Source organism: Cannabis sativa, chromosome 9 (genome assembly GCF_029168945.1).
Source record: "Cannabis sativa cultivar Pink pepper isolate KNU-18-1 chromosome 9, ASM2916894v1, whole genome shotgun sequence".
Taxonomy (NCBI): Eukaryota; Viridiplantae; Streptophyta; class Magnoliopsida; order Rosales; family Cannabaceae; genus Cannabis; species Cannabis sativa.
In genome coordinates, this window is record NC_083609.1 from 38421187 (window position 1) to 38493275 (window position 72089).

General features: G+C 33.5%; 3 protein-coding genes across 3 annotated transcripts; 2 read left to right on the forward strand and 1 right to left on the reverse strand.

Annotated features, from left to right (window-relative positions):
- The first annotated feature begins 13694 nt into the window (after window positions 1–13694).
- LOC133031385 (secreted RxLR effector protein 161-like) lies at window positions 13695–14378 on the forward strand. Its single transcript, XM_061104870.1, has one exon. The coding sequence runs from the start codon at window positions 13695–13697 to the stop codon at window positions 14376–14378; it is 684 nt and encodes a 227-aa protein (XP_060960853.1).
- Window positions 14379–23715: 9337 nt separating this feature from the next.
- Window positions 23716–24410, forward strand: LOC133031386 (uncharacterized). The gene has a single exon (XM_061104871.1). The coding sequence runs from the start codon at window positions 23970–23972 to the stop codon at window positions 24408–24410; it is 441 nt and encodes a 146-aa protein (XP_060960854.1). The 5' UTR covers window positions 23716–23969.
- Window positions 24411–47901: 23491 nt separating this feature from the next.
- Window positions 47902–51516, reverse strand: LOC133031387 (uncharacterized). The gene is made up of 2 exons (XM_061104872.1): window positions 51075–51516; window positions 47902–49250 (listed from the first exon to the last, which is right to left on the reverse strand). The coding sequence occupies exons 1-2, from the start codon at window positions 51442–51444 to the stop codon at window positions 47902–47904; spliced, it is 1719 nt and encodes a 572-aa protein (XP_060960855.1). The 5' UTR covers window positions 51445–51516.
- Between the last annotated feature and the right edge of the window lie 20573 nt (window positions 51517–72089).

The following is a 72089-nucleotide window of genomic DNA, read 5'->3' on the forward strand; positions in this document are numbered from 1 at the left end:
GATCATTCTCTGCAAAGAGTAAATATGCCAATATCCACTTGAAAGTAGGATCATCTGTATTTGCACATATGGTTATACATTCAGCCAAGCTCGAAGGAAATCATCGTTTCACTTCTAAAAAATTATCCCTATTCATTGTAGATCATCTATAGAGGATCCTTGACTATTAGGATTGTAACAATGGATAATCATAACGTAATCACTTGGTAAATTCTAGATCTGCTTATTGGAAGCTTGGTTATATAGGCCCATGGTCCCCTCACTAGTTGAGATAATACTGCTTGAAGACTTAGTCAATTGATTTTAATTAATCAATTAAAATTCTAAAATTAGACTATGTCTTATTTAAGAATTTTCACTAAGCAAGGGCTTAATTATGAAGAAAAAAGGTTTTGCGGTCAATTTGTTAATTAAGAGACTTTGCATGGTCTAATTAATAAATTACATAAATAATAATTTTATGTAGTAATTAATTATAATTATTAAATAAATAGTTTTTGCATTTATAGGTTTGAATTGGAAAATATGGTATTATTAAAAAGAAGAATAAGTGGTTGAAATAAAGTGGCAAAAATCTAACTAGAGAGTGGTCCACTTTGATGCACGGCCTAGAAGGATTATTTCCCAATATTTTATTCTTTTTTAATCCATATAATTCAACCCTAAGGCCTTGTTGAAACACTATAAAAGGAACATGATACTCGCACTCATCCAATTAATGTCAACTTGACTATTCAACGAAACCTAGATGAGAGAGTTCCTTCTATAGAGATTTTACCTCCTTCATTGTTCTTCCTATTCGAACCCTTAGTGAATGAGTGACGTGCCCACAAATAGCAAGTCAAGTACTCAATCATAGTGAGGAAGGTGGTGGTAACCAAACCCGAAGGAGAGAAAGAGATCCAGGTTCAGATCTTGATAATGCTCTGCTACAGAAAGGAATCAAGGGCTAGAGATCTTGAACGGAAGGAGTCATTATATTCTGCTGCAATCAATGTAAGGTTTTCTTAAACCCTTATGTGTTTATTTTCATTGTTTTAGAGAATTCATATTTAGGATGTTAATTCAACATACTTGTTAGTAAATCTAGATCCTGGTAAAATATTCCCAACAAGACATGCTTTGGGTTTGATGAAGTGTTGAAATCTCTTGGTCAAAGCCGAAGAAACCATGTTCGTGAAGGTCAGGGAGAATCTCACTCATCTGAAAAAGAAATCCAGTCGTTAGCCCCCAAACCAAACCCTCAAATAAAAGAAGAGAATGGGGGTCCCCTAACCGTTGGAAGGAGGCCCCCTCTGGATGTTTTCCAAAGATAGGAAATCCAGAGTTTCTCCTAGGCAAACATCAGGTGCAAATATCCAAAAGGCAATGAAAAAAGAGACAAAGAGAAAATGGACAAAAGTATGAAAGTCATTTCACACTCTCGACGGTCCCTAAGTTAAGAAATTTTTCTCTAACCCCAGAAGGGAAAACAACAGTAAACATGCAAAGCATTACGGCACACGATGGTCTTCACCATGACCGTCCTACCGTAGAAATCAAGTACGATTAAAACAAAGACACTATCCTAAGTTTTTCCCTAACATGTAAATGAACAATAAAAATAAAGTGTACCCAGAAACTTACACAATGGTGATGAGCAAGAAGTTAATGTCGTCCGACAGTAGATTTTGGACTGGCAGCGGCGGAGTAATAGCAGTAAGAAGTGGATAATTTCTGGAATTTTTTCAAATGGGTTATTTGAGTCAAAATGACAGTGGCAAAAGTAACCCGACAAAAGGAAAGTGTTGGCTTTTATAGGCCAGAAAGGGTGCAAGGCAGCTGTGATCAGGCACCATCGTATGGTGGGAATTGGTATCGATTCGCATTCTATGATCCAACGGATGGGATGAACGGGTATAATGAGGAGAAAGGGCGGTTAAAACGTTCGAGCGCCTCTCTGACACCAGGATTAAATGCGCAGGTCTATTAATAGACGAGAAGCAAATCGTTGCCTGTGAAAAGAAATAAATATCAATGATGACGGTCATAAATGCAACCCCACGCACCTAGGGCATGTGCCACTATGTTTATAAGGTAATCGGAGGCTGCGTACAAGCCTCATTTACCCTTTACTAAATGAGACTTGGGGGGTAAATGTTGGCTCAGATTTTTCCCAAAATACGTGGTTGCAGTTACGTGTGACACATAGATTTTAAGAGCACCTCACTCACAAAAATTGGCTAAGTCATGAATGGACAGAGAAGTACACCTCGCTGAGTGAGCCTCCCGAAGAGGAGCATAAGGTACGCCTCCACTCTCAGGGAGGTAGAAATGTAACAATGCATCACTGGGAGGAGAAGAGCCCGTTCGAGCAGTCATTTTGCATTTAATGCGGTATGGGGGAAACGTATCAGAACCTCCACAAGAGGACTTAACAGATGGCATAAGCCTCTTTTACTGCAATTACACGATAATCAACGAGTCTAGTGACGACTCTATTATGAAGACTCACATCAATCAAGGAAGGATAAAAGATTATTTTCACCTAATCCCTAAGATACCTATGGCATACGTCATGTATGTCCTATTTTATATCTGCTAGGAATTTGTGCCCCTAAGGGGCTGACACTTAAAGACAAGTGATCCCTTTCTAGTGATTCTCCCAAAAAACACTATAAATACCCCAAAAATAGAACGTAAAAGGGGTCGATCGATCAATTAACAAATCGAAAGGAGTAAAGAAGTGAGAGAGAGAGAGCGAGATTCACCAAGAACATTCTCTGTACAAAAACTCTCATAAATAACAAAGACTCGTGGACTACGGCTCATTAATGCCCGAACCATGTAAAAATCACCTGTATTAAAGCTTCCATAGCTCTTCTCATTCTATCAATTCATTGGTTGACAAAAATCTCGGTCAATAGATACCAATCTGATTCTCATTGATGTAGTATGCATTAATATTTGGACTGAAATACTCAAAGTACCCTAAAGGTTGGGAATCTCAAGCTGAGTCAAAATCATTCAAAGATAGACACTTTCGTGAAAGACCTTCATGCATCACCATTGACAACTTAAAGAATAAATTAAAACAATTACCTATTTCAGGAGATAGCACAATGCCTTCACAATCCATGGACATATAAACAATTACTTGATGTTCCATAAAATTCAACGTAAGTATATTTATAAGTCTATTATACACGCTTTCTTAGTCGATATTTATTGCAAACATATATGTATTATTGATTTCAAAAATTTCTTATAACAGGGGAGATTGTGTGGTATATGCAATTAAGTTCATTGAGTTCGAGATGGATGGTCTTAGCTTTGAAAGCCTATCAGATGATAGAATGGCATTCTACAGAAAGAAGATGGCAGTAGATATTTTTTGTCAACAATAGGACCCTTAGTAATTTGTGTTTAGTTATTTACTAATCATTTGTTTAATATTTACAAATCTCGGCCTATACAGTTGAGCTTTACTTTACAGACAAGCAATAACTTGAATTTCGTTTAGTGTTTACAAATCTAAACCACATATAGTCAGGCTAATAACAATTGAACAATTTACTAATCTTTTGTTGAATGTTTACAAATCTCGACCTATACAGTTGAGCTCTACTCTTTATAGACAAGCGATAATTTTAATTTTGTTCAGTGTTTATAAATTTCGACCATAAACAATCAAACTCTACTAATGACAATTAAACTCTTTAAAAATCTCGACCATATACAGTCGAGCTCTACTCATACAGTGGAGCTATATAATTTATAATGATCGAGCTCCACACATTATAGTCGAGCTATATGATTTAATATGGTCAAACTTTCAAATTTACTTTAGATAAAACTATATATTTTATAAATGTTATAATATCTATTGCCACACTCTCTACTAATAAAAAAAATTAACAATCGTCTTGATAATTTAATCTATTTAAGAAAAAAATTGTGTTTCTAAAATATTATTATGATATTTCATATTTACTTTAGACAAAACTATATATTTTATAAATGTTATAATGTCTATTGCCATATTCTCTACTAATAAATAAAATTAATAATAATCTTGTTGATTTAATCTATTTAAGAAAAAAAATTGTGTTTCTAAAATATTATTGTGACATTTCATATTTACTTTAAATAAAACCATATATTTTATAAATGTTATAATGTCTATTGTCATATTCTCTACTAATAAAGAAAATTAATAATAATCTTGATGATTTAATCTATTTAAGAAAAAATTATGTTTTTAAAATATTATTGTGACATTTCATATTTACTTTAGACAAAACTATATATTTTATAAATGTTATAATATTTATTGCCACATTCTCTACTAATAAAGAAAATTGATAATGATCTTGATGATTTAATCTATTTAAGAAAGAAATTGTATTTCTAAAATTTTATTGTGATATTCCATATTTATTTTAGACAAAACTATATATTTTAAAAATGTCATAATTTCTATTGTTACATTCTTTACATTTCATAATAATCTTGATAATTTTAATCTATTTACAAAATGGTATAATATCTATTGTCACTTCTAACCTTTACAAAATTTGATCAATATAAAAATGAATTTGATTAATAATTATGAATCTCAACCACAAATGGTCGAGCTCTACTAATTACAGTCGAGTCATATAATTACAATTTTTACTAATCTCAACCACATATAGTCGAGCTCAACTACTCTCAGTTGAGCCATTTTTTGAAAATTTGATTAATAATTATAAATTTGATTGGCTCCAATCCTTTTATACAATTTATCCAATAACATCCCAAATGTAGTGCTTGAATCATCGATAATTATAGATATAACTTTCTTATTTTTTGGCGACCACTTATATGACCCCTGTTCATCATTTCACTCCCATCGTACTGAACATAGATTACTATTCAAGTCATTCCTGTATAAAAAATAGATGGTTGATATTAACAAATAGTTAAAATATATTGATGTTAAACAAGTTCAATTTTCAACTAAATTCAATTAAGTTTTATCAATGTGTCCATCAAAGAGTTTAACAACAATTGAGTATTAACAATATCTTGATCATGTTTGGTCGAGCTAGTTGAGCTATGTTAGAATTATCATATCTATTGAATGTCACTCTTTTAGCAAACATCGATGAAAAAAATTTAACAATTAAAAATATAAATCGGGATCAAATCTAGTTGAGCTCTACAGTAACGTTTGTCATCTCGACTGACAGTAGTCAAGCTCTACTAAAACTATAACCTCAACTAACATAGTCGAGCACTAGTAAAACCACCATCTCAACTGACATAGTCGAGCTCAACTATTAATAGTCAAGCCCCTGTGATTCATCTTCAACCTCGGGTTCACTTCACAAAAACGAGATTTTCAACTCAAAAACTACAAAATAGTAATTATATGGCTAGTATGATATTTTTATTGTTGTTTCTATCACATATATATATATGAAAAAATAAGAATCAAGCTAAAAAAATACAATTTTTATTGTTTTTCTACATTCAAAATAAAAAATTAAAAAATTAAGGTTCATTCAATTACCTTGAATGTAACCATTTTTTTGACAACAATGTTGATCTTATCTATATGTAAGTGTATTACAAATTAATTTTCTACAAATTTGAAGAGATTTTATAAGATTTTGAGAGATTTTTTGAAAAATAGAGGAAGAGCATGAAAGCACCATGTGAGGGGGGATGGTTTTTTTTTTTTTTTAATAATATGGTTTTTCTATTTTTAATTAAAAAAAATATAAAATACTAAAGGGTATTATTGAGATATAAAAGTTTCATTAAAAGAGAAGGTTAGTGTAGCTAAATTTTAAAAAATCAATGTTACTTAGTTAATAAAAAAACTTTTGAAGGTCATTTAGCCAATTATCCCGAGGCTATTTGCTTAGTTAAGCTTTTTTTTTTTTGTTAAATAGTGATTAAAATAAGAAATGAATTTAGGATGCAGATGTATGGAGACCCTTTCTCGATTTAGGATAGCTCATTGTATGACAAAAAAACATGTTTTGTCAAATCATAGACTACTAAATTCTTAGGGCGAACCATGAAGAACAAAACTGCTCCTGAAATTTTGAACAATAAAATTATAACAATTTCAAACAACACTCTCAGCATATTGAAAAATATCTTTCTATTATTAATAGTTGTCGTCAGAGCTAGCGAAACTGAAAATAAAATATCCCAACACAAAACAAAAAAATAAAACTTATATTAGAATGAAAATTTTCAAAATAAAATTAATATACAAACTTAGGTGGTACGTATTTGGTTGGAGGTAATGAAATGGAAAGGAATAGAAAGAAAAATAATTGTCATTCCATTTCTTTGTTTGGTAGTATTTTAAAGTACTGAAATATCATTCTAATAGAATGTCATTTCTATCATTTTGGTGGAATAATATTCCATTTTGAAATGGAAGAAAAAACCATTCCAATATTACATGAGCAAAAATTAATGATTTTTTATCAATCTTTTTTATGCATTTTAAATTTTATTCAATTTCATTCATATTCTTATTCTCATTCATATTCCTATTCCTATTCCTATATTTTCATTCCTTCTAACCAACCACCACTTTAGAGTTTAACTCACAACTCAATTCACTAGCTCAACATTACTAAAAAACTAAAAACCAAATTTTTTTTAAGTATAACTAGCCAAAGCTACCCTTTGGCTAGTAATAAGATACTAGCACCCCACTAACAAGATAGTATGAAAGAACTAGTAAAACAATTTATATTAATATAAAGATTTTAAAAAACTTGAAATACTTAGCCATGTGAACAAAATAGATCACTTCTCTTGCCTATTTACCATTATACAAAACTACCTCAAATAAATAGAAACAAGTCACAATCAAACTATACATATATATAATTAAACTATACATTAATACTTGAATAACTAGTAAAAAGAAACAAATCAAAACATTCATATATCTAAATAAATATGTATATAAATAATAAATACAAGTAATAAAAGATATTGAAAATACAATGTAAGAATTATATATATAATTATATTGAATAATAAAATATATTTTTGAAAAAATTATAATTAAAACGAAAAAAATTACATAATAAAAATATCTAAAACTTGAAAACTAAGAAAAGTCCACAATTATTAATAAACATTGATTAGCTTCAAAATTACTACTAAATTTATTAAAAAATGAATAACAATAAAAATTAAGAAAAATGACATTTAATAAGAGAATTAATTATGAATTAATATGATTATAAATAATAAAAAATTTTGAAATATTAAAATGAGAAAATCTCATTAGTGACTACAATAATTATAAATAGGAATACATTCCACATATATATTTATATATATAAATATATATCAGGATATAAAGTAATCGTTAAAACTATTAAATGATAAAAAGATTATATTACACTATAATATCTCTCAAGACAAACTGAAAGAAAAAAGAAGAAATATATATACTTATATAAACAAACAAAAATACATAAAGAATAAATACTTCTAATTAAAATATTAAAGTCAATACTTTATTATATTTATATATAATTATATAGAACACATGACAATATTTAGACTTTACACTAATTTTTAAAAGTAAAAACAAGAAATATATATACATATATAAATTTATAGAAAATTTGTTTTTTATTGATTACATTAAATTAAAAACTTAAATTAAATAATTTTGAAAGTGGACAAAATACAGAATTAAGAAAAAATATGAATATATATGTTGTATTATGGCCTAAAAACTAAGTCTTAGGTGGACACTTACTGTTTTGGTACTTACCTAATTGTTTTAACTAACTTTCAGTTAAAACAGTTATGGTAGTTGGTGTCTATAAATAGTCTCCCCTTACTCTACATTGTGTGGTTCAATTTACAAATTTGTAAATCACAGAGAGAGAGAGAAGAGGGAAAGGGTAATTTTTGATACTGGTTCTTCCAAAACCAGTTTCTTGTGTGTGTGTATTAGTAATGTACCTATCTCTTCATCTTATTGATTCAACCACCAACACTTGTAATCTCAATCTTGTTACACTTGGTTAATGAGGAGTGTCTTAATGACAATGCTTTGATTTCATTCTACTGTATTGAATTCAGTTTGTTTACTGTCTTGAATTGCATTTCTTTTGTGTTAAGTTTTGCTAATCAAATCTTTAGACTTTGATTGTAATGACCGCTCTAGTAATGTGGATTAGTAAAGGCAATTAGCACTAATTTTTATTATTTTATTATTTTTTGTGAATTAATTTTGATGTGGACCCCAATATTTAGAAATAAATATTAGAGTTATAATTTCTCAATTCCAGAGATTTTATTAAACTCTAGGGGTATTATTTAGCTTATATGTGAAAGATGTTAATTTTGTAATTTTTGCTCGGCGACAACGGAAAATGCGATGGATGGCTAGATTGATCACATGGGTAAGTTTAGAACCCTATTTCATAGTGGGAAATATTTTAGAGAAAATAAATTATCGGGATTGAGCGGGGTTATGGGAATTGACCATTTTACCCCTAACTTTAGAAATACCTAAGTTATATCTTTAAGGGCATTTTTGTCATAAAAAAATAATAAGAGATAGGTGGCTGCCTTAGGTAGTTGACACCTAGCACCCCTTTTCTCAGCCAAGATAAGCTAAGTAAATCAATTTACTTAATTAAGAAAAAGAAAGAAAGGAAATTAGAAAAAATACCAAAAAAATCAAGCTCTCCTTTCCTTCCCTCTCTCTCTTCGAACCAGCAGAAGCAAAGGGGTTTTTGTTGTTGGATTCTTGTGTTTGCAGCTAGGAATTCAAGAAGAAGTCAAGCCAAGGTAAGCTCTAGCATCTCCTAGCCCTAATTCTTGATTTTAAGCTTAGGTTGAATATGTGAAATTGAATTTCTGGGGCTGTTAGGTTTTAAAATGTTTGGGGTTCGAATTCTAGGATTTAGTTGAGTTGATTCTAAGTCCTAGCTGCTGGTTTTAATGGGTGTAGATGGTTTTATGCAATTTTAGGTTTAAAGTTCAAAGCTTTGAGCTTTAATGGCATAATTTGATTTGTTGGTTTGTTCTGTGATTTATTGGTTGGAAATGGATGTTTATGCATTGTATAGGTATACTGGAGAGTTTGGTAAGGTTTGGGATTGAATTGAATTAAGGGGGATGATTTTTGGAATTCCAGCAGCAGAACCGGTTGACCGGTTCTGGGGGACCAGTGGCAACCGGTCGACCGGTTGGTGACCCAGAACCGGATTGCCGGTTAGGAACCGATCTGCCTATTGGGGAATTTCCAGAACCTTAGTTTTGGCCAATTTTGAGATATTTAGGGTATTAACATGAGGTTTATCGATAGGGAAACTTTTAGTTTCAAGTTTAAGTCCCGGAAAGTGATTTAGCGAGTCACTCATCTGTATTACAATTATTGTGATTAGGGCATCCATCTAGCACGTGAATTCCGTTCAGGTCGGCCAACACACTTGAATTCGGAAAACAGGTAAGAACTGTGTATAATGTATTATGTGATTATCTGAATGTGTGTATATGTGATTGTATATGCATGCTTGAAATATGTTATGCACTACCAACACTTGTATGAATAAGTTATAGTGTGCATTGGTATAGTGATTACTGACACTATGAGTACGACACAGTGATACCAACACAGGCACGGGAAAAATTCTAAGGTGTGTGGTACATCACTCAGTGTTACTCAGTGTTCGGGGTAAACCCTACCAACACTCGTATAGTGAGGTACGATGTGTATGTGGTATAGTGGTTGTACCCTGGTATTGAACGTTCATACTCATCTGTTAAGCTCTGTGGATAGGTGTATGGGCGCCTATTTACAGGTCGGAAATTATATGGTATGTTATATGCATTTCTTACTGAGTCCGTTGACTCACAGTTTCTACTTCCATGTGTAGGTAAAGGAAAGGCGAAGGCTGAACAAGAATGAACCTGAGCTCGGGTGAGATTGTACATGTCAAGCGGCGCGACCTGGAGTGTTCGGTCTCGGGACATCTGGGAGTTGTATTTTGAAAGTCGCTGTGCGACCTGAAAATTATGTATTTTGAAATGTAAAGTTTAAACAGTAAATTTTACAAAGTTTGAAATCGGGATCCCGGAATTTGTAAATATTATATTATATTACAAAGTTTAATAATTAAAGCAAAAGTTTTAATTTAACATGTTTTTCGAGAAATTTCTTTGATTAGCAAAGATTGCACAATAATTGAAAAAGCACTGTAGCGTGTCTTAGCATTAGGGCGCTACAATTTTGGTATCAGAGCCGCCAGGTTTGTCTACCAAAGCTCGCTATGACATGTACAATCTTCATCAGAGAAAGCTCGGTTCACGGTTCAGTAAGCCCGTACTTGTTTAGTATTTTAAATAAATGTGAATGTGAAAGCATGATAGGAAGCATATTAGATTTTAATTAATTATTTATAAAAAAAAAGTGTGTTGCCTTTTAAGTCTTTAAACAGCGGTGTTAAGTTTTGACCGCTGTCTAACATGCCTGGCTTATGGATTCGCAAGCTAAGTCCTATTAAATGGACGCCCCGCGAAATACAAGAAGTCAGGGTGGCATGGTTGAGACCGGAGGCGGTCAGGGGAATCCTCAAAATCCTCGTGGTCGCGGCCGTGGCCGTGGCAGAGCTCAGGGTGGTCGCCCTGTAAATCCACCTCAAGCTCCTCCTGATTGGGAGCAAAGATTTGCTGAGATGCAAGATAGAATCCGCCAGCAAGATGAAGAGATCCAAAGGTTGAGGCAGCAGGGTCCTCCTGCTGTGCCTCCTCAAGTGGTTCAGGCTGTTGCAGTTCCTGCGGTGCCAGCAGAACAACCTGTTGTTGGCAACCGTATGGAGCCGTTGTATGAAAGATTCCGGAAACAGGCACTTCCAGTGTTTCTGGGAGGCCCTGATGTGATGAAGGCCGAGCAGTGGCTTTCAGTGATTGAACGCATCCTTAATTTTATGGGAGTGGTTGGAAATGACCGGGTGACCTGCGCCACTTTCCAGTTTCAGGAAGATGCTCTCGTGTGGTGGGAGTTGATAACCCTCACTCGGGACGTCACACTGATGACCTGGGAAGAATTTAAGGAGTTATTTAACTCCAAGTATTACAACGAAGCAGTCCGCAGTGCAAAGCGGAAAGAGTTCACTGATCTAGTTCAGACTGAGGGAATGTCAGTCACTGAATACACGACGAAGTTTGATCGGTTGGCTAAGTTGGCAGCAGGAATTGTGCCCACTGACTTCAGTAAGAAAGAAAATATTTAGCGGGTTTGAGTGCAAAGATCCGGCATGATCTGGTTATTACTACTACTGAAGCAACCATGTATGCAGAGATGGTTGAGAAGGCTTTGAGAGCCGAGGGTGCAGTGAAATTTCTTCAGGAGCCCCGGGTGACTCCGAGTGTTGGTGGAACCCCCACTGTTCCTACTCCTGTTTATGGTAGGGATGGTGGTGACTCCACCACTGAGCAGAAAAGAAAAGTTGTTCCAGCTTCTGGTGGCTCGGGGCAAAGCAAGTGGTTCCGTGGGAACCAAGGCAGAGGAGGACGCCAGGGTTATTTCTACCCTTAGTGTCCACGGTGCAAGAAACATCATCTAGGAGAGTATAACTGGAAGACATGCATTCTGTTTGGCATGGTGGGGCATTTCAAGAAAGATTGCCCCCAGGCAAAGAAAGAGGAGCCGAAAGCTGAGGTGAAATCGGCTCCTGCTCGTGTGTTTTCTATTACCCAAGTTGATGCTGCAGCCAGTCCTTCTGTTGTGACAGGTCAGCTTCCCGTTAACAACTTGTTATTTACAGTATTATTTGACTCGGGAGCTACACGTTCATATGTGGCTACAAGAGTGATTGACCTTTTGGGTAGGCCTTGTGATATTTTAGAAAGAGGGTTTGGAACCCTAATGCCTAGCGGGGAATTGGTTATCTCTAATAGGCGCATTAGGTCTATGCCGATTAGGATCGAAGATAGGGAATTGAGTACTGACCTCATAGAATTGAAATTAACTGAGTTTGATATTATACTGGGAATGGATTTTCTATCCAAGTATTCGGCCAGTATAGATTGTAGGCGTAAAATGGTGACTTTTCAGCCGGAAGGTGAAGATCCATTTGTTTATGTTGGATCAGTTCAGGGGTCTCGGATCCCGGTTATTTCTGTGCTGAGGGCTAGGGATTTACTATGCAATGGTTGTGTAGGATTTCTAGCAGTGGTATTTGACTCCAACAGACCTGAAACATTTGGGCCTGAGGTAGTCCGGGTGGTGAAAGATTTTCTTGATGTGTTTCCCGAGGAGTTGCCGGGATTGCCGCCACAACGAGAGATTGACTTTGTAATTGATTTGGCACCTGGAGTCGAACCTGTTTCTAAAGCTCCATATAGGATGGCTCCAGCGGAACTCAAGGAGCTTAAGTTACAACTTCAGGGGATGCTTGACATTGGGTTTATTTGACCCAGTGTATCGCCCTGGGGAGCTCCGGTTCTTTTTGTGAAAAAGAAAGATGGTTCCCTCAGAATGTGTATTGATTATCGGAAACTAAACAAGCTGACGATTAAGAACAAGTACCCGTTGCCCAGGATCGATGATCTGTTCGATCAGTCACATTGCACAGCAGAGTTAATCTTGAGGTGGATCAGTCACATTGCACAGATAAAGATTCAGATGCAGATGAGAACCAAGCTCAAGAGCATGATGATCAATCCCATGAAACACAAGGAGATCTTGATGACTATCTCTTGGCCAGAGATAGGGAAAGAAGAGACATCAGACCTCCTTCAAGGCTTGGCTATGCAGATTTCTATGCATTTGCACTAGCTGCTGCTAGTGAACTTGAAAATTCTGAACCCACTACTTACAAGGAGGCACTGAAATGCAGAAACAGGGATCACTGGTTGAGAGAAATCAATGAAGAGAAAGTGTCATTGATCAGGAAAAAAACATGGTCTGTTGTGAACAGACCACCAGGGCAGAGATTGATTGATAGCAAGTGCCTGTTTAGACAGAAATAGGGAATTAATGAAGATTCAGTAAGATTCAAGGCAAGGCTTGTGGCAAAGGGATTTAATCAGAGAGAAGGTGTTGATTTTAATGATATATTTGCACCTGTGGTGAAGCAAACCTCTATTAGAGCCATTATGGAAAAAGCTATTGCTCAAGATCTAGAAATAGATCAAATGGATTTGAGGACAGCTTTCCTACATGGCACTTTGGATGAGAAAATCTACATGAAGCAACCTGAGGGATTTGACAATGGTAATCCTAACCAGGTATGCTTGCTACACAAATCGCTATATGGCCTAAACCTAGACAATGGAATATTAGATTTGACAGGTTCATGTCAAGAATAAAATTCACCAAGAGTAGATATGATCCATGTGTTTATTTTGACAAGGAAACCTACCTGCTATTGTATGTTGATGACATGCTCATAGTAGGCAAGGATAAACACAAAATCAGTGAGTTGAAGTGTCAACTCAAAGGTGAATTTGAGATGAAGGATATGGGAGAATCCAAGAAAATTCTTGGAATCGAAATCAGAAGGAAAAGACCTGGTTTCATCATGTTAACACAGCAGGGATACTTGAAGAAAGTTCTAATGAAGTTCAACATGAATGAAGCCAAACCTGTGATGACACCATTGGCTAAACACTTTAAACTCACTAAAGAATAGGCCCCTCAGACTGAAGAAGAAAGAAGAAGCATGGATGGCATACCATATGCTAACTGTGTAGGATGTTTGATGTATGTCATGGTGTGCACAAGGCCTGACCTGGCCTATGCCATGAGCATTGTGAGTCGATTTGTTGCTAATCCTGGACAACTACACTGGGAGGTAGTCAAATGGGTAATGAGGTATGTTAAAGGGTCCCTGAACATGGGTTTGATCTACAAAACAACTGAAAAAGGTGGATGTGAGGTTGAAGGATTCATTGACTCAGATTATGCAGGCTGCATAGACACTAAAAGATCATTGACAGGCTACATATTCACTGCTCTGGGTGGTTGCATTAGCTGGAAGTCGAATCTTCAAAAGGTTGTAGCCCTGTCATCCACAGAGGCTGAGTACATGGCTGCAACTGAGGCAATAAAAGAAGCATTATGGTTGAAAGGTCTCTCAAAGGAACTTGGATTTAGCTCTGAAGACATGACAATCCACTGTGACAACCAAAGTGCATTGCACTTGATGAAAAATCCTATGTTCCATGATAGGTCAAAACACATTGACATCAAACTACACTTTATCACAGAGATCATTGCTAATGGAGAGATAAAAGTGAAGAAGATCAGCACTGAACATAACCCAGCTGATATTTTTACAAAATGTGTCACTCAAACTAAGTTTAGACATTGTTTAAACTTGGTCAACTTCAAGGAAACTGGTTGAGTTTCCATCTTTCATCAAAGTCTGTCATCCTTTTAATCACCTAAGTCTAAATGTCTATGCCAAGGTGGAATTGTTGTATTATGGCCTAGAAACTAAGTCTTAGGTGGACACTTACTGTTTTGGTACTTACCTAACTGTTTTAACTAACTTTCAGTTAAAACAGTTATGGTAGTTGGTGTCTATAAATAGTCACTCCTTACTCTACATTGTGTGGTTCAATTTACAAATTTTTAAATCAGAGAGAGAGAAGAGTGAAAGGGCAATTGTCGATACTGGTTCTTCCAAAACCAGTTTCTGGTGTCTGTGTGTATTACTGATGTACCTATCTCTTCATCTTATTGATTCAACCAACAACACTTGTAATCCCAATCTTGTTACACTTGGTTAATGAGGAGTGTCTTAATGACAATGCTTTGATTTCATTCTACTGTATTGAATTCAGTTTGTTTACTGTCTTGAATTGCATTTCCTTTGTGTTAAGTTTTGCTAATCAAATCTTTAGACTTTGATCAATTATGTTTGTTCTCGACAATTGGATGTTGTGATCGGTTTGATCACATTAATATATATATGATGTGATCAGTACATGATCATTCACCTCACACACAACACAAAACATAGAGACTAATCAAGAACACTGCAAACAATTGGATATTGAATAATTCAGCAATAAACAAATGCCAATAAACCAGTAGAATCAATAGCAAGAACCAGCAATTAAACAAAAGATAAACAAGTAATTAAATGAAAGAAATAAAAGGAGAAAAAGATCAAACACAATCAAATTTACGAGGTTTGAACAAGTGATGATGAATCACTTGCCTACTCCTTGGCCAGAACAGCCCCAATGGCTTCAGTCTTTATTAATGCTAGAAGAGAGGATTACAAGTTGTTTACAAGGTGTTCTTGAAACATTCACTCATGAAGGAAAGCTTCAATTACAAAACAACTCATCTCACCAAAAACTCTCTCTCTGATACACACTTAACTAGCACTCAAATCTCCCTTGAATTGCTACTTCAATGCTATAACAATTTGGCTATTTATAGCCTCTGATGTATACCCGATCCTAATTGTCATAACAGACAGTTAGGTAAAGTAGTTAAGGGCATAAATGGAAATAAACCAACTTGGTGTTTCTTGCCTCTATTAGTGACCAAACATAACAATTATCCACCTTGGTCATTAATAAGGGACATAAATGATGATGATTGGGGCTGAACTGGTCTTGAATCCTCATTTAGCAATTGAGGATGTTTAACAAGTCTAGGCATAGCCTAAACTTGGCTAAACTTACATACTTTGTCATCATGTCTGCAGGGTTCTCTTTTGTTCCAATTTTCTTCACACTAACCTCCTTTTCAGCAATGATATCTCTGATGAAATGTAGCTTGATATCTATGTGTTTTGATCTCTCATGGAACATGGGGTTCTTCATTAAATGTAGTGCACTTTGATTATCACAGTGCACTGTTATGCTTTCTGATTTGAATCCCAATTCCTTTGTGAATCCCTTGACCCAGACTGCTTCCTTAATGGCTTCAGTAGCAGCCATGTATTCTGCTTCAGACGATGACAAAGCCACTACCTTTTGTAGATTCGATTTCCAACTGATGCATCCACCTAGGACTGTGAATGCATAACCAGTTATAAATCTTCTTGTGTCTATGCTTCCTGCATAATCAGAGTCAACATATCCATTCACTTCAATTTCTTCTTTGAACTTGTTGTCATAAACAAGTCCAATGTCCATAGATCCCTTCAAGTATTTGAGTATCCATTTCACAGCAGACCAGTGTTCCTTACCAGGGTCTGCTATGAATCTGCTAACCATGCTGAGTGCATAGGCCAAGTCAGGTCTAGTGCACACCATACAATACATGAGGCTTCCAACACAAGAGGCATAGGGCATAGAATCCATCTACATTTTATCTTCCTCTATTTTAGGTGACTGATTTTGAGTTAGCTTGAAATGTTGAGCCAATGGAGTGCTAACTGATTTGGCTTCATTCATACAAAACTTGTCAATTAGTTTCTTAATGTATCCCTTTTGTGATAATGGTAGTCTCTCAGGTCTATTACTTTTGATGTCAATTCCAAGTATCCTCTTAGCTTCACCAATATCCTTCATTTCGAATTCAGCACTTAGATTTTGTTTTAACTTGTCAATGGCCTGTCATCCACATACAACAATAACCAGATTGATTCATTGTTGTAATACACACATGGATCATAGTTGCGTCAGCTATATCCAATGCTCATCATAAAATCATGAAATCTCAAGTTCCGTTGCCTTGGAGCTTGTTTGAAGCCATAAAGAGATTTCTGTAGTAGACATACCTGGTTTGGTTTATTACTTTTGAATCCATCTGGTCCTTCCATGTATATTTGTTCTTCAAGTCTCCCATGTAAGAAAGCTATCTTCACATCCATTTGATCCATTTCCAGGTCATACTTGGCCACTTTAGTCATCATGATCCTTATAGTGTTGGGTTTTGTGCCCTAAATAAAACCCATAATCATATTTACTAATAAAGATCAGAAATAACATTTTATGTTGCATGGTTCACATGATTTATTTCATGATTATATGTACATAATGTATGAATTCTATTTAAGTCCAGAACATATCAATTTGTTAATGATTATAGTGTTGTCAGCACAGTGCAATATAATCTTAATTGTATGTTCGAAAGTTTATTCCCTGATTTTCAGTTCACTGGATTTAGACTGGCATGATATAATCAGCAATAGGTGTTCTTAAACCTTGGATAAGTGTTATGTCCTTTCCAGGGCATTGGCAAAGTTTACCAGTATCGGATGTATGGAGTATACATCGGAAGGAAGCAATATTGAATTTTGATTAGATTTGTTAAAATTTACCGTAATATCTATTCAATTCAATATCACATGTTGATCCTAGATCAAATGATCTTAATCATGATATGGTTACGTTCGATCTCAAGATTATTATACATGTTCTTTGATTCGTTAGTTAAGCCTACTTTTGGGTCAGGGTGATACGTACATTTTGGGAACATGATAGTATAATTGAGTGGGAGCGCTAACATAAATATGGAGTTTATAACTTCTATAGGAATTTAGAAGTGAAACGATGATATCCTTCGAGCTTGGCTAAATAGAGATAAATGGTTGAGATCTCATTTCACTTCACTGAAATATCATTTATACGGAGCTAAGTGTTTTAAGAATAAAATAAATTGAAAGTGTAACGGTAATTTAGTGCCTATTCAATGTAGATCATCTATTAGAGGGTCATTAATCAAATTAGGATTATAACAATGGATAACTAATAGCGTATCTATATCGTGGAACATATAGAGCGTTCTATATGACTGAGAGTGCAATTCCAAGTTCTAAGTATGGATTCAATAAGGAATTAATAAGTTAGGGAATTTACTTGGTAAATTCGGTTCGACTTATCGGAAGCTCGGCTATATAGGCCCATGGTCCCCATACTAGTTGAGACCATACTGCTTGCAAGACTCAGTTAATTGATTTTGATTAATCAATTATAATTCTAAAGTTAGACTATGTCTAGTTTATGAATTTTCACTAAGCAAGGGCAAAATTGTGAAGAAAAGAGATTCTAGGTTTATTTATTTATTACGAGACTTTATATGTCTAATTAATAAATATATTAAATGACAATACTATTTAATAATTAATTTTTAATTATTAAATAATTGGAATTGACATTTAAATGGTTAAATTGGAAAATTGGCATTTTTGAGAAAATGTGATTGAAAAATGACAAAATGGCAAAATTGAAAAGTGAGGCCCATTATCCATATCATGGTCGACCACTATGCAAGTATTTTACCATTTATATTTTCATTATTTTAATGTCATACAATTCAAACCTAACCTTGGAAATTATTTAGGATTGTATGTTTTAGTATTTTCACTTGTCATTCCTACTTGCTATGTGTTTAATAATTTCTGAATTGTGTATGAATTTATATTGAACCATGTTATTTTCTGTTATTACATTGTAGTTTAATTTCGGATCTTCATTGTTGGTCTAACTTGGTTTGTTGTTCTAATGAGATAAATCCCTAATGGATTGTCAACATTAGACAAACATAATAGTGTTAGATCTCGATAGATAAATATTGTAAATGCAACATCTAGCTGTTCATCAATTAATGACACCTTAGACTAGTATTTACAATATGAAACAAGAAGATTATATAAATAAGATTACTTTGACTCTCGCTAATCGAAGCATCGTTGGATTCTTATTTAAAAACGAAATTATCCTAATTCCTCTTAGCTTATTCATTTCGAATTAGCTCAATAACATATCATTGGATAATTGGTCTATAAATCATTTGATGTCATTCTATATTTTCTCTTAAGAAATTAAATGACGCATATGATTATATTTCCGAAATTCTATCCCAAAATGATATAAATCCACAATCTTAAAAATCTTCTACTTGTATGGGCAAATAAGACTTACAGTTGAATTAGTAGTGGTGGTCCAAGAAAGAATTACTCATTATATTTGGTATAAATTTAAGTTTTTGACTTTAAATTTTAGATTCCAAATAATTTTTTTTAATACAATACAGTTTCACTTTTACAAGTGTTTAATAAACTTTTTCTATCAATGGATTCAAACTGTATGTTAGTAAGGAATATGAGTTTAGTATTCTGTGACAAGAATCCACTTGCACTACACTGATATCAGTTTGTTGAAGACCTTGGAAATTATTTAGGATTGTATGTTTTAGTATTTTCACTTGTCATTCCTACTTGCTATGTGTTTAATAATTTTTGAATTGTGTATGAATTTATATTAAACCATGTTATTTTCTGTTATTAAATTGTAGTTTAATTTCGAATCTTCATTGTTGGTCTAACTTGGTTTGTTGTTCTAATGAGATAAATCCCTAATGGATTGTCAACATTAGACAACATAATAGTGTTAGATCTCGATAGATAAATATTGTAAATGCAACATCTAGCTGTTCATCAATTGATGACACCTTAGACTAGTATTTACAATATGAAACAAGAAGATTATATAAATAAGATTACTTTGACTCTCGCTAATCGAAGCATCGTTGGATTCTTATTTAAAAACGAAATTATCTTAATTCCTCTTAGCTTATTCATTTCGAATTAGCTCAATAACATATCATTGGATAATTGGTCTATAAATCATTTCATGTCATTCTATATTTTCTCTTAAGAAATTAAATGACGCATATGATTATATTCCTGAAATTCTATCCCAAAATGATAGAAATCCTCAATCTTAAAAATCTCCTACTTGTATGGGCAAATCAGACTTAGAGTTAAATTAGTAGTGGTGGTCCAAGAAAGAATTACTCATTATATTTGGTATAAATTTAAGTCTTTGACTTTAAATTTTAGAGTCCAAATAATTTTTTTAATACAATACAGTTTCACTTTCACAAGTGTTTAATAACCTTTTTCTATCAATGGATTCAAACTGTATGTTAGTAAGGAATATGAGTTTAGTATTCTGTGACCAGAATCCACTTGCACTATTCTAAGAACTCTTTAATGTAACTAAAACTGAGTCAGCAAAAGCACAACCACATTTTTTAAATCTATGGCATTTGTATCTTGTTCATAGTGGTTTTGACAAGATCAATCTCTGCAAAGAGTTAATATGCCTATATCCACTGAAAGTAAGTTCATCTCATTTCGCAGATGGATGTACATTCCGTGGTGGATATGAGTTTTTCGTTATATTCTTAAAACGATCACTTGAAATTTTACCTTATACAAAAGAAATTTGAAATGTTTGAAAAATTTTATGAATTTCTAGCAATGGTGAAAAACCATTAAGGTAAGTGGTTAAAGATCTTGCGAACTGATAGGGGTGGAGAAATAGTTAGTAGATATGCAGTTCAAAGATCATTAAGTTGATTTTGAATTATATCCAAACTTAGCACCCCAGAAATTCGAGTTGCATATTGATGATTAGTTACTAGTCGTTGCCTAAGTCCTTCTATGGTAATACAATTTCAGAATGATGCAATGGTTCGGTACTTAGTGTAAACCACCTCCCGAGAAATTTGAGTTGCATATTGATGATTAGTTACTAGTCATTGCCTAAGTCCTTCTATGGTAATACAATTTTAGAATGATGCAATGGTTGGGTACTTAGTGTAAACCATTACTAGATTCATGGATGACCTAATCGAAATCTTAAGAAAAGCTAGAACTGTTAACCATGGTTTGCATGCTTGTTAGCTATTCTAAGTGATTAGGGGTGGACCATCCCATAGTCATTAGATAAGAAAGTGTTTGTTTAAACAAATTACAACTTTTATAAGAAAATGACTAAGTCTGAAAATAAAGTAGCAAATAAAGGAGATATTTTTTTTCTTGATTCCAAAAGTGTTCTATCATCTTATTCTACATATGATGATCCCACTGCCTCTGTTGTCTTGACACAACCAAAGAGGTTGATACCATTTAGTTTTCTTAGACATAATTCACGGTACCTTTTCGTAGTGGGAGGGTTTCTAGGAACTCACCATCTAATGACTTGGAAGACATTAGTGATTAAAATCCATTGTAAGTTTAAACAAGTAAAAGATTGTCAAAATAAGAAACTAATAAGAAAAGCCAAGAAAGCTATGGTTTAATCCATTCACATGGAGTAACCTAAAAGTTTTCTATTACAAGGACATGAAATCAAATTTTCGTTTATATGTCTATTCAATGGACTTAACAAAACTTCTTGTTCCTAGTATTATAGGTTTGAGTTTATCTAAACCTATGGCATGTGGTATACCTGGTAATTACTTACTCTAATGCAAGCAACTTACTTTTGTAAGATGTTGAAGCATTTTCTTTTCTAATGGCAATCTATAGAAGCTACTCGACTTCTTAGACATAGATTTTTTTTATCTAAGGAAAAGTCTCAACTATTCTAGAAAAGATAAAGCCATGAAATAATTCCTTAAATCAACAGTGAAAGGTCTCAGATATACTTTAGTATTCCTTAGACCAGACACCTGCTGTTGAGTGGGAGTAATGAGTAGGTATCAGATTAATCCAGGAGAGGAACATTGGAAGACAATCAAGTAAATCTTAAGATTAAGAAGAGGAACTACATGTTAGTCAATAAGGGTATGTTTAAAACTCTTAGGGTACTTTTAATCAGATTTCGAGACTTGCCTTTGTGCTAGAAAGTCTGCTGATAAGATGGTGATTACTCTGGGGGTGGAGTAGTGATTTTAGAGAAGTGTAAAAACCTATCTGAAGTCTCTAGGTCTACTAGAGAGAGACTAAATGTTACAGATGCAGGAAAGGTACTTATTAAGTCTAAGGAAAGTTCTATACATTTGTGGCACCGTTCCAACTTGTCTTAACTACTAGTGTTATTTCTTGATTAACCAAAAAGTAGTTGCCAAAAGTATAGAATCCAGTATCCCAAGAGAGTAGACATATAGAGAGGAATTTCACATTATCAAGGATATTTTGATTAAGGAAGAGTAATGGTAGAGAAAAGGTTGTGTTTAATTCAACCTGTAAGAGCCTATTACGAGGAGTATACTACTACTACACTTGATTTGTATATCAAGGTGTTGAGATTATCTGAAATGCATTTTTGGTTTTATATTAGTGCAAGTAGGAGTTTGTTGGGTTTTGTGCCCTAAATAAAACCCATAATCATATATACTAATAAAGATCAGAAATAACATTTTATGTTGCATGGTTCACATGATTTATTTCATGATTATATATATAATGTATGAATTCTATTTAAGTCCAGAACATATGAATTTGTTAATGATTATAGTGTTGTCAGCACAATGGAATATAATCTTAATTATATGTTCGAAAGTTTATTCCCTGATTGTTAGTTCACTGGATTTAGACTGGCATGATATAATCGGCAATAGGTGTTCTTACACCTTGGTATTCTTTTGAGTAGGTTTAGAAAAGGCCATGCCAATGTGATTGAGTTACGTAAATGATTCTAAATTACATTTAAATTTTTAAATATGTTAAAATTTCAATAAATTAATAAATGAATCAATCGAAAATCAATGAATACTAGGCTATTCATATTCTAAATTCTAATCTATTAGTATTTATCTTTTTTCTTCTTCAATCTTCATCTTTCTTCATTACTGTAAATGTAATTTCACACACACAGTCACTCAGCACCCGAGCACCGTCCCACTCGCCACTCCCACAGTCCCACTCCCACCCACCCACGGCCGGCCACACACCCACCGTCCCACTCGACTCGTCTCGTCCGACTCACCCACACCAGTCGACGACTGGTTCTCTTCGCCGGCGAAGTCCCACAGGTGGCATTGCCTCGGCAGTCGGCTTAGTCGCATCTCCGTCCATACCATTACCAGGTAAATGGCTCATGGCTGTGTGTGTACTGTACTGTGTGTGTGTGTTAGTGTTATTACACTGTTATGTTACTTATGTATATTGTATAACAAACAACACAATATCTTCTTCAATGACTTCTCTATCAAAAACTACCAAAAACAACTGTGTATATATAATTACCAAAAACTGATTGTGTTAGTGTATTGTGTGTGTTACTTTTATTCTTGTCAAAAAAATAGTTTTTTTTTATTAATTTTCTTTTTATAATGTTAGATTTTTTTTCTCTTTTAAATTTTTTTCCACTTAAATTAGTAAGTGTAGATAATAGTTGTATATTTTTCTATAAACTGTAGTGTGTGAAGATAATTTCATGAGCATATTTTTCTATAAACTGTAGAGAATAGTTGTATATTTTTCTTGATAGTCATTTTGCCATGGTGAAGGTCTTACTGGTTCTAACTTCTAATAAGAAAATATATGTATATATAATTTATAGGGTAGTGGTGTTACTATTACACTGTGTGTGTATATATATTGTAGCTAAATTAAAATTATTAAACTGATCTTGTAACTTATGTATATTGTAGTATTACTTATAATCTTTTTTTTCTGAATTTATTGTATTATAATTTATAATAATCTGTACATAAAAGAAAATACAAAGTGAGAAATCTTTTCTAGTTTAGTGGTCATACAAAGATGTTACATATTTTGTTTTTCTATAGCTTAATTAAATAAATGGTAAGTATATGAATAATTTTGCTTTTAAGTATATATAATATATATACATGAATATAAGTGGTGTGGTGTCATACTATCATGCAAGATTTTAGTATAGATAATACATATTAAAAAAATATTATATATGTTTTTTTTTTGTAAATAATTTTTTAGTCAATTATTGTATATAAATTAACATTGTAAAATTCTTTATTAATTAATACAGATTACAAAGAGAAGATTTGAAGATATCCATTTTGGATTGAAAGAGTGAAAGTGACTGAAATCTAAGACAAGAAAAGACTCAAGAAATTATGGTAAACCTATACTCTCTTTTTTTATTTTTTAAGTTAGACTAAACATTTATGATGTGATTCACCATGAAAATATGTATTCTATATTGTTATAATTTGGTCTTTGTATTAGGTACTAAATGATGATAATGGTGTTAATGAGGAACAACCTCCTCTTGATGAAACTCCTACAGATAATGGTACGAATAAGGGTATGGATAATGGTAAGGGTAAGGGTAAGGGTGCTAAAAAAAGAGGTAGACCTCCCACTGTGCCTATTCCTAATCCTAAGAAAAAGGGAAAGTCTGATGTTTGGCTTCATTTCACTAAGGAAGACAATCCTCCCCGAGCTACAGAGGATGATGATGAAGAACCTGAACAATCTGGTGTTCCTAAGTGTATCTGCAACTATTGTGGGAGTGATTTTCATTGTGACACCAAAAAACATGGGACTAGTCATCTATGGAGTCATTTGAGAAAAGTGTGTGAGCTTAGTCCACTCAAAAATGAAGATGAAAAACAGAAGATTTTAAGTTTCGAGCCTCTTAAGGGTGGCAAGGAGGGGGATGGCCAGTTAGTAGCTGTGGCCTATAACAAAGAAGCTTGTAGGATTGCCCTCACACAATACATTGTGTTAGATAAGTTACCATTTTGACATGTTGATGGTGATGGTTTCAAAAGATTTGTGAAAACACTCCAACCTAGGTTTGAGATCCCTTCTCGAATGACTGTTGCTCGAGATGTTTTGAAGTTGTATCAAGAAGAGAAAGTGACATTGAGAAATATTTTGAGACATGAGAGGATATCGATTACTACCGATACTTGGACTTCTATTCAAAATATGAATTGCATGGTCATCACTGCTCATTGGATTGATCATGCTTGGAAGTATCAAAAAAGAATTATCAATTTTTGTCAAGTCATCGATCATAAAGGAGAAACTATTGGTAAACAGATTGAGACATGTTTAAGAGAATGGGATATCTCTAAGTTGTTTACCATAACGGTAGACAATGCTTCCTCTAATGATGTTGCCATTAGATTCTTAAAGAGGAAGTTTAAAGAGAAAGAGAATGGACTTATTTTGGAGGGGAAGTTCTTACATGTGAGATGTAGTGCCCACATAGTGAACTTAATTGTTAGTGAAGGCTTGAAGGAAAAACATGAGTCCATTGGTGCAGTAAGAAATGCGGTGAGATATGTTAGGTCTTCTCCTGCTACGCTTAAAGCTTTTAAGGAAGTAATGGTGCAAGAAAAGATTGAATGCAATGGTCTTCTATGTTTAGATGTCCCAACAAGGTGGAACTCAACATTCTTGATGATAAACTGTGCAATAAAATTTAAAAAGGCATTTCAAGAGATGGCAGAATCAGATGTACTTTATATGAAGTACTTTGATGAGGTTGACAAAGATGGGAAACCAAAGGATGGGCCACCCATTGAAACTGATTGGGAGAATGCAAGTGCGTTTGTGAGATTTTTGGAGACCTTTTATAATGTAACATTGAAGTTTAGTGGGTCTACTTATGTAACTGCAAATAAGTACTTCATTGAAATATGCAATATTCAGCAAGAGTTGGCCGATTCTACAGTTGATGAAGATGAGGATGAGTTGTTGAGGAACATGGCGCATAACATGAAATTCAAGTATGACAAGTATTGGGGAAAGCTTGATGATTGTAATGAGGCACTTCTAATTGCCTTGGTTCTTGACCATAGATACAAACTTGATTATCTGTATCATTGTTTTAGCTTTACTCATACGCAGTTAGAATGCAAAGAGATGGTTAAAGGGGTGGAACAAACGATTCGGAGTATGTTTAATCAATATAATGATTTAGCATCAAGAAGTATTGATCCTTCAATCAATCAATCACATGCTCAAGCTCAACCTATTGATGATGGTGGTTCTTCCTCATTTATCGTTTCTACTCGACCTAAAGGGAAGAAGTATCGTAATGTCCATGATGAGTTCGTGGCACGAAGAATGGAGAAAAATGGTGGCAAGATGAAAAATGAACTTGATAAGTATTTTGAAGAGGAAGCTGAGGAACCAACTGAACAATTTGATGTTTTAGGATGGTGGGCTAGTAGTGGGTGCAAATACAAGATATTGTCCCTCATGGCATGTGATGTGCTAGCTATACCGGTTACCATTGTTGCTTCTGAGGCGGCATTCTCAGCTGTGGGTCGGATTTTGGATCCTTTTAGGAGTACACTTAGCCCAATGATGGTCGAAGCATTAATTTGTCTCAAGAATTGGTGGAGTGGATCACATCAACCCATTGTTGTGCGAGAGTACATGGATGAAGAGAAATACTTCAAATACAAGCATTGCTTGAAGAAGGTAATTTTAGTTTGATATATTTCATTTTGATTTCCAATTCCATAATTTTAGTTTAATATCATAATATTTATTTTACATATGCATAGTTATTATCTAACTAGTTTATACTTTTGATATTTTAAAGAGATTCTCAATAACAATACTATATGCACTTTTTCTACTCCTTCAACCTCAACAAGTCAACAACAAGGCACGGCCTTGGATTGAAAAGGTTTATTATTATACTTTATTATATTTAATTTATTGATCTCATTTGCTAATTTATCCTTTTTTAATTTTAAAAAAAAAATATTGAAACGTTTGGAACTATTGACTTGGAGGACTTTGGAGTTTGTTGAATTGGACAATGGATACACAAAGAGAAGAACACAATACACACAAGGGAAGTAAATACTTTTGAATAGTTATGAAGATGAATTATTGATACTTTTGGTTATAAAGTTTGATTTGAATAGTTATATTTTGGATGTTGGGACTTTTTGATATGATCATTGATCCATATGGATTGGATATGGATTATTGTTTTGGACTTTGGAATTTTTTGATATGATCCATATGGATATGCATTAGATTTATAATTTGTGAGTTTTGACTTTTTAATATGATCCATATTGATAGATTGATAATTTTTCTTTTCATTAACATATTTTGATTAATAGCTATAGCCTTTAGTATTGTTTGTTTTAAATATTTAAATTGGTAAGTAATTGTGAATAATGAATGATTATTTATTTGGACAACTAGTTTAGTTTAAATTTTGAATTGAATGTCATTTTTGTAATTGGGTATGAAGTATGAACCAAATTCAATTAACTATTTAAGCCCAAAAAATATTAATTATTAAGAAAAGGTCCAACCAATGTTAAAAAAAATGGTATTCTTAAAAATTAAATTGTATTTCGGCCAATAAACTAAAAATTCGGGCTCAGCCCAATAGGGCCCGAACCCGATAAAAGCCAACCCGAACATAACCAACCCGAACTCGATACACCCGTAAACCTGAACACCGGGTTCAGTTATAGATTTACAATACCCAATACCCGAAAACCCGAAAATCCGACCCGTGTGCACCCCTAAAAGTGATGGCTTCAAGAAACTAATGACATGCATCTTATTCCATTCAGAGAAAAACCTGAGCCTCCTATTCTTTCTCTATAACCGCCACCCTTCTTCTCTTTTCTTCTCTTCAATTTCGAAATACCCTAGTGATAGAGTAGTGCCCACACACATCAAGTGGTATCTCAATCATAGCGTGGAAGATTGTGTAGAATCCAATCAACAAGAAGGAGAATCAGCATCAAAGAAGGAGAGAAAGAGATCCAGGTTCAGATTTCGTGATGCTCTGCTACAGAAAGGAATCATGGGCTAGAGATCTGAACGGAAGGAGTCATTATATTCCGCTGCACCCAATGTAAGGTTTCCTAAACTTTATATGTGTTTATTTCATTATTTTAGAATTCATATTAGGATGTTAATGAAACATACATGGTAGTAAATCTAGATCCCAGTAAAATATTTCCAACAACGGGCCTCAGAGCAATGGTAATGATTTACTTTCATGAAATATGAATTAAAACAATGATATGTGTTGATTTGGATGGTTTCATGTTGATCTGTGTGTTATATGATGATTGATTGATGCTTGTGAAATTTTATGAAAAATAATTGAATTTTCGTTTCTGGAATTATTTTTAATGGATATTTTAGAAAAAATTAAGCAATTTACTTATTTACAGAACTTAATTTCGATTTTATTTAAATTAGTTATGATTTTTTGAAATTTGAAAAAATCGGGGGTGGTGACACACCCTTGTGCGCGCGGCTGGCTGTTGGCAGCACCCTTTGTGCGCCCAAGCAGCCCCTTGCGCCCAAGGATGTGCACCTGGATGGTGTGCTTTGCATACCGTCCCTACAGCTCACAATTTTTTCATTTTTCTTCGATTTTTCATGCTATTTCATGGAATTAACTTCCAATTTTTTGTGTAGTTTTGTATTTAGATATTTACTATTCCTATTTCAATTCTAATTATCATAATTAAATTAATTGGATTTTTTAAAATTAATTTATGAGATTAGTGTAATTTGAACTTGAAATAAGTAAATATCTATCTTTTTTTCTTAATTATCTATCTTATTTTTAAATTTAATTATTTTATCTTAATTTTAAATTTAAGGTCAGATATTACCTTTTTTTTAAATTATTCTATTTTTAAATTATTTGACCTTATTTAAATTTAAAATAAGATTACTATAGTCATGATATTTTAAATAGAAATAAGATATTTTTGCTAACTTTTAAATTTTGTTATTTTTTTATTAAATTATAAAATCACAAAAGATATTTATTATCATTCTATTTTATTGAATATTTAACTTATAAAATAACATGAAAATTTTAAAGATGGTTAGCCAATTTTTTGAAATGATATTTAGGTTAGTTGAAACCTAATTTTTTTAAAATGTTAGGTTTAATTTTAAATTTTAATTTATTTTATTTTAAAACCGAAAATATTTTTTTTTATTTAAATATTATTTTCGAAATTTTTTTTATTAACTTATTTAAAATTAAATAAATCATACATCCAACTATCCAAATTCAACTTGTTGCAGGAGTATGTGTTTTTAGATTGTTTGTAAGTTTTCTAAAACCTATTATTGCTTGATCTAAATTGCCATGGTTAACTTGTTGACAGATCCAATGATTTGATTTTAACCCATGGTTCAATTGTCAATAGGTCAAGTAAATAATTTGTAACAGGTAAATTTTACATTCTTCTTTCATCTGTGTAGGACCTAGTAACATGATAGGATCCATCCAAATCTGTGTGCCTGTGTGAGCCTATATGTTTACTTTATGTTTAGATGCATATAGGTTGTTGCTAAATAAAATGTCACACCATGATAGATTTTATTTAGGCCCATTTAGTTTTTGGGCCTATTCAATTAATAACAGTTCTTCATTTTAAGGTTAAATTCCTCTCTTTTGGGCCTTGTGTGAGAGTTGGGGGCCAATAGAAGTGGGTACGACATACTTAACCCAGCTTCCCCTCACATGAACTACCCCAACTGTAAAAGGCCCATTTGCCTGATTTGGATAACTCTGCTAGGTTAATTAAATTAGTTTAACCTAATAAAATTGATTAGCAACATAATTAATTTCAATTTTTTTTTGAAATTAATTTAAGAAAAACACACTTAGTTTAATGAATTAATTTCTAGATAAACTATTGTATTTTTCTTGTATTTAATTAAATATAGAATTATAACTAACTAGATACTTTCTTAAGCTTATTTTAATTATTTCATTAAATATTCCTATTTAAGTTGTCAATTAGTTATTTCTAACTAATTTTATCTATCAACTTAAATTTGAATATCTTTTGAATTTCAAAATTAAGTTGAGAAATTCTAGGAATTGGTTAGTGAAGATTCTAGAGATATTTTTTAAGTTGTTAAACTTAAAATGGAATATTTTTAAATTATGTAGTTACAACTTAATTTTCATATTTAATTAAAATTTATTTGGAAATTTTTAAGTTGGTTATTTTAGATTCTTTCTATAACAACTTAAATTAGATATTTTCCAAATTTTTGAAAATATACTTAGTTAATGATATATATTCTAGATAGTTATTTATAGTACTAATTATATTTTTAAATATTTAATTAAGAAAATATCATAGATTGTGAAATTAATTGTTTAATAATTAATTTTAGTACAATCTAAGTTAAGTATATTTTTCCTAGTATTAAACTAGAATTAATAATTAAGTCTCCTCTATACTTAATTATTTATTTCTTGAATTTAATACATTTAATTAAATTGAAAATTTCAATATCTAAGTTGATTTTCATCATGATACTTAAATATAGAAAATTATTTTAAGTTGGAAATTTTTCTTTAAAATTTCAGAATAACCTAAATTTGAATAATTTTCAAAATATATTTTATTTTATTTTATTAATCATTTTTTTATTATTTTTGAAATTGCATTTTTTTTTAAATGTAGAAATTTCGAATTTTATTTGAAAAATAGATTAAAGTTGAAAATTATTTATTTTAATTTTGGACCAACTTACATCAACGATTTTTTCATTTAATGATTAATTAAAATAAATGAACTAAAATATATTATAATTAGAAAATGAATTAATTAGTCAATGAAAGTCTAGATAGATATTATCTGTTTTGCTTGAGGTATTTTTCTAGTGATGTTTAATTAAATAGAAAATTAATATTTAAGTTGATTCTTAATCATGATACTTAAATATTTGAAATTTTCTTAGATATTTAATTAAATAAGAAAATTATATTTTTGTTGAAAATTAATTTTTATTAATTAATTTTGGGCCAACATAAAATTAGAATAATTTTTCCAGGATTTATTTTTATTTTATTTTAAAGCATTTTTCGAAAGTAGTATTCTTATATACTTCATTTTTTTCGAAATGCAATATATATTTATAGAAAATTAAATTTGAGTTGTAAATTAATTTAAATTAATTTTGAAACAACTTAAATTGAATATTTTTTTTTCTAAATATTTATTAGAAATTATTACTAAGATGGAAATAATTCATTTTATTTTCATATCCATCTATGTATAATTTTATAAATATTAAATTATAATTTATTTATTAGATATTTAATTAAATAAGAAAATTATATTTTTGTTGAAAATTAATTTTTATTAATTAATTTTGGGCCAACATAAAATTAGAATAATTTTTCCAGGATTTATTTTTATTTTATTTTAAAGCATTTTTCGAAAGTAGTATTCTTATATACTTCATTTTTTTCGAAATGCAATATATATTTATAGAAAATTAAATTTGAGTTGTAAATTAATTTAAATTAATTTTGAAACAACTTAAATTGAATATTTTTTTTTCTAAATATTTATTAGAAATTATTACTAAGATGGAAATAATTCATTTTATTTTCATATCCATCTATGTATAATTTTATAAATATTAAATTAAAATTTATATTTAGAATTTTTTATTCTAAATTAGAAATTTCAATTAAATAAATATATATTTAAAATAAATTGATTAAAATAAATATTAGAAGAAAATACACTTTAAATAATGAGCTTTATTATTAGGACATTCGATCTCCATTGTTGGTTCTACATAGTTCTTGTTTTAGTGAGTATTCCTCCCTAATGGAGGAACGTTCATTAGCAATTTAACGCCGTAGAATCTCGAAAGATAAGTATTATTTGTAAGTGTTTATTTTAGTATGGATCACCCTAATGGTGGTGATGTCGCCCAATTAGTTACACTGCGGTCGCGGTAGTAAACGGGTTATATGTCGTATCCACAGGGATGTAAATTACCACTAAAGATTAGTATAAATAGAAAAAGATAGAAATGTGAATGAACTAAAAATAATAAAAAATGATGAGATGAGAAAGTTGATCAGATAAAGAGTTTGGTAAGGTAGAAATGTAGTTATGCAAATCCTATTCTAATATTGATATTAATTCAAAACACAGTTGCAATTCTACACCATTAATTACAACTGGAAGATATATATAATAAAAGTGCAAATTAATTAATCTTCCATAAATGAAATTTCACCTCTAACTTGACAGCATATCCTATTAAATATCATAAATCGACAAAATACCACTATTGGCAGAATGCAGTAAACGACATAAAATATAATAAATATACCAAAATATTAATAGCCTAACTTACATAAGAAAAGCATGACTGAACTTATATAAAAGATACTATTAACTTTGGAAGAAAAATTAGAAGATGAAGAACAATTTAATAAAAATGAGATATGGAGATGAAACACAAAAGAATCAATATCAATAATAGAAATAAGAATTACAAAAGCTAGACTCTAACCTCACCAATATTTCTAAAATAGTTCACTCATTTTTGTCACTAAAATAAGTAAAATAAAATAGTAATAAGAGAGAACAAGATGAGAAAGTGTATTTCTCTACTCTAAAATCTGATGCTTTTGCTCTCTTATGGGCTCTTATTTATAGTGAACATTTTCTCTCAAATACATATTTGCGTGTGTATGTGATAGTGGGAAAGTGCTTGTAAAAGTTGAGAAGAATTGGTGCATAGGGTCAAGTGTGAGCAAAATAAGGAACGTGTGCCACTGATTGAAGAGAAAGGTGGGAGCATTCATTTCATGCCACGTCTCGATACTGCATTTAATCATTGGGAGGTGTTGAACGTGGTGTCTTCACTGATGGAAGTAAAGACCCATTTGATGAAGTAATTGGGGTCATAAATACATCAATTGCACTTGGTCAAAATTGAAACATTTTAAAGTTTTAGCCCAAAATTATTCAATTGATGGTCCAATCATTCTTTGGGTGGTGGCTTTAGGATTAACAATATAATTGATGATGAACCATGAAAATATGGAGTGAAGAAATTGGGTTTGGGCCTTTCCTTCATTTTTACAAAAATACCAACCATTGAGTTAGGATTCCAAGCTCCAAACATGCTAACATTTCATTAGCTCAAATCTGAAAAATAACACAAAATCAAAATAAATTAAATATTTCTAACTAAAATAAATTTACCATTAATAATATAAAATATTTAATTTATATTAATTTAATATGCAGAAATAAAGACTTAAAGGGCTCGTTTGGAACGCCGTATTAGGTCGTATTGTATTGTATTGTATTATATTGAATTGAGTTATATATCATATTTTTATATAATACTATGTTAAACTTTAATTTATACTAAAATATTATATATTTAGGTGTCCATAAAAGTTAATACCACATATAGTTTTACATAAAAATATTGCATAAAATACAATTCAATATAATACAATACAATACAATACGACCTAATACGGCGTTCCAAACGAGCCCAAAATGTACAAAATTGAGCCTTAATCAGGTGGCGACTTTAATAGACTTACAAAAGTATGAAACAATGGTGGAAGCTCATAAGATAGAATGGCCTTGACTCTCGCCTAAACGGGACAACGCTGGATTCTGATCTTGATCGAATAAAAGGTTGCTGGAATGTTTATCATTTAGATGAGCTGACAACTCTATTCAATGGATGGTATAACTGACTCTCGCCTAAACGGGACACTGATATCAGTTTGTTGAAGACCTTGGAAATTATTTAGGATTGTATGCTTTAGTATTTTCACTTGTCATTCCTACTTGCTATGTGTTTAATAATTTCTGAATTGTGTATGAATTTATATTGAACCATGTTATTTTCTGTTATTAAATTGTAGTTTAATTTCGAATCTTCATTGTTGGTCTAACTTGGTTTGTTGTTCTAATGAGATAAATCCCTAATGGATTGTCAACATTAGACAAATATAATAGTGTTAGATCTCGATAGATAAATATTGTAAATGCAACCTCTAGCTGTTGATCAATTGATGACACCTTAGACTAGTATTTACAATATGAAACAAGAAGATTATATAAATAAGATTACTTTGACTCTCGCTAATCTAAGTATCGTTCGATTCTTATTTAAAAACGAAATTATCCTAATTCCTCTTAGCTTATTCATTTCGAATTAGCTCAATAACATGTCATTGGATAATTGGTCTATAAATCATTTCATATCATTCTATATTTTCTCTTAAGAAATTAAATGACGCTTATGATTATATTCCCGAAATTCTATCCCAAAATGATATAAATCCACAATCTTAAAAATCTCCTACTTGTATGGGCAAATCAGACTTAGAGTTAAATTAGTAGTAGTGGTCCAAGAAAGAATTACTCATTATATTTGGTATAAATTTAAGTCTTTGACTTTAAATTTTAGATTCCAAATAATTTTTTTTAATACAATACAGTTTCACTTTCACAAGTGTTTAATAACCTTTTTCTATGAATGGATTCAAACTGTATGTTAGTAAGGAATATGAGTTTAGTATTCTGAGACCAAAATCCACTTGCAGTACACTGATATCAGTTTGTTGAAGACCTTGGAAATTATTTAGGATTGTATATTTTAGTATTTTCACTTGTCATTCCTACTTGCTATGTGTTTAATAATTTCTGAATTGTGTATGAATTTATATTCAACCATGTTATTTTTTGTTATTAAATTGTAGTTTAAATTAGAATCTTCATTGTTGGTCTAACTTGGTTTGTTGTTCTAATGAGATAAATCCCTAATGGATTGTCAACATTAGACAAACATAATAGTGTTAGATCTCGATAGATAAATATTGTAAATGCAACATCTAGCTGTTCATCAATTGATGACACCTTAGACTAGTATTTACAATATGAAACAAGAAGATTATATAAATAAGATTACTTTGACTCTCGCTAATCGAAGCATCATTGGATTTTTATTTAAAAATGAAATTATCCTAATTCCTCTTAGCTTATTCATTTCGAATTAGCTCAATAACATATCATTGGATAATTGGTCTATAAATCATTTCATGTCATTCTATATTTTCTCTTAAGAAATTAAATGACGCATATGATTACATTCCCGAAATTCTATCCCAAAATGATATAAATCCTCAATCTTAAAAATCTCCTACTTGTATGGGGAAATCAGACTTAGAGTTAAATTAGTAGTGGTGGTCCAAGAAAGAATTACTCATTATATTTGGTATAAATTTAAGTCTTTGACTTTAAATTTTAGAGTCCAAATAATTTTTTTTAATACAATACAGTTTCACTTTCACAAGTGTTTAATAACCTTTTTCTATCAGTTGATTCAAACTGTATGTTAGTAAGGAATATGAGTTTAGTATTCTGTGACCAGAATCCACTTGCACTATTCTAAGAACTCTTTAATGTAACTAAAACTGAGTCATCAAAAGCACAACCACATTTTTTAAATCTATGGCATTTGTATCTTGTTCATAGTGGTTTTGACAAGATCAATCTCTGCAAAGAGTTAATATGCCTATATCCACTGAAAGTAAGTTCATCTCATTTCGCAGATGGATGTACATTCAGGGGTGGATTGAGTTTTTCGTTATATTCTTAAAATGATCACTCTAGATTTTACCTTATACAAAAAAAAAAATTTGAAATGTTTGAAAAATTTTATGAATTTCTACCAATGGTGAAAAACCATTAAGGGAAGTGGTTAAAGATCTTGCGAACTGATAGGGGTGGAGAAATAGTTAGTAGATATGCAGTTCAAGGATCATTAAGTTGATTTTGAATTATATCCAAACTTACCTCCCCAGAAATTCGAGTTGCATATTGATGATTAGTTACTAGTCGTTGCCTAAGTCCTTCTATGGTAATACAATTTCAGAATGATGCAATGGTTGGGTACTTAGTGTAAACCACCTCCCGAGAAATTTGAGTTGCATATTGATGATTAGTTACTAGTCATTGCCTAAGTCCTTCTATGGTAATACAATTTTAGAATGATGCAATGGTTGGGTACTTAGTGTAAACCATTACTAGATTCATGGATGACCTAATGAAACCTTAAGAAAAGATAGAACTGTTAACCATGGTTTGCATGCTTGTTAGCTATTCTAAGTGATTAGGGGTGGACCATCCCATAGTCATTAGATAAGAAAGTGTTTGTTTAAACAAATTACAACTTTTCTAAGAAAATGACTAAGTCTGAAAATAAAGTAGCAAATAAAGGAGATATTTTTTTCTTGATTCCAAAAGTGTTCTATCATCTTATTCTACATATGATGATCCCACTGCCTCTGTTGTCTTGACACAACAAAAAAGGTCAATACCATTTAGTTTTCTTAGACATAATTCACAGTACCTTGTCGTAGTGGGAGGGTTTCTAGGAACTCACCATCTTATGACTTGGAAGACACTAGTGATTAAAATCCATTGTAAGTTTAAACAAGTAATGGATTGTCAAAATAAGAAACTAAGAAGAAAAGCCAAGAAAACTATGGTTTAATCCATTCACATAAAGTAACCTAAAACTTTTCTATTACAAGGACATGAAAGCAAATTTTCATTTATAAGTCTATTCAATGGACTTAACAAAAATTCCTGTTCCTAGTATTATAGGTTTGAGTTTATCTAAACCTATGGCATGTGGTATACCTGGTAATTACTTACTCTAATGCAAGCAACTTACTTTTGTAATGTAAAGCCCGCTTAGTTTAATTTGAAAATTAGCAGTTAATCTTGATTAATTATGAAATTATTTATAGCCATTTAAATAATTTACTATACTGTTATTTATGGAATTCAGAAATGCATTGCTATGTCATTCAGTAGTTTTCATATTTTGCATTTTCGGTGCCCGGTATTTTGGAACCCGACGTTTGGCTCAGTAGAAATCACAACTTAGTATGTTAGTAGTTTGGGACGGTTTATTAGACATTGGGAATGTCGGGAATGGCCGGGAATTTAGAATTTCCCAAAATACCCCTTTAGTGTGATTTATGTGGATTTAGTGTGGAGGGGCAAAATGGTCTTTTTGCCCCATTAGTAGTTTGTCTTTTAGTGATTTTATTATTTGAAAATAAATGTTTATTTTATATGTTATTTGGCTGAAAAGAATCCTCTTTAATTCATTTTACTCTTCAAGCCTCATTTCCTACACTTAGAAAATTTAGAGAAAAGTTTCAAAACAAAACACTTTCTCTTTCTTTCCTCTCAATTTCGGCCAATTCTTGGAGCTGCTAGGGCTGGATTTCTTTGATTGATTCTTGTGATTTTCAGCAAGTTCTTAGTAATCTTGTAGAGGTAATCCTTGTCTTAGCTTCCTTTCTTTAGTTTCTTGATTTTTGGATGAAAAAGAAATGGTGTGCATGCTTATTTTTGAGTTGTGCTTGCTGCTGTATTTTGATGTGGATTTCAGAGGTTTATTTTTGATTTAAAATGTTGATTCATGCATGTTAGGGCTGATGATTTCTTGAGTTTATTAAGTTATGAAATTTTGGCTCAAAACTATGGTTTTCAAAGAAAATTGTTGAAATGTATTCTTTCTTTGTTTTGTGATGTTTACTGTAGTTTTCAGAGGTGATTTTATGCATGTTTAAGTAGATTTGAGTTGGTTTGGATGCTTGTTTGTTAGATTTAACCAAGTTTGAGTTTTGAACTCAAAGCTTGGAGCTTTAATGGTGGATTTTGATTTTGTGCATGAAGCTTTGTTTTATCACTTGGAAAATGTTTATTAGGGTCTAATTAGCGGTGTCGGAAAGTTTGGTTGAGTTTGGAAACGTTTTGGTTGGAGAATTGATTTTTGTGGGTTTTACGGGTAAAGCAGGCTAGCAGGTTTTACACTTTGCTTGTAAAACCGGTTACCCGGATTTCGCAGTAGGGTGAGAAATCGGTTTTTCTCAACTTGCCGTTTCGTGCTAGTTTCGGGTTTTCAAACAGTTTGTTCTCTGCTAGTTTGGGGTATTTTTGTATTAAGTTTCAGTAGGTTAAGTTTGGTTTTAAAACCTTTGTCCCCGTTGTGATTTAGCGTGTAACTTATCGATGTTGTGATTTTTACGGTTTAGGAGCACATGTCCGTAGCGCAGTAGTTCCAGTCAGGTTGATCGGCACACCTGAATTTGGAATCCAGGTAAGATTAGTATAACAGTATGCATATGTAGATTACATGTTTAGCGTGCATGTAGGAAGCCTGTTAGATTACATTAGTTATGTATGTTGGCTTCGAACCATCCAACCCTGTCACGTCGGTACAGGCTGGAGTATGACCAGCAGCGGGAGTATGACCGGTTCGACCGATCATGCTGACACTTGGTTGGTGGTTCCGTACTATTGACGTATCCCGTCGGTACAGGCTGGAGTATGACCGACGGCGGAGTATGACCAGGTTCGGCCGATCGGGAGGATACTTGTCAATAGTACCGTCATGTGAATGTTCAAAACTCGGTACCATGTTGGACATGGAAGTAGTGGCTCGATGCCGTGTTGGACACGGCAGTAGCGGGACTCAGTATCGTGTTGGACACAGCAGTTAGGGTTATGATCAGGGGTATGGGCGTCTGATCATAACCAGGATTATGTATGAGTATTATTATGCTTTTCTTACTGAGTCTGTCGACTCACAGTTTTACGTTTATGTGTAGGTAAAGGCAAGGCTAAAGCTGATGGACCGTGAGCGAGCTTGTGAAGATTGTACATGTCGGGGTGGTTAGGCCTGGAGCGTACGATCATCGGGACAGCGAGGCTGATTTTGTAACTAGTCGCTAGGCGACATTATTTTGTATAAACAGTTAAATCTTTTTGTAAATGATTTTGTAATCGGGATCCCGAATCTTTTGTAATATTATTTTCTAAGTTTAATTAAAAAGCAAAAATTTTAATTAATCATGTTTTTCCATAAACCTCGTTGATTAGCAACGAGCTGTACAGTATGTTTAAAAATCACGTAATACGCCTATGTTAGTTAGGGTGTTACAATTTGGTATCAGAGCCGCCAGGTTGTCTTCCGAAGATCGTCACGACATGTACAATCATCATCAACAGTTAGCTCATTTCACGGTTCAGTAAGCCTTTATTGCTTTAGTAGTTTATTTTATTCAATTATGAAAAAGAAAAGCCTGTTAGGAAGCATGTTAGTAGCCTGATAGTAGAATAGGCGCATGTTTCGTTTTTTTTTAAATTTCCAAATTAAGCGGCATCAGTAAGCTCTCCTTGAATACGACCTGATATGCCAACTCTTGGTTTCGCAGGCGGTTCTAATCAGATGGACGCCAGGCGGACTACCAGGAGTCAGGGCAACTCCGTAGGGTCGAACCAAGGACAGGGAGCTCAGTTTCCCCCACCTGTTAGGGGCCGAGGTAGAGATCCCCGAGGCAGGGCACGTGGTCGGGGTGATGAGAACCCGCCACAGGCTGCCCAGGCTCCCCCAGCCGATCAGGGAGCTCAGAATTGGGAGTTACAGAGGTTGAGACAACATGGTGCTCCTGCAGTTCCAGTGCCCGCAGTTCCAGTGGCACCTGCCCCTGCTGCCCAGGCCGAGATAGTGGTGGCGGCCAATAGATTGGAACCTCTGTACGAACGGTTCCGGAAGCAAGCACCTCCGGTTTTCCTGGGAGGTCGGACGTGATGAAAGCGGCCGATGGGCGACGGTGATTACCAAGATCCTGAATTTCATGGGTGTCACCGGTAACGACAGAGTGGTGTGTGCCACTTTCCAGTTCCAGGAGGACGCTTTGGTCTGGTGGGACATGGTGTCTCAGATTCACGACGTCACCACCATGACCTGAGAAAGGTTCCAGGGACTCTTCAACGCAAAGTACTGCAACGAGGCGGTCAGAAGCGCCAAGAGGAAAGAGTTCGCTCACCTGACCCAACGTGAGAATATGAGCGTCACTGAGTATACTACTTAGTTTGATCGGTTGGCGAGGTTAGCCTCGGGAATTGTGCCGACCGACTTCAGCAAGAAGGAGAAGTATCTGGACGGGTTGAATGCCAAGATCAGACATGATTTGATGATTACCACGGACGACAGCACCACCTATGCTCAGATGGTGGAGAAGGCACTGCGAGCTGAGGGCGCAGTTGGGTGTATGTCGTAGTCAGCTAGTACTCCGGTGAGTGGCGGGGCTCCTACCCCTCCTGCATCAGGCTTTAGCAGGGGGAGTAGTGGTTCGTCCATTGACCAGAGGAAGAGAGCACCCACTGCTTCCGGTGGCTCGAGTCAGAACAAGAGGTTCTGGGAGAACCAGAACAGAGGGAGTCGTCCTGGTGGTACTGAGACCCGCTTCTCCTATCCTGAGTGCCCTAGCTGCAAGAGGCACCATCGGGGTGAGTGCAAAGGTCAGGGATGCTTTCACTGTGGCATGCCCGGACACTTCAAGAGGGACTGTCCCGGCTCCGATCGTAGGCACCGAGAGCTCCGGCGATACCCACTCCGGCCGGGGTGTTCGCTATCACTCGGGCGATGCGGATGCCGGCCCATCGGTTGTCACGGGTCGGCTTTCTATTAATAACTCGCTATATTCGATCTTCGTTTGATTCTGGGGCTACACATTCTTATGTGGCGGCCAGAGTCTTTAGTAAATTGGGTAGACCGTACGATAGATATGAATCAGGGTTTGGAACCCTATTACCTGGCGGAGAATTGGTTATCTCCAATAGGTGGATTAGGTCTATGCCCATCAGGATAGACGGTAGAGAGTTAAGTGCTGATCTGATAGAGATGAGTCTAGTCGAATTCGATATTATTTCAGGAATGGATTTCCTATCTAAATATTCGGCGAGCATTGATTGTAAAAGGAAGATGGTGATCTTCCAACCGAAAAGTGAGGAACCATTTGTGTTTGTTGGTTCAGTTCAGGGATCTCGGATCCCGGTAATCTCGGCTATGACAGCTAGAGAATTGTTGCACGGCGGTTGTTTAGGGTTTCTGGCCGTGGTGGTGGACACCACTCGGCCAGATACCACTCGGCCAGAGGACATCAGGGTGGTTCGGGAATTTTTGGATGTTTTTCCCGAAGAACTTCCAGGGTTACCACCTCAGCGAAAGATTAACTTCGTGACAGACTTGGCACCAGGGGTGGAACCGGTTTCCAAAGCCCTGTATAGAATGGCTCAAGCTGAACTTAAGGAATTAAAGATTCAGCTCCAAGGGTTGCTTGACATAGGGTTCATTCGGCCCAGTGTGTCACCCTGGGGAGCCCCGGTTTTATTCGTCAAGAAGAAGGATGGATCTATGAGGATGTGCATCGACTACAGGGAATTGAACAAGCTGACGATGAAGAATAAGTATCCATTACCTAGGATCGATGATTTGTTCGATCAGCTTCAGGGGAAGACGGTCTTTTCTAAGATTGATCTCCGTTCGGGTTATCATCAGTTGAGAATCCGAGAGGAGGACATTCCGAAGACGGCTTTCTGCACTAGGTATGGACATTACGAGTTTCTGGTTATGTCGTTCGGACTAACCAATGCTTCTGCAGCATTCATGGACTTGATGAATAGAGTATTCAAGGATTTCCTCGATATCTGTGTGATTGTGTTTATCGACGACATCCTCGTGTACTCTCAATCAGAAGAGGAGCATGAGTTACATCTTCAAATGGTACTGCAACGGCTTCGAGAACATAAGCTTTATGCCAAGTTCAAGAAATGTGAGTTCTGGCTATCTCAGGTGTCCTTCCTAGGGCACATTGTGAGCAAAGATGGGATCAAGGTGGATCCCGGGAAGATCGAATCCGTCAGGGATTGGCCGAGACCGAAGACAGTGACAGAGATCAGAAGCTTCTTGGGTTTAGCTGGGTAGTACCGTAGGTTCGTCGAAGGGTTTTCAAAAATTTCAATGCCCCTAACCGAACTTACAAAGAAGAATCAGCGCTTTATCTGGTCAGACAAGTGCGAAGCTAGTTTTCAGGAGCTAAAACAGAGGTTGATTACCGCTCCAGTGCTAGCTTTGCCTTCGGACAAGGAGAAGTTCGTAGTTTATTGTGACGCATCCAAACAGGGTTTGGGGTGTGTATTGATGCAAGCCGATCCGGTCATCGCTTATGCCTCCCGTCAGTTAAAGGATTATGAACAGCGATACCCGACTCATGATCTAGAGTTGGCCGCAGTGGTTTTTGCGTTAAAGATTTGGCGGCATTATCTTTACGGGGAAAAGTGTGAAATCTATACCGACCATAAAAGTCTCAAGTATTTCTTTACTCATAAGGATTTGAATATGAGGCAAAGGCGTTGGTTGGAATTAGTGAAAGATTACGATTGTGAGATCCTCTATCACCCCGGAAAAGCCAATGTAGTGGCCGATGCCCTGAGCAGAAAGGGTCCCGGGCAAGTAGCTAGTATGGTTCAGATCTCACCGCACCTAGCAGAGGATATGGTTAGATACAGCATTGAGTTTGTGGTAGGCCAGCTTCACAACTTAACGCTGCAATCTGATCTGTTGGAAAGAATAAAAGTTGCTCAGGTGACGGATCCAGAGTTAGTGAAGATCCGAGATGAGGTGTTGGCTGGTCAAGCCAAGGACTTTTCAGTGTCAGACAGTGGGATGCTTTTGTATAAAGCCAGGGTTTGTGTTCCGAATAGTGTGCAACTTAGGAATGAGATCTTTGAGGAGGCTCATTCTACCCCGTATTCTCTGCATCCCGGCACCACTAAGATGTACCAAGATTTGAGATCGTACTTCTGGTGGAGCGGTATGAAGAAGAATTTGGTAGAATTTGTATCGAGATGCCTCACTTGTCAGCAGATTAAGGCTGAACATCAGAGACCAGCAGGGTTGTTGCAGCCTTTAACCCTACCAGAATGGAAATGGGAGGATATCACGATGGATTTTGTGGTCGGGTTACCTAGGACCACGGGTCTGTTTGATTCCATCTGGGTAGTGGTGGATCGATTTACGAAATCTGCTCATTTTCTGCCGGTTAGAACAACATTTACAGTGGATCAGTTGGCAGAGTTGTATGTCAGAGAAATAGTAAGACTTCACGGGGTACCGAAGTCTATAGTTTTGGACATGGATCCAAAATTCACCTCCAAATTTTGGCAAAGTTTGCAACGGGCAATGGGTACAAAGCTGAAATTCAGTACAGCATTCTATCCTCAGACAGATGGTCAGTCCGAAAGGACAATTCAGATATTGGAGGACATGTTGAGAGCCTGTGTTATGGACTTTGAAGGCTCATGGAATAAGTATCTACCGTTGATAGAATTTTCTTACAACAACAGTTACCAGAGTACGATAAGGATGGCTCCCTATGAACTGTTATACGGTAGGAAATGTAGATCTCCCATCCACTGGGATGAGACAGGGGAGAGAAAATACTTAGGTCCAGAGTCAGTGCAGCGGACCAATAAGGCAATAGAGAAGATAAAAGCTAGAATGCTTGCCTCACAGAGCAGACAGAAGAGTTACGCAGATCCGAAGCGTAGAGATGTTGAGTTCCAAGTAGGGGACCATGTGTTTTTACGGGTATCTCTGATGAAGGGGATTAAACGTTTCGGGAAAAGAGGCAAGTTATGCCCTAGATTTACAGAACCTTTCGAGATTCTCGAGAAGATAGGTCAAGTGGCATATCGGTTAGCGTTGCCTCCAGCTTTATCGGCAGTTCACAACGTATTCCATGTCTCGATGTTGAGAAAATACGTTTCAAATCCCTCTCATATACTCAGTTATGAGAGCCTTGAGCTATAGCCAGACATGACTTATGAGGAACAGCCAGTGCACATCCTGGATAGAAAGGATAAAGTCCTTCGAAATAAGACCATAGCATTGGTCAAGGTTCTCTGGAGAAACAGGAAGGTGGAGGAAGCCACCTGGGAACTAGAGTCAGATATGAGAGCTCAATATCCAGAGTTATTCAGGTTAGATTTCGGGGACGAAATCCTTTTAAGGGGGGATAGTTGTAAAGCCCGCTTAGTTTAATTTGGAAATTAGTAGTTAATCTTGATTAATTATGAAATTATTTATAGCCATTTAAATAATTTACTATACTGTTATTTATGGAATTCAGAAATGCATTGCTATGTCATTCAGTTGTTTTCATATTTTGCATTTCCGGAACCCGGTATTTTGGAAACCGGCGTTTGGCTCAGTAGAAATCACAACTTAGTATGTTAGTAGTTTGGGACGGTTTATTAGACATTGGGAATGTCGGGAATGGCCGGGAATTTAGAATTTCCCAAAATACCCCTTTAGTGTGATTTATGTGGATTTAGTGTGGAGGGGCAAAATGGTCTTTTTGCCCCATTAGTAGTTTGTCTTTTAGTGATTTTATTATTTGAAAATAAATGTTTATTTTATATGTTATTTGGCTGAAAAGAATCCTCTTTAATTCATTTTACTCTTCAAGCCTCATTTCCTACACTTAGAAAATTTAGAGAAAAGTTTCAAAACAAAACACTCTCTCTTTCTTTCCTCTCAATTTCGGCCAAGTCTTGGAGCTGCTAGGGCTGGATTTCTTTGATTGATTCTTGTGATTTTCAGCAAGTTCTTAGTAATCTTGTAGAGGTAATCCTTGTCTTAGCTTCCTTTCTTTAGTTTCTTGATTTTTGGATGAAAAAGAAATGGTGTGCATGCTTATTTTTGAGTTGTGCTTGCTGCTGTATTTTGATGTGGATTTCAGAGGTTTATTTTTGATTTAAAATGTTGATTCATGCATGTTAGGGCTGATGATTTCTTGAGTTTATTAAGTTATGAAATTTTGGCTCAAAACTATGGTTTTCAAAGAAAATTGTTGAAATCTGTTGCTGCTGTTTTGTGATGTTTACTGTAGTTTTCAGAGGTGATTTTATGCATGTTTAAGTAGATTTGAGTTGGTTTGGATGCTTGTTTGTTAGATTTAACCAAGTTTGAGTTTTGAACTCAAAGCTTGGAGCTTTAATGGTGGATTTTGATTTTGTGCATGAAGCTTTGTTTTATCACTTGGAAAATGTTTATTAGGGTCTAATTAGCAGGTCTGGAAAGTTTGGTTGAGTTTGGAAACGTTTTGGTTGGAGAATTGATTTTTGTGGGTTTTCTGGGTAAAACCGGCTAACCGGTTTTACACTGCTTGTAAAACCGGTTACCCGGATTTCGCAGTAGGGTGAGAAACCGGTTTTTCTCAACTTGCCGTTTCGTGCTAGTTTCGGGTTTTCAAACAGTTTGTTCTCTGCTAGTTTGGGGTATTTTTGTATTAAGTTTCAGTAGGTTAAGTTTGGTTTTAAAACCTTTGTCCCCGTTGTGATTTAGCGTGTCACTTATCGATGTTGTGATTTTTACGGTTTAGGAGCCTGTAATCCGCCGCGCAGTAGTTCCAGTCAGGTTGACCGGCACACCTGAATTCGGAATCCAGGTAAGATTAGTATAACAGTATGCATATGTAGATTACATGTTTAGCGTGCATGTAGGAAGCCTGTTAGATTACATTAGTTATGTATGTTGGCTTCGAACCATCCAACCCTGTCACGTCGGTACAGGCTGGAGTATGACCAGCAGCCGGAGTATGACCGGTTCGACCGATCAGGCTGACACTTGGTTGGTGGTTCCGTACTATTGACGTATCCCGTCGGTACAGGCTGGAGTATGACCAGCAGCCGGAGTATGACCGGTTCGACCGATCAGGAGGATACTTGTCAATAGTACCGTCCCTGTGAACGTTCAAAACTCAGTACCATGTTGGACATGGCAGTAGTGGCTCAGTACCGTGTTGGACACGGCAGTAGCGGGACTCAGTATCGTGTTGGACACGGCAGTTAGGGTTATGATCAGGGGTATGGGCGTCTGATCATAACCAGGATTATGTATGAGTATTATTATGCTTTTCTTACTGATTCTGTCGACTCACAGTTTTACGTTTATGTGTAGGTAAAGGAGGGGCTAAAGCTGATGGACCGTGAGCGAGCTTGTGAAGATTGTACATGTCGGGGCGGTTAGGCCTGGAGCGTACGATCATCGGGACAGCGAGGCTGATTTTGTAACTGGTCGCTAGGCGACATTTATTTTGTGTATCAGTTAAACAGTTAAATCTTTTTGTAAATGATTTTATAATCGGGATCCCGAGTCTTTTGTAATATTATTTTATAAATTTAATTAAAAAGCTAAAATTTTAATTAATCACGTTTTTCCATAAACCTCGTTGATTAGCAACGAGCTGCACAGTAAGTTTAAAAATCACGTAATACGCCTATGTTAGTTAGGGTGTTACATGTAAGATGTTGATGCATTTTCTTTTCTAATGGCAATCTATAGAAGCTACTCGACTTTTTAGACATAGATTTTATTTATCTAAGGAAAAGTCTCAACTATTCCAGAAAAGATAAAGCCATGAAAGAATTTCTTAAATCAACAGTGAGAGGTCTCAGATATGCTTTAGTATGCCTTAGACCAGACACCTGCTGTTGAGTGGGAGTAATGAGTAGTATCAGATTATTCCAGGAGAGGAACATTGGAAGACAATCAAGTAAATCTTAAGATTAAGAAGAGGAACTACATGTTAGTCAATAAGGGTGTGTTTAAAACTCTTAGAGTGCAGCACATCAGATTTCGAGACTTGCCTTTGTGCTAGAAAGTCTGCTGATAAGATGGTGATTACTCTGGGGGTGGAGTAGTGATTTTAGAGAAGTGTAAAAACCTATCTGAAGTCTCTAGGTCTACTAGAGAGAGAATGAATGTTAAAGATGCGGGAAAGGTACTTATTCAGTCTAAGGAAAGTTCTATACATTTGTGGCACTGTTCCAACTTGTCTTAACTACTAGTGTTATTTCTTGATTAACCAAAAAGTAGTTGCCAAAAGTATAGAATCCAGTATCCCAAGAGAGTAGACATATAGAGAGGAATTTCACATTATCAAGGATTTTGTGATTAAGGAAGAGTAATGGTGGAGAAAAGGTTGTGTTTAATTCAACCTGTCAGATCCTATTACGAGTAGTATATTACTACTACAATTGATTTGTATATCAAGGTGTTGAGATTATCTGAAATGCATTTTTTGCTTTATGTTAGTGCAAGTGGGAGTTTCTTGGGTTTTCAGCCCTAAATAAAACCCATAATCATATATACTAATAAAGATCAGAAATAACATTTTATGTTGCATGGTTCACATGATTATATATATAATGTATGAATTCTATTTAAGTCCAGAACATATGAATTTGTTAATGATTATAGTGTTGTCAGCACAGTGGAATATAATCTTAATTATATGTTCGAAAGTTTATTCCCTGATTGTCAGTTCACTGGATTTAGACAGGCATGATATAATCGGCAATAGGTGTTCTTACTGTTGGAAGTTATTTTACCAGGAACTTAGATCTACTCACAAGTATGTTGATTTAACAACCTAAATATGAACTTCTAAAACGATATGAAATTAAACACATCAGAGTATCAGAAATCTTACAGTGATTGCAGCGGAATATATATGTCTCCTCCCACTCAGATCTCTAACCCTTGATTCCTTTCTGTAGCAGAGTATAATCAAGATCTGAGCCCGAAAGTCCTTCTTTGTTGTCTCTGAAATCTACACAGCCTTCCTCACTATGATTGAGGTATTACTTGATGTGTGTGGGCACTACTCTAGCACTCATACATTTCGAAACAGTGAAGGTATAGAGAGAGAGAGGGTGGCGGCTCAGAGAGAATTTTCTGAGAGAAAATTCTTTCAGAATAATACTGTGAAAAGCTTGTACAGTTGTGTTAAACTCTGAAGCCTTTGCATTCTATTTATAGAAGACCACCAAGGGCTATGATTGACATTTTGAACTGAGAAAATCAAGGGGAAAAGGAAGGTAAAGGGGCCGGCCTAGGCAATGTGGAAACAAGGCTTGCCTCTTTTCCAACTTTCCTTTTCCTACATTTGATAGTTTCCCTTTTTCTGAAATGTTGCCAATTCCATTGTTCAACCATATTAATGATAAATCTAATTACTTAATAATTAAAAATAATTATGAAATAATATATTATCATTTATTTTATTAATAATGAAACTAATTAAAGTTTCCTAATTAATAAATATGCCCTTCAAAATCTCTATTTACTGTTTTGCCCTTAATCAGTGCTAAATTCTCAAACTGACAAGTCTATCTTGAGAATTTTTAATTGATTAATTAAAATCAATTAAATGAGTCCTACAAGTAATATCATCTCAACTAGTGAGGGGACCATGGGTCTATATATCCGAGCTTCAAATAAGCAGATCTTGAATTTACCACTTAAATTCACTGACTTATTAATTCTTCGTTGAATCCACACGTAGAACTCAGAATTGCACTCTCAGTATATAGAATGCTCTATATGTTCCACCATATAGACACATTATTTTTTTTTTTTTTTTGGGAAATCAGCAGTGATTTTCATTACTCCAAATAACATTTACAACTAGATCAGATCCTTTTATAAAACAAGGATTGATAACACTTACTCCAACCTGATTACACAAATCTTACAACTATTACAACTCACTATACCAATTTGTATCACTTATGGACACTTTTTTGGGCCATATACTTTGTATTCTATTCTTACATGTATGTTTAATCATCTGTACAATTGTCTTCGGATCTTCATGGGATTTCTGCCACAGTCGAGCATTCCTATTCCTCCATATTTGGTACAAAAGAGCAGCACAAGCAGCAGCAAAAACCTGCTTCCGGAAAGCAGAGTATGACCTTTTTTCTATTACACGCACCAAGTCCCATAAGGATGATGCTGGTGTCTTCCATCCCAGCCAGTTCTTGATCTGTTGTAAGCAATCTGAAGAGAAAGGGCATTGAAAGAACAAGTGCTCACAAGTTTCAGCATTCCCCGAGCAAAGCAAGCATGAAGGATCTGTGATGATCTGAAATCTGAGCAGCCTATCTCTGGTCTTTAATCTATTTTGAATGGCAAGCCAGAAGACAAAGCTGTGCTTTGGGGTATTCAAACGGTTCCAAACTTCGTTACTCCAATTGACCCTTGAAACCGTGGGGCAAAGCCACTTGTAACCATCTGCAACAATGTACTTTTTCAGAACAAAGGTTGTAGGATCAACTAGGTTCAATAGTAGGCCCTTGAGAGCTACAATCTTCCTCCAATACCAACTACCTGTTTGAGGAATCTCATAGCTCCACCATTCTTTATCTTTAATGTATACACTGTGTATCCATTTTACCCACAAGTTATCCTCTTTTGTTGCTATTGCCCATATATACTTAAACATTGCAGCTTTGTTCCATTCAGCAACTTTTTTGAAACCAATCCCCCCAGTAGCTTTTGATTGGCAAACATGTTCCCAAGCAATTTGCCCAGCTCCTATCATCATGTGTTGACCCTTCCATAAGAAAGCTTTGCAAATATTTTCAATCTCTTTGATCACCTTCTTTGGAAGTAGCATTACCTGGCTCCAATAAGTGTGTATTGCCAAGAGAACTGAGTTGATTAGAACAGCTCTACCTGCAAATGAGATATGGCGAGTACTCCATGCTCTGATCCTCTGTGTCATCTTTTCAACCAAAGTAGAACATTCCTTCGGTGAAAGTCTCTTAGGGCTGATAGGAATCCCTAAGTAAGTGAATGGAAGCTCTCCTTTCTGGAATCCTGAAGCATCCAGGACCCTTTGCATCTCTGAATGATGCATACCATGGCAGTATATAGCAGATTTAGAAGGGTTTGGTTGCAAACCTGAGGTCTGTGAAAACAGTTTGAGCCCTTGAAGCAAGTAAATAATGCTCTTGTAGTCTCCATTGCAAAATAAGAGCACATCATCCGCAAACATGAGATGATTCAACTTCAACTCTTTACATCTATGATGAAAAATGAAATCTGATATATAGACACATTATTAGTTATCCATTGTTATAATCCTAATGTGATCAATGATCCTCTATATGGTTGATCTACACTGTAAAGGGACTTAGATTACCGTAACACCCTACAATGTATTTTATCCTTAAAACACTTAACCCTGTATAAATGATATTTCAACTAAGTGAAATGAGTACTCAATCATTTATCTCGTTTGGTTAAGCTCGAAGGAAATCACCCTTTGCTTACTATTCGCCAGATAGAAGCTATAGACTCCATATTTATGTTAGCGCTCCCACTCAATCGCACTACCGTGTTCCCAAAATGTATGTATTGCCCAGACTAAAGTTTTAGGCTTAACTAACAAATCAAAGAACACGAATAACACTCTTGAAATTAAGCCTAACCATATCAGGATTTAGATCATGTGATCTAGGATCAACTTCTGATATTGACTTGAATAGATGTTTACAGTAAGTTTCAAAATCTAATTCAAAGTTCAATATCGGTCCATTCCAATGCATACTCCATGCATCCAACCTGAGCTTTACTTTAACCTATGTTCTGGAAAGAACATAACATTTCTCCAAATGTAAGTAAACTCTGTTGTAGATTGTCATATCAGTGAAACCCAGTGTTCTGATAAATCTAGGAATACTTTATTCACATAGTCATGTTTATTTTCCACTGTGTTGACAACACAATAAACATGTTCAAGTATGTGAAAGGTGTTTGGATGAATTTATAAATCAAATAGACAAGCAATTGATTAAGTGAACCAAAACATAGACAAGTGAATGAAAAAATTACTTCTGTTACTTTATTGATATAGAATAATCTGGATTACATTGAAACAAAGTTTTATATAGGGCATAAAACCCAACAAACTCCCACTTGCACTAATATAAAACAAATCAGTACATTTCAATTAATCCTAAATTCTAACGGTGCTTTTCGAATGAAGTTACTGCCAAGACTTTGGTGAATGGATCAGCCAAGTTATCCTGCGTATCCACTTCTCCACCAGTACATCCCCTCTTGCCACATATTCTCTGATAATATGATACTTTCTTTCTATGTGCTTACTTCTCTTGTGGCTCCAAGGTTCCTTACTGTTGGCTATGGCTCCAGTGTTATCACAAAGCAGGACTAGAGGCCTTTCCATTCCAGGAACTACACCAAGACTGGTGAAGAACTTCCTAAGCCAGACAACCTCTTTAGCTGCTTCAGCCGCAGCTATGTATTCTGCCTCCATGGTAGAATCCGAAATCACAGTTTGTTTAGCACTTCTCCAAACCACTGCTCCACCCCCAAGAGTAAACACCATCCCAGATGTAGATTTCCTGTCTTCAAGACATCCCTGGAAATCTGAGTCTGTATAGCCTAAGGGATTCAAAGCACCACCCTTGTAGACTAATACATAATCTCTTGTACTCTTTAAGTATTTCAAAATATACTTAACCGCGTTCCAATGTACCCTTCCTGGATTTTACTGATACCTGCTCACGATTCCAACTGCATAGCAGATGTCAGGTCTAGTGCATAGCATAACATACATCAGACTCCCAACTACAGAAGCATAAGGAATTTTTGCCATGTCTTCTATCTCATGAGGATCAGTAGGACACTGTTCCTTAGATAGACGGATACCATGTCTAGAAGGCATGTTTTCCCCTTTGGTATTGGTCATGGAAAATCTCTCAAGAACTTTGTCAATGTAGGCTGTTTGAGAGAGAGCAAGGGATCTGTTCTTCCGGTTTCTGACAATCTGAATACCAAGAACATAGGCTGCCTCACCCAAGTCTTTCATGTCGAATTGGGTGTCAAGCCATTCTTTGATGTGAGTCATTTTCTTGACATTGTTTCCAATGATCAAAATGTCATCAACATAAAGGACCAGGAATACTACTACTTGGTTTTCCTTGAGTTGGTAAACACAAGGTTCATCTTCATTCTGATGAAAGCCGTAGGTCTTGATGATCTCATCAAACCTTTTGTTCCATGAGCGAGAAGCTTGCTTAAGCCCATATATGGATCTATTTAATTTGCAAACTTTATTCTCCTGCCCAGGAAGAACATAACCTTCTGGTTGCTCCATATAGATGGTTTCTTCAAGAAGCCCATTAAGAAAGGCTGTCTTGACATCCATTTGCCAGATTTCATAATCTAAAGCGGCAGCTATGGAGAGAAGAATTCGGATGGATTTGAGCATGGCAACAGGACTAAAAGTTTCCTCATAGTCCACACCTTCTCTTTGGGTATAACCCTTGGCGACCAGTCTAGCTTTGAAAGTTTCGACTTCGCCTCCAGCACCTCTTTTCTTCTTGTAGACCCATTTACATCCAATTGGACGAAAATCTTCAGGTGGTTCTACATATTCCCAGACTTTGTTCTTTTTTATGGAATCCATTTCTGAATCCATACCGGTTGACCATCGCTTCTGTTGCGGACATGCCATTGCCTGTTTATAGCTCAATGGGTCGTCATCAATACCGTCACCAACGACCATATTGATTTCACCATCCAAGCCATAACGAGATGGTTTCGTTGAAACCCTCCCACTACGACGAGGAGCGGTGACTTTCTGAACAGGAGCTTTAGTAGTAGTTTTCTCAGTTGCTACAACTGAGGGAGTGGGATGTTCCTCTTCTTGAGTAGAAGAAGATGGTACATTTGAAGGAACAGTATCTGTGAGCATTTCCTCTAATACAATTTCACTTTTCGGTTTGTTGTCTTTCATATAGTTCTCTTCAAGGAACGTAGCATTTGTAGAGACAAACACTTTGTTATCCTTGTGACTATAGAATAGTCCACCCCTAGTCTCTTTAGAATTTCTGACAAACATGCAAACTTCAGTTCGTGATTCCAGTTTGCTTTCTTTCTTTCTTAAGACGTGAGCAGGGCACCCCCAAATCCTATAATGGCGCAAACTAGGTGTGCGACCATTCCATAGTTCGACGGGTGTCTTAGGGACTGCTTTAGATGGAACAACATTCAAAATGTCGTTTGCCATTTGAATAGCATATCCCCAGAAGGACGTAGACAGAGTTGAGTAACTCAGCATAGACCTAACCATTTCTAAGAGAGTGCGATTTCTTCTTTCTGCAACTCCATTCTGCTGTGGAGTGCTAGGGGCAGTATATTGGGATTCAATTCCAAGTTCAATTAAATGATCTTTGAACTGCATATCCATATATTCTCCACCCCTATCAGTTCGCAAGATCTTTAATGTTTTACCTAATTGGTTTTGAGCCAAAGCATGAAATTCCTGAAACTTTTCAAACGTTTCAGATTTCTTTTGCATTAGGTAAAGAAAACTATATCTAGAGAAATCGTCAATGAAAGTGACGAAATACTCATAACCTCCTCTAGCTTTTACATTCAGCGGTCCGCAAACATCTGAATGTACTAACCCTAGGGGTTCTTTGGCACGCTCTCCCTTTGCAGAGAAAGAACGTTTGGTCATTTTACCTTCTAGGCAAGACTCGCAGACTGGCAGCTCTCCTAAGACGACATTTTTCAATGGACCGTCTTTGGTTAGCCTATTGAGTCTATCAAAGCCTATATGACCTAAACGTAAATGCCATAGATAAGTTTGATCATCATTATCAATCTCTTTTCTCTTAAGGCTTCTAGGTCTAGCTACATTGAAAAGTTCAGTATTTAGTGAGATTTGAGTATCAGGTCTTAAAACATAAAGCCCTCGTTCCATGTTTGCAACACATATATGAAATCCATTAAGAGATATTGAACAATTTGAACTCGAAAAATTCAATATATAAAATTGTGTCTGTAAACATGAAACACTAATCAAGTTTCTACTAAAATTAGGAATATATAAAACATTCTCTAAAAGTAAAAACTTCTTAGAATTAAACTTGATTCGGGTTGTTCCTCTTGCTTTAACTGACACCAACTCGCCATTTCCAACTTTAAGCTTTAACTCTTCTGGGTGAAGATTCTCCCAAGTTTCAAGCAGCTGTAATGAAGAACATACATGGTTAGTAGATCCAGAATCAACAATCCACGAGGATTTGTCGTTCTCTAAAACACATGATTCAAATACAAAAGCATCACCTTCGTTTGAATTGTCTAGAAGCCTGGGACATTGTTCTTCTTTATGTCCCTTTCCATTACAATTCGCACATAGAACATGATGTCTGACATTTGTACTTGAAGAAGCAGCTTTGTTGGAGCCCTCATGCTTAATCTTCTTCCTCTGATTAAAAGTTGCAATACTAGCAGGTCTCATTGCAATCAGATCCCGCTCATGGGCCCTCAACTCAGACTCGAGTTTGTCCATGTCGGAGGAGTTAGGATTGTTCAATAAGTAATATATAACAAAACTGTTATACTCCTGAGGAAGACTATAAAGTATGAGTTTCACCCATTGTTCCTTTGATAAATCAATTCCTAGTAGATTTGCCTTTTGGAATTTCAGATTCATCAACAATAGGTGCGAGTTAATGCAACTACCATGATGCATTTTCACACTATTGAGTTCTTTTGCAAAGATACTAACTAGGAGTGGATCGGGATGAGGGTTATTCATTTTGGCACTACAACATATCAATAAACAGAAGTAAGGTTTCGGTTCTATAAATTCATACACAGGTTCAGAAAACAAACAATCACTTATGTTATAAAAATACTAAATCTAACATAGTTTATTTTCCAAGGTTTCCAACAAACTAATACAGTGTCCCGTTTAGGCAAGAGTCAAAGCATCATCCATTGAATAGAGTTGTCAATTCATCTAAAATGTCAAACATTCTAGCAACCTTTTATTCGATCAAGATTGGAATTCAGCGTTGTCCCGTTTAGGCGAGAGTCAAGGCAATTCTATCTTATGAGCTTCTACCATTGTTTCGCATTCTTATAAGTCTTACATAGTCGCCACCATAAGGGTGGTCATTAACCATATAAATAAACCTATAAGAATACTTATCTTTCGAGATTAAACGGCGCTAACTTGCTAATGAACGTTCCTCCATTAGGGAGGATTACTCACTAAAACAATAGCTATGTAAAACCAACAATGGAGATCGAATTTCTCTTTGATTAAAGCTCATTATTTAAACATGTATTTTGTCTAATCATTTATATTCCATATCGCAATAATGAAATATTACAAATTAAAGTAAAAACTTTAATTAAATTTCAAAAATGGAATAATTTTGAAAAATATCTTATTTAAGTTGTTTAGAATATCTAAATACCCAACTTAAAAATATTCCTCAAACAATGACTTAATTAAATATTACCAATTAAGTAGTAACCACTTAATTTAGAAGATATTCCATTTTTAGTTCCCATATTTAGAAAATATCAACTTAAAAAATATCTAAAGAATCTTAATAACCAATTTCCAAAATTCCTCAACTTAATTTATAATAGGAAATTCAAAAATATTCAAATCTAAGTTGATTTGATAGATTTAACTAAATCTCAACTTAAATAGGAATATTTAATGAAATTATAAAATTAAGATTCAGAAAGAATTTATAAGGTTATAATTCCATATTTAATTAAAACAAGAAAAATACATATAGCTTTCCAGAATATGACTATTCAAACTATGTTTTTCTTAAATTAATTTCAAGGAACAATGAAATTAATTATGTTTGCTAATCAATCTTTTATTAGGTCAAACTAATATAATTAACCTATCACAGTTATCCAAATCAGGCAAATGGGCCTTCACAATTGGAGTTGTTCATGTGAGGGGGGCTGGGTCCAGTATGTCGCACCCACTTCTAAGGCTCCCAACTCTCACACAAGGCCCAAAAGAGAGGAATTTAACCTTACAATGAATAACTGTTATTAATTGAATAGGCTCACAACTAAATGAGCCTAAATAAAATCTATCAGTTATGATATTTTATTTAGCAACAACCACCTATATGTATCTATAATAGAAATTAAACATATAGGCTCACACAGGCATACACATTTGGATGGATCCTATCATGTTGCTAAGTCATACACAGATGAAAGAAGTTTGTAAAAATTACCTGTTACAAATTATTTACTTGATCTATCGTCAATTGAACCTTAGGTTAAAACTAGATCATCTGATCTATTATCAAGTTAACCAAGGCAATTTAGATCAAGCAATAATAGGTTTTAGAAAACTTACAAACAATCTAAAACACATACTCCTGCAACAAGGTTAGATTTGGATAGTTGGATGTAGGATTTATTTAATTTTAATCATTTATTTCGAAAAATAAAAATAAAATTAAACCTACCATTTTGAAAAATTAGGTTTTGGGTAACCTAAATGTCATTTCAAAATAAATTGCTAACTTTCCTTTTAAATTTCATGTTATTTAATAAATTAAAAAATAAAATAGAAAATGGTAAATACATACCCTTTTCTTGTTTTACAATTTAATTTAATTAAAAAATAACAAAATTTAAAAGTTAACAAAAAATACCTTATTTCCTCTTTTAAAAATTATCATGATTATTGTGATCTTATTTTAATTAAGGTCAAGTTACCAAAAAAAATTAATATCTGACCTTAAAAAAAATAAAATAATCAAATTTTAAAGGAAATAAGAAAAAGGTAAGCAAAACTTGATTTTTTTCCTATTTTCAAAATCAAATTACACTAATATCTAAAATTAATTTTAAAAAATTAAAATTAATTTATTTCTGATAATTACATTTGAAATTTGAAAAACAAAAATCAATATACAAAACTACACAAAAAATCGGAATTTAATTCCATGAAATAGCATGAAAAATCGAAAAAATTGGAAAATTGGATGAACTGTACGGATGGCATGCTGTGCATGGCCATCCGCGCGCGGATCTGGGTGCATGACCGAGAGATCACGGCGCAGGGAGGCTGCAAGCAGCCCTTCCGCGCGCGTGATCATGTTGCTCGTCACCCCGATTTTTCCAATTTTCAAAAATTCATAACTAATTCAAATTAAATCGAAATCGAGTTCTGTAAAAAGGTAAATTGCTTAGAATTTTCCAAACTATCCAACAAAAATAATTACAGAATAAAAACAGTAACCATTTTTCCCAGAATTCACAAACAACATTCAAACATCAATATGACACTCAAAGCAACATGATACCATCCAAAAAACAAGCAAATCGTTTTAAGTCCAAATTTCTTGCAAGCAAATCAATTACCATGGCTCTGGTGCCAGTTGTTGGAAGTTATTTTACCAGGAACTTAGATCTACTCACAAGTATGTTGATTTAACAACCTAAATATGAACTTCTAAAACGATATGAAATTAAACACATAAGAGTATCAGAGATCTTACAATGATTGCAGCGGAATATATATGTCTCCTCCCACTCAGATCTCTAACCCTTGATTCCTTTCTGTAGCAGAGTATAATCAAGATCTGAGCCCGAAAGTCCTTCTTTGTTGTCTCTGAAATCTACACAGCCTTCCTCACTATGATTGAGGTATTACTTGATGTGTGTGGGCACTACTCTAGCACTCATACATTTCGAAACAGTGAAGGTATAGAGAGAGAGAGGGTGGCGGCTCAGAGAGAATTTTCTGAGAGAAAATTCTTTCAGAATAATGTTGTGAAAAGCTTGTACATTTGTGTTAAACTCTGAAGCCTTTGCCTTCTATTTATAGAAGACCACCAAGGGCTATGATTGACATTTTGAACTGAGAAAATCAAGGGGAAAAGGAAGGTAAAGGGGCCGGCCTAGGCAATGTGGAAACAAGGCTTGCCTCTTTTCCAACTTTCCTTTTCTTACATTTGATAGTTTCCCTTTTTGTGAAATGTTGCCAATTCCATTGTTCAACCATATTAATGATAAATCTAATTACTTAATAATTAAAAATAATTATCAAATAATATATTATCATTTATTTTATTAATAATGAAACTAATTAAAGTTTCCTAATTAATAAATATGCCCTTCAAAATCTCTATTCTTGTTTTGCCCTTAATGAGTGCTAAATTCTCAAACTGACAAGTCTATCTTGAGAATTTTTAATTGATTAATTAAAATCAATTAAATGAGTCCTACAAGTAATATCATCTCAACTAGTGAGGGGACCATGGGTCTATATATCCGAGCTTCGAATAAGCAGATCTTGAATTTACCACTTAAATTCACTGACTTATTAATTCTTCGTTGAATCCACACATAGAACTCAGAATTGCACTCTCAGTATATAGAATGCTCTATATGTTCCACCATATAGACACATTATTAGTTATCCATTGTTATAATCCTAATGTGATCAATGATCCTCTATATGGGTGATCTACACTGTAAAGGGACTTAGATTACCGTAACACCCTACAATGTATTTTATCCTTAAAACACTTAACCCTGTATAAATGATATTTCAACTAAGTGAAATGAGTACTCAATCATTTATCTCGTTTGGTTAAGCTCGAAGGAAATTACCCTTTGCTTACTATTCGCCAGATAGAAGCTATAGACTCCATATTTATGTTAGCGCTCCCACTCAATCGCACTACCGTGTTCCCAAAATGTATGTATTGCCCAGACTAAAGTTTTAGGCTTAACTAACAAATCAAAGAACACGAATAACACTCTTGAAATTAAGCCTAACTATATCAGGATTTAGATCATGTGATCTAGGATCAACTTTTGATATTGACTTGAATAGATGTTTACAGTAAGTTTCAAAATCTAATTCAAAGTTCAATATCGGTCCATTCCAATGCATACTCCATGCATCCAACCTGAGCTTTACTTTAACCTATGTTCTGGAAAGAACATAACATTTCTCTAAATGTAAGTAAACTCTGTTGTAGATTGTCATATCAGTGAAACCCAGTGTTCTGATAAATCTAGGAATACTTTATTCACATAGTCATGTTTATTTTCCACTGTGTTGACAACACAATAAACATGTTCAAGTATGTGAAAGGGGTTTGGATGAATTTATAAATCAAATAGACAAGCAATTGATTAAGTGAACCAAAACATACACAAGTGAATGAAAAAATTACTTCTGTTACTTTATTGATATAGAATAATCTGGATTACATTGAAACAAAGTTTTATATAGGGCATAAAACCCAACACTTACACCTTGGATAAGTGTTATGTCCTTTCCAGGGCATTGGCAAAGTTTACCAGTATCGGATGTATGGAGTATACATCGGAAGGGACCGATATTGAATTTTGATTAGATTTGTTAAAATTTACCGTAATATCTATTCAATTCAATATCACCTGTTGATCCTAGATCAAATGAACTTAATCCTGATATGGTTAGGTTCGATCTCAAGAGTATTATACATGTTCTTTGATTCGTTAGTTAAGCCTACTTTTGGGTCAGGGTGATACGTACATTTTGGGAACATGATAGTATAATTGAGTGGGAGCGCTAACATAAATATGGAGTCTATAACTTCTATAGGAATTTAGAAGTGAAATGATGATATCCTTCGAGCTTGGCTAAACAGAGATAAATGGTTGAGATCTCATTTCACTTCGCTGAAATATCATTTGTACGGAGCTAAGTGTTTTAAGGATAAAATACATTGAAGGTGTAACGGTAATTTAGTGCCTATTTAATGTAGATCATCTATTAGAGGGTCATTGATCAAATTAGGATTATAACAATGGATAACTAATAGCGTATCTATATCGTGGAACATATAGAGCGTTCTATATGACTGAGAGTGCAATTCTAAGTTCTAAGTGTGGATTCAATAAGGAATTAATAACTTAGGGAATTTACTTGGTAAATTCAGTTCGACTTATCGGAAGCTCGGTTATATAGGCCCATGGTCCCCATACTAGTTGAGACCATACTGCTTGTAAGACTCAGTTAATTGATTTTGATTAATCAATTATAATTCTAAAGTTAGACTATGTCTAGTTTATGAATTTTCACTAAGCAAGGGCAAAATTGTGAAGAAAAGAGATTGTAGGTTTATTTATTAATTAAGAGACTTTATATGTCTAATTAATAAATATATTAAATGACAATACTATTTAATAATTAATTTTTAATTATTAAATAATTGGAATTGACATTTAAATGGTTAAATTGGAAAATTGGCATTTTTGAGAAAATGTGATTGAAAAATGACAAAATGGCAAAATTGCAAAGTGAGGCCCATTATCCATATCATGGTCGGAAACTATGCAAGTATTTTACCATTTATATTTTCATTATTTGAATGTCATAAAATTCAAACCTAACCCTATGTGGTATTCTATAAATAGAAAGTGATTAGGGCTGTACATTTAGACCCGCAAACTCGAAAGACCCGGCCCGCCCCGACGCCAAAAAACCGACCAACTGAAAACCCGTATAGTCGGGTCGGGTTGAACCCGAAAATGACTGTAACGGGTTTCAGGTTCGTGTCACATATTAGATAATTTCGGTGGTCGGGTTAGAACCCGTAACCCGAAAATGATAAAAATTAAAAACTATTTTTTTTATTAAAAAATTAATACATTAATAATAATTACCTGACTCTTGCTCTTGCCTATTCGTTTCGTATTCCACCAGACTTCCAGTGTTCATTTCCATTGGAACGTAAAACTAAATTACATTTCAATTTTTAAATATGTTCAAATTTCAATAAATTAATAAATGAATCAATTGACAATCAATGAATACTAGGCTATTCATATTCTAAATTCTAATCTATTAGTATTTATCTTTTTTCTTCTTCAATCTTCATCTTTCTTCATTACTGTAAATGTAATTTCACACACACAGTCACTCAGCACGCGAGCACCGTCCCACTCGCCACTCCCACAGTCCCACTCCCACCCACCCACGGCCGACCACACACCCACCGTCCCACTCGACTCGTCTCGTCCGACTCACCCACACCAGTCGGCGACTCGTTCTCTTCGCCGGCGGAGTCCCACAGGTGGCATTGCCTCGGCAGTCGGCTTAGTCGCATCTCCGTCCATACCATTACCAGGTAAATAGCTCATGGTTGTGTGTATACTGTACTGAGTGTGTGTTAGTGTTATTACACTGTTATGTTACTTATGTATATTGTATAACAAACAACAGAATATCTTCTTCAATGGCTTCTCTATCAAAAACTACCAAAAACGACTGTGTATATATAATTACCAAAAACTGATTGTGTTAGTGTACTGTGTGTGTTACTTTTATTATTGTCAAAAAAATAGTTTTTTTTATTAATTTTCTTTTTATAATGTTAGATTTTTTTTTTCTCTTTTAAATTTTTTTCCACTTAAATTAGTAAGTGTAGAGAATAGTTGTATATTTTTCTATAAACTGTAGTGTAAGAAGATAATTTCATGAGCATATTTTTCTATAAACTGTAGAGGATAGTTGTATATTTTTTTTCATAGTCATTTTGCCGTGGTGAAGGTCTTACTGGTTCTAACTTCTAATAAGAAAATATATGTATATATAATTTATAGGGTAGTGGTGTTAGTATTACACTGTGTGTGTATATATATTGTAGCTAAATTAAAATTATTAAACTGATCTTGTAACTTATGTATGTTGTAGTATAACTTATAATCTTTTTTTTTTCTGAATTTATTGTATTATAATTTATAATAATCTGTACATAAAAGAAAATACAAAGTGAGAAATCTTGTCTAGTTTAGTGGTCATACAAAGATGTTACATATTTTATTTTTCTATAGCTTAATTAAATAAATGGTAAGTATATGAATAATTTTGCTTTTAAGTATATATAATATATATACATGAATAGAAGTGGTGTGGTGTCATACTGTCATGCAAGATTTTAGTATAGATAATACATATTAAAAAAAATATTATATATGGTTTTTTTTGTAAATAATTTTTTAGTCAATTATTGTATATAAATTAACATTGTAAAATTCTTTATGAATTAATACAGATTACAAAGAGAAGATTTGAAGATATCCATATTGGATTGAAAAAGTGAAAGTGACTGAAATCTAAGACAAGAAAAGACTCAAGAAATTATGGTAAACCTATACTATCTTTTTTATTTTTTAAATTAGACTAAACATTTATGATGTGATTCACCATGAAAATATGTATTCTATATTGTTATAATTTGGTCTTTGTATTAGGTACTAAATGATGATAATGGTGTTAATGAGGAACAACCTCCTCTTGATGAAACTCCTATAGATAATGACTCCCACTGTGCCTATTCCTAATTTTAAGAAAAAGGGAAAGTCTGATGTTTGGCTTCATTTCACTAAGGAAGACAATCCTCCCCGAGCTACAGAGGATGATGATGAAGAACCTAAACAACCTCGTGTTCCTAAGTGTATGTGCAACTATTGTGGGAGTGATTTTCATTGTGGCACTAAAAAACTGTTGGAAATTATTTTACCAGGATCTTAGATCTACTCACAAGTATGTTGATTAACACCCTAAATATGAACTTTCTAAAACGATGAAATAAACACATATAAAGTTTAGGAAACCTTACATTGGGTGCAGCGGAATATAATGACTCCTTCCGTTCAGATATCTAGCCCTTGATTCCTTTCTGTAGTAGATCATTATCAATATCTGAACCTGGATCTCTTTCTCTGAATCTTTGATGTTGAAACCTCCTTCTTGCTGAAAGTCTTTGTTCACGATCTTCCTCACTATGGTTGAGGTATCACTTGCTGTGTGTGGGAACTACTCATACACTAAGTATTTCGAAATCTCAATGAGGAAGAGAGAGAGAGTGGGTTCGGCCAAAGATAGGGAGAGAGAAGGCTCAGTTTTTTCTGAATGAAAAAGTAGAAAATTTAAATGTAATTTTCCTGAAGCCTTCACTATCTATTTATAGCATTCCACTAGGGTTAGGTTTGAATTATTTGGCATTAAAATAATGAAAATATCAGTTTAAATTTCCTACAAAAGTGACCGGCCCTATACAAGTGGATTTGGGCCTCACTTTTGCAATTTTGCAGTTTTATCTTTTCTGCATCTGATTTTTTTAAAAAACACCAATTTTCTAATTCAACCATTTAAATGCCAATTCTAACTATTTAATAACTATAAATAATTATTAAATAATATTGTCATTTATCATATTTATTAATTGAACCATAGAAAGTATTATAATTAACAAATATGCCCCTAAAACTCTTTCTTTACAATTTCGCCCTTACTTAGTGAAAAATTCACAAATAGACATAGTCTAATTTGAGAATTATAATTGATTAATCAAAACCAATTATATGAGTCCTACAAGCAATATTATCTCAACTAGTGCGGGGACCATGGGTCTATATAACCGAGCTTCCAATAAGTAGATCAAGAATTTAGCACTAAAATTCACTAACTTATTAATTCTTCGTTGAATCCACGCATAGAACTTAGAATTGAACTCTCAGTATATAGAATGCTCTATATGTTCCACCATATAGATGCATCATTAGTTATCCATTGTTATAATCCTAATGTGATCAATGATCCTCTATATAAATGATCTACACTGTAAAGGGATTAGATTACCGTTACACCCTACAATGTATTTATTCCTTAAAACACTTGACCCCGTATAAATGATATTTCAGCTTATGTGAAATGAGTACTCCACCATTTATGTTCTTTTGGTCAAGCTCGAAGGAGATCATCCTTTGCTTACTATTCGCCAGATAGAAGCTATAGATTCCATGTTTATGCTAGCGCTCCCACTTAATTGCACTACCGTGTTCCCAAAATGTACGTATCACCCTGACCTAAAAGTAGGCTTAACTAACAAATCAAAGAACGCGAATAGCCTTTCAAGATTGAGCCTAATCATAACAGGATTAAGAACATTTGATCTAGGATCAACTAGGCGATATTGACTCGAATAGATATTACGGTAAGTTTAACAAATCTAAGTCAAAGTTCAATATCGGTCCCTTCCGATGCATACTCCATGCATCCAACCTGAGCTTTACTTTAACCAATGCTCTGGAAAGAACATAGCACTTCTCCAAATGCAAGTAAACTCTGTTGTAGATTATCATATCATTAAAACCCTATGTCTGATAAATCTAGGAAACATTATTCACATAGTCATGTTTACTTTCCAATGTGTTGATGGCACAATACACAGGATCAAGTATGTGAAAAGGGTTTCAGATGAATTCATACATTATATACATATAATCATGAAATAAATCATGTGAACCATGCAACATTAAATGTTATTTCTGATCTATATTAATAAGTAAATCTGATTATATTGAAATGAGTTTTATTTAGGGCATAAAACCCAACAAACTCCCACTTGCACTAATATAAAATAAAAAGTGTGTTTCAAATATCTCAACACCTCTATATACAAATCAAGTGTAGTAGTAGTAAACTCCTCGTAATAGGATCTGAAAGGTTGAATTAACCACAACCTTTTCTCCACCATTACTCTTCCTTAATCACAAAATTATTGATAATGTGAAATTCCTCTCTATATGTCTTCTCTCTTGGGATACTGGATTCTTATACCTTTGGCAACTACTTTTGGTTAATCAGGAAATTAACACTAGTAGTTTAGGCAATTTGGAATGGTGCCAAAAATGTATAGAACTTTCCTTTGACTGAATAAGTACCTTTCCTGTAACTTGAACATTCAGTCCCTTCCTGGTAGACCTAGAGACTTCAGATGGGTTTTTACAATTCTCCAAAAACACTCTTCCACCCCCAGAGTAACCACCATCTTATCAGAAAGATTTTCTAGCACAAAGGAAAATTTCGAAATCTTATATGGTGTAAGTCTAAGAGTTTTAAACACACCCTTATAGACTAACATATAGTTCCTCTTCTTAATCTTAAGATTTACTTGATTGTCTTCCAATGTTCTTCTCCTGGATTAATCTGATACCTACTCATTACTCCCACTCAACAGCAGGTGTCTGGTCTAAGGCATACTAAAGCTTGTCTAAGACCTCTCACTATTGATTTAAGAAATTCTTTCATGGCTTTATCTTTTCTGGAATAGTTGAGACTTTTCCTTAGATAAATAAAATCCATGCCTAAGAAGTTGTGAAGCTTCTATAGATTGCCATTAGAAAGAAAATGCTTCAGGATCTTACTAAAGTAAGTTGCTTGCATTAGAGTAACTAATTACCAAGTAAGCCATAGGTTTAGATAAACTCAAACCTATAATACTAGGAACAGGAAGTTTGTTAAGTCCATAGAATAGACTTGTTAACTAAAATTTCCTTTTTATGTCATTGTAATAGAAAACTTTAGGTTATTCCATGTGAATGGATTAAACCATAGTTCTATTGGTTTTTCTTCTTAGTTTCTTATCTTGACAATCCATTACTTGTTTAAACTCACAATGGATTTCAATCACTAGTGTCTCCCAAGTCATGAGAAGGTGAGTTCCTAGAAACTCTCCCACTACGATAAGGTACCGTGAATTATGTCAAATAAGATGATAGAACACTTTTGGAATCAAGAAATAAATATCTCCTTTATTTGCTACTTTATTTTTCAGACTTGGTCATTATCTTAGAAAAGTAGTATTTGTTTGAACAAACACTTTCTTATCTATTGACTATGGGATGGTCCACCCCTAATCACTTAGAATAGCTAAAAAACCATGGTTAACAGTTCTAGCTTTTCTTAAGATTTTGATTAGGTCATCCATGAATCTAGTAATGATTTACATTAAGTACCCAACCATAACATCATTGTGAAACTGTATAACCATAGAAGGATTTAGGCAACGACTAGTAACTAATCATCAATATGCAACTCAAAATTTCTGGGGAGGTAAGTTTGGATATAATTCAAAAATCAATTTAATGATCTTTGAACTGCATATCTACTAACTATTTCTCCACCCCTATCAGTTCGCAAGATCTTTAACCACTTACCTTAATGGTTTTAACCATTGCTAGAAATTAATGAAATTATTCAAACATTTCAAATTTCTTGCTAAAAGGTATAATCTAGAGTTATCGTTTTAAGAATACAACGAAAAACTCATATCCACCCCTGAATGTACATCCATCTGCGAATGAGATGAACTACTTTCAGTGGATATAGGCATATTAACTCTTTGCAGAGATTGATCTTGTCAAATGCACTATGAACACGATACAAATGCCATAGATTAAAAAAAATGGTAGTGTCTTTTGATGACATAGGTTTAGTTACATCAAAGAGTTTTAAGAATACTGCAAGTGGATCCTGGTCACAGAATACCTAACTCATATTCCATACAGTTTTAATCCATTAATAGAAGATGGATATTAAATACTTGTGAAGGTGTAACTGTATTGCATCCTGGAATTAGAAATATAAGAAAATTTCTGTTTGGAATCTAAAATTAAAGTCAAAGACTTAAATTTATACCAAATATAGTGAGTAATTCTATCTTGGACCACCACTACTAATTTAACTCTAAGTCTGATTTGCCCATACAAGTAGGAGATTTCTAAGATTGAGGATTTATATCAATTGGGAATAGAATTTCGGGATTATAATCATATGCGTCATTTAATTTCTTAAGAAAAAATATAGAATGACATGATATGATATATAGACCATTCATCCAATATTATGTTTTGAAGTGAATTCGAAATGAATAAGCTAAGAGGAATTAGGATAATTTCGTTTATTAAATAAGAATCCAACGATGCTTTGATTAGCGAAAGTCAAAGTAATCTTATTTATACAATCTTCTTGTTTCACATCGTAAAAATACTAGTCTAAGGTGTCATCAATTGATGAACAGCTAGATGTCGCATATACAATATATATCTTTCGAGATCTAACACTATTATGTATGTCTAATGGTGAAAATCCACTAGGGATTTATCTCATTAGATAAACAAGCCAAGTTAGACCAACAATGAAGATTCGAAATAAAACTACAACTTAATAACAGAAAATAACATGGTTCAATATAAATTCATACACAATTCAGAAATTATAAACATATAGCAAGTAGGAATGACAAGTGAAAATACTAAAACTTACAATCCTAAATAATTTCTAAGGTTTTCAACAAACTGATATCAGTGTCCCGTTTAGGCGAGAGTCAAAGCTACCATCCATTGAATAGAGTTCTCAGCTCAGCTAAAATGTTAAACATTCTAGCAAACTTTTATTCGATCAAGATTGGAATTCAGCGTTTTCCCGTTTAGGCGAGAGTCAAGGCAATTCTATCTTATGAGCTTCCACTATTGTTTCATAATTTGCAAGTCAAGTATGGTCGCCACCATTAGGGTGATCCATACCATACAAAACACTTACAAACTACTTAACATTCGAGATTAAACGGTGCGAAATTGCTAATGAACGTTCCTCCATTAGGGAGGATTACTCACTAAAACAAACGCGGTGTAAAACCCACAATGGAGATCGAATGTCTTAGTAATAATAAAGCTCATTATTTAAAGTGAGTTGTATTTTCTTTGATTCTCTTTATTTAATCTATTTATTTTAAATATATATTTTTTTAATTAAAATTTCCGATTTAGAATGAAAAATTCTAAATATAAATATAAATTTAATATTTATAAATTTTACTTAGATGGATATGAAAATAACATGAATTATTTCCATCTTAGTAATAATTTCCAATAAATATTTAGAAAAATATTCAATTTAAGTTGTTACAAAATTAATTTAAATTAATTTACAACTCAAATTTAATTTTCTATAAATATATATTGCATTTCGAAAAATTAAAGTATTTAAGAATATAATTTTCGTAATTGCATATTAAAATAAAAAATAAATCCTGGAAAAATTATTCTAATTTAATGTTGGCCCAAAATTAATTAATAAAATTAATTTACAACAAAAAATATAATTTTCCTATTTAATTAAATATGTATAAGAAAAATTTCAAATATTTAAGTATGATGATGAAAATCAACTTAAATATTAATTTTCTATTTAATTAAATACACTAGAAAAATACTTCAAGCAAAAATATCACCTATCTAGATTTTCCTTTGACTAATTAATTAAATTTCTAATAAAATATATTTTTCTTCATTTATTTTAATTTAATCAATAAATGAAAAAAAATCATTGATTTAAGTTGGTCCAACATTAAAATAAATAATTTACAACTTTAATCTATTTTTCAAATAAAATTCGAAATTCCAGCATTTAAGAAATGCAATTTTGAAATTTGATTAATAAAATAAAGAAAAAAGATATTTTGAAAATTATTTAAATTTAGTTGAAAAAAATAAATTTCAACTAAAAATAATTTTCTATTTGATTAAGTGTCATGAAAAAGAAATATTTAAGTATGATGATGAAAATCAACTTAGATATTTAATTTCCAAATTAATTAAGTGTATTAAATTCAAGAAATAAATAATTAAGTGTAAAGAAGGCTTAATTATTAATCTCTAATTTAATACTAGGAAAAATATACTTAAAATAAATTGTACCAAAATTAATTATATAAATAATTAATTTCACAATGTATAATATTTTCCTATTTAATATTAGAAATAATAAGTAGTCTAGAAATAACTATCTAGAAAATATTTTATTGGACTAAGTATCTTTTTCACAAAATTTGAAAAAATATCTAATTTAAGTTGTATTAGAAAAAATCTAGAACTTAAATATTTTCAAATTTAAATTTAATTAAATATCAAAAATTAAGTTGTAACCACTTAATTTGAAGATATTCCATTTTAAGTTAATATTCGAAAAGATATTAACCTAAAAAATATCTAAAATATTCCATTTTAAGTTAATATTCGAAAAGATATTAACTTAAAAAAATATCTAAAGAATCTTAATAACCAATGCCTAAAATTCCTCAACTTAATTTTAAAATTTTAAATCCAAAAGATATTCAGATTTAAGTTGGTTAGTTGTATATAACTAAATATCAACTTAAATAGGAATATTTAATGAAAAATTTAAATTAAGCTTCAGATAGAATCTAGATGGTTATAATTCTATATTTAATTAAATACAAGAAAATACATATAGTTTAGCTTAGAATAAAAAATTCTTTAAACTATAATTTTCTTAAATTAATTTCAAAATAAATGAAATTAATTATGTTGCTAATCAATTTTATTAGGTTAAACTAGTTTAATTAACCTAGTACAGTTATTCAAATCAGGCAAATGGGCCTTCACAATTGGGGTAGTTCATGTGAGGGGGTGTTTGGTTCAGTATGTCGTACCCACTTCTATGGCTCCCAACTCTCACACAAGGCCCAAAAGAGAGGAATTTAACCTTAAAATGAACAACTGTTATTAATTGAATAGGCCCAAAAACTAAATGGGCCTAAATAAATTCTATCAAGAACTATGATAATTTATTTTAGCAACATTAACCTTAACCTATATGCATCTATAATGAAATTAAACACATAGGCTCACACAGGCACACTTTTGATGGGTCCTATCATGTTGCTAGGTCATACACAGATGAAAGAAGATTGTAAATATACCTGTTACAAATTATTATCTTGACCAAGGGAGCCATCAAATTATTACTAACCATGGCTGTTTGCAATCAAGTAATAATAGGTTTTGAAAACTTACAAACAAGCTAAAATATATACTCCTGCAACAAGGTTAGCTGGATAGTTGGATGTAAGATTTATTTAATTTTAAATTAAATAATTAATTTCGAAATAATTAATTAAATAAAAAATATTTTTCGAAAATTTAAATAAAAAATTTGAAAAATTCGAAAAATTTAAAAAAAAATTAAAATATAAAATTAAACCTATAATTTTGAAAAATTAGGTTTCAATCAACCTAAATATCATTTCAAAATTTGCTAACTACTTTTAAAATTTAAATGTTATTTTATAAATAAAAATTAAATAAAAAATTAAAAAAGATAAATGAATATCTTTTTCAGATTTTAAATGTAATCTAAATAAATAAAATAACAAAATTTAAAAGTTAGCAAAATATCTTACATCTATTTAAAATTACATGATTATAGTTATCTTATTTTAAATTTAAATAAGGTCAAATTATTTAAAAAAAAGATAAATTTAAAATATTTAAAATCTGACCTTAAATTTAAAAATAAGATAAGATATAATCAAATTTAAAAATGAGATAGATTATTAAGCAAATAAGATAGATACTAACTATTTTTAAATTCAAATTACACTAATATCTTGAATTAAATTTAAAAAATATTAAATTAACTCATAATGATAATTAGAAATGAATTAGGAATAGTAATAGTATAAATATAGAACTAAACAAAAAAATCGGAAGTTAATTCTATGAAAAAGCATGAAAAATCGAAGAAAAACGAAAAAAAATTGCGAGTTGTACGGACAGTTTTCGCGATCGCAGGAAAATTTCAGCACAACTCTTATTTTTTCGAATCATCAAAAAATCATAACTAATTCAAATTAAATCGAAATTGAGTTCTGTTAAAAAGTAACTTGCTTAATTTTTTTCATACTATCCAATAAAAATAATTCCAGAAACAGATATTCAATTATTTTTTACGAAAATTCACAAACACCAATCAATCATCAAAAAACACTCAATACAACATGATACCATCCAAAAACAAACAAACAATCGTTTTAAAGTCCAAATTTCTTGCAAGTAAATCAGTTACCATGGCTCTGAGGCCAGTTGTTGGATATTATTTTACCAGGATCTTAGATCTACTCACAAGTATGTTGATTAACACCCTAAATATGAACTTTCTAAAACGATGAAATAAACACATATAAAGTTTAGGAAACCTTCCATTGGGTGCAGCGGAATATAATGACTCATTCTGTTCAGATATCTAGCCCTTGATTCCTTTCTGTAGCAGAGCATTATCAATATCTGAACCTGGATCTCTTTCTCTGAATCTTTGATGCTGAAACCTCATTCTTGCTGAAAGTCTTTCTTCACGATCTTCCTCACTATGGTTGAGGTATCACTTGCTGTGTGTGCTGTGTGTGGGCACTAGTCATACACTAAGTATTTCGAAATCTCAATGAGGAAGAGAGAGAGAGTGGGTTCGGCCAAAGATAGGGAGAGAGAAGGCTCAGTTTTTTCTGAATGAAAAAGTAGAAAATTTAAGTGTAATTTTCCTGAAGCCTTCACTATCTATTTATAGCATTCCACTAGGGTTAGGTTTGAATTATTTGGCATTAAAATAATGAAAATATCAATTTAAATTTCCTACAAAAGTGGCCAGCCATATACAAGTGGATTTGGGCCTCACTTTTGCAATTTTGCAGTTTTATCTTTTCTGCATCTGATTTTTTTAAAAAACACCAATTTTCTAATTCAACCATTTAAATGCCGATTCTAACTATTTAATAACTATAAATAATTATTAAATAATATTGTCATTTATCATATTTATTAATTGAACCATAGAAAGTATTATAATTAACAAATATGCCCCTAAAACTCTTTCTTTACAATTTCGCCCTTACTTAGTGAAAAATTCACAAATAGACATAGTCTAATTTGAGAATTATAATTGATTAATCAAAACCAATTATATGAGTCCTACAAGCAATATTATCTCAACTAGTGCGGGGACCATGGGTCTATATAACCGAGCTTCCAATAAGTAGATCAAGAATTTAGCACTAAAATTCACTAACTTATTAATTCTTCGTTGAATCCACGCATAGAACTTAGAATTGAACTCTCAGTATATAGAATGCTCTATATGTTCCACCATATAGATGCATCATTAGTTATCCATTGTTATAATCCTAATGTGATCAATGATCCTCTATATGAATGATTTACACTATAAAGGGATTAGATTACCGTTACACCCTACAATGTATTTATTCCTTAAAACACTTGACCCCGTATAAATGATATTTCAGCTTATGTGAAATGAGTACTCCACCATTTATGTTCTTTTGGTCAAGCTCGAAGGAGATCATCCTTTGCTTACTATTCGCCAGATAGAAGCTATAGATTCCATGTTTATGCTAGCGCTCCCACTCAATTGCACTACCGTGTTTCCAAAATGTACGTATCATCCTGACCTAAAAGTAGGCTTAACTAACAAATCAAAGAACACGAATAGCCTTTCAAGATTGAGCCTAATCATAACAGGATTAAGAACATTTTATCTAGGATCAACTAGGCAATATTGACTCGAATAGATATTAGGGTAAGTTTAATAAATCTAAGTCAAAGTTCAATATCGGTCCCTTCCGATGCATACTCCATGCATCCAACCTGAGCTTTACTTTAACCAATGCTCTGGAAGAACATAGCAATTCTCCAAATGCAAGTAAACTCTGTTGTAGATTATCATATCAGTAAAACCCTATGTCTGATAAATCTAGGAAACTTTATTCACATAGTCATGTTTACTTTCCAATGTGTTGACGGCACAATAAACAGGATCAAGTATGTGAAAAGGGTTTCAGATGAATTCATACATTATATACATATAATCATGAAATAAATCATGTGAACCATGCAACATTAAATGTTATTTCTGATCTATATTAATAAGTAAATCTGATTATATTGAAATGAGTTTTATTTAGGGCATAAAACCCAACAAAAACATGGGACTAGTCATCTATGGAGTCATTTGAGAAAAGTGTGTGATCTTAGTCCACTCAAAAATGAAGATGAAAAATAGAAGATTTTAAGTTTCGAGCCTCTTAAGGGTGGCAAAGAGGGGGATGGCCAGTTAGTAGCTGTGGCCTGTAACAAAGAAGCTTGTAGGACTGCCCTCACACAATACATTGTGTTAGATGAGTTACCATTTCGACATGTTGAGGGTAATGGTTTCAAAAGATTTTTGAAAACACTCCAACCTAGGTTTGAGATCCCTTCTCGAATGACTGTTGCTCGAGATGTTTTGAAGTTGTATCAATAAGAGAAAGTGACATTGAGAAATATTTTGAGACATGAGAGGATATCGATTACTACCGATACTTGGACTTCTATTCAAAATATGAATTACTTGGTCATCACTGCTCATTT

Coding starts and splice junctions, on each gene's coding strand:
- LOC133031385 (XM_061104870.1), top strand. CDS start 13,695: ATGGATGGCATACCATATGCTAACTGTGTAGGATGTTTGATGTATGTC.
- LOC133031386 (XM_061104871.1), top strand. CDS start 23,970: ATGGATAATGGTAAGGGTAAGGGTAAGGGTGCTAAAAAAAGAGGTAGA.
- LOC133031387 (XM_061104872.1), bottom strand. CDS start 51,444: ATGCTCAAATCCATCCGAATTCTTCTCTCCATAGCTGCCGCTTTAGAT. Junction 49,251..51,074: donor CAATGTCAAGAAAATGACTC/ACATCAAAGAAT, acceptor TCTATATATCAG/ATTTCATTTTTCATCATAGA.